A 72,089-nucleotide genomic window follows, 5' to 3' on the forward strand; every position below is an offset into this window, starting at 1 on the left:
TAGATCCGACTACAGTGTCGTGGATTGAGGAAGCTAATGAAAAGGTAAAATTGGTACGCCGGAGGATTCAAACCGCATAAATCCGTCAAAAGAGCTATGCAGATAATCGGAGGAAAGATTTGGAATTTGCGGTTGGAGATCTAGTGTTTCTTAAGATCACACCTTTGAGAGCAAGTTTGATGTCTGGAAAAGAAAAGAAACTACAACCAAGGTTTGTAGGGCCTTATAAGGTTATCCAGCGCGTGGGACAGGTAGCATACAAGTTAGAATTGCCACCAAGTCTATCTCGAATTCATAATGTGTTCCATGTGTCTATACTTAAGAAGTATCAACCAGACCCTTCACATGTCTTACAACCGAAAAGTATCGAGATTGATGAGACATTGACATATGAGGAGAAACCGATCAAGCTTCTGGATAGAAAGGTGAAAGAATTGGGAAATAAACAGATACCACTAGTAAAAGTTCTCTGGAAGAACCATGGGTTAGAGGAAGCGACTTGGGAGGTCGAAAAAGCAATTCAAGAAAAGTATCCAGACCTGTTCACCAATTAAGGTAAATTTCGAGGACGAAATTTTCTTAAGGGGGAGAGGATGTGAGGACTCACAAAAGTTTATTATTTTAAATTCCATTAAGAACTTATTTAAATAATTAATGGCCCGTTTGTCTCGAATATTATTTTCTAACCTCTTTAGACCTAATTACATGGGTCTATAGTTTCGTTATATTTTTAAACTGGCTTGTTTCAAAATTTTAATTTTGGAAGCTCGTTAAGTGAAAATAGTGAATGCATGATTGGAGTCAGTAATCGATTCGAGAATGCAATAAGTTTGGAAAATTAGAGATTTGCACAATGGTCTTAAAATGGATATTTTTATGTTTAAGTATTCAAGTGATAGTTATTAGTACCATCGTTATAAGAATTTCTTGGAAATTTCACTTTATCGCGCATAAATTGAAAATACACATTTTCACACGCGCGATTTAATTGAGGGACTTTAGACCCTTATTTTGGGACAATTAAGAGTGAATAATATTTATATGAATATAAGTGCATTAGAGGTTCGCACTAGTGAAATAAACTCGAGAGGAATTGAGCACAAAACGGGCGCGAAGGGGAGTTGGCTTTTGGGTAAACATGGGCCACACATTAAAGCTTCTCTTGGAAGCTTCATTTGATCAAACCACTTTCTCTCTCCTCACTAAAACAGCCGGCCATCAAGCTCAAAAAACAGCTCAAGATTTCTTCAAATTCCTTCATCAAATCTTCATCAAACTTCCTCCAATCCACTTCAAATTTCACCCACACTTAGTTTAACACTTGGAGATTGCATCTAGCTAAGAAAAGGAGCTGCAATCCACGGGTTTTCTTGAGCAAGGAGGACCGAAAATTTCTGTCTTGAACATCAAAGCAAGTAAGTCATAATCAAACATTGGAAACTTGATTTATGGAAGTAGTAGTGCGCATTTAAACTCATGCATGCATATGGGTAGCTTGGCTATGTTGAAAAATTGTTGTGTGGGCTCTATGAACTCCCACTTTGATTGGATGGACTGGTTTGGTGAATGATGATGAAATTAATGTTGGTTTAGTGCTTATATTAGTGGAATAATGTTGGGTTGTTGATAGAAACTCAAGGATGGTGCAATGAACAAAAGTGACCATTTTACCCCTGCCATGTTCGTGACCTTTGGTGTGAATTTTTGAGATTCTAATGTCTTGATTATAATGTATACATGTTATATGAATGGTGTAGAAAGTTTCATTGAAAAATAACATGATTTGGTTGGTCAAATGTGTTGATTTCCAAAGTTTGGTAGAATTGGAAAATTTTCTGGATTGCTCAGGCGGTCATCTTGTTTCGGTTATAACTTTTTACTTCGATATCGAAATCGAGTACCGTTTGTGGCACTGGAAACTAAACATTCCCAGATTTCTATTGGTATAAAATGCACGTCCTGGTTCTACTTGAATGAGCCAAACCATTCGTTTAAAAATTTCTGTCCTGTCTTGTTAGTTCCCTGGAAGGCAGAACATGAACTACAACTTGAGGCTCAAATGTGGACTAGTTGTGGACAGATTTTGAAAATGGTTTCTTCTGAAAAAGTGTAGCTTTGTGGATGTATTTTCCAACACCACTAACCATGCTCAATTCCTAGTTAAATTGAATGAATTGTGGCCAAAGCTTGAAACTGACTCAATGAGGAAATTCCTCATTTTGGGCTAAATCCTTAACTAATCTTGGTTTGGGACTTGTACTCGAAATTCTTGGTGTTAATCACCCATAAATTTTGTCTTGGATGCCTCTTAGACACTTTCTATACAAATGGACCGTGTTTGAGGTACTTTGTAAGCCAAACATTTTGAAAACGGAAAACGGAACTCACAAGGCAGATTTGCTTTGGAAATTTTGGAACTTTAGAGATTTGGTTAACCAACTTCCCATGCTTATTTATCTATGAAATTTGGCAGAGAATTAGTCCTTATATGGTAGTATTATACTGCTAATTTTGGTGTCATTCCGAGTCCATTTCACTACTCAACTAAACTTCCCAAATTCATGATTTGAGATTGGAAAACCCTTGTTTAACAAGGAAATGTTAGTAACTTTGAGCTACCATATCTTGGTGCTCAAAACTCCGAATCTTGATCCGCTTATTATGTCTTAAACCTAGCTTGCAACTCAAATTGAGTTACAAATTTTAGAGGCTGGTTTGTACTGTGTGAATTTTACCGAATTACTAAACTTTGCCGAAAACTAACCCCAAAACAGCAACTTTGAGCCAATTTTTGAATACATTCCATTTGGAATCATGGAAAATTGTCTTCTAAGAACTTTTAGTAATTTCTAAGATGTTTCCATCGGTATCAAGTTTTCCAATTTTGGACTTGTAAAGAGTGAGATACGATTTTTCAAAGATCTCATATCAAAACTGAAATTTTCGAATCTTAAGGAAATTGAGTTTTTTTCGAATTCTCCTTATTCCTTCGATATTACTTGAACGTTTTATACTTGATTTCAAAAATGAAAACTCGATTGCTCTAGTGTTTTAAAACCCCATCCTTGATCTCGATTTACGAATAATTGGGGTTAATTTTCATGAGATTTCCTTAGGTTGTACACTAGCGCAATCTTGTTCGATAATTGGGGTTTATGAGTGATGAATCATTATTAATTATTCAGGCTCGTGCGAGGACCTTCAAGAGATCTCACGGTGGACACTTGAACTTCAAATGACTTTTCTTCTTGTTTAATTGGTGAGTGTCAAGTGCATGTTTACTTGAACTCCTGTGAACTCGATACATATTTACTTGTTATTGATACTTGAGATTTTGAAATTTGAGACGAGAGTGTACTTTATCGCACTCGTTCTCGCTTGAAATAAATAACTCGTACTTGAAATGCTTGAATATCTCAATTGCTTGAATATGTCAATGCTTGTATGACTTGACATAGTATGCTATGGCTGCATACGTCGTTGGAGTGAATCTCCTCGACACCCGAACATGCTTGGGGGACACCCAAATCTCATTGGCCACTCTTGGACTCGAGCCGGCATGGGTTTGGTTCGGCTCCTTGGTAAACCATGGGAAAAATAAAAGCTTGATCTGATGAGAGATCTCGCTTGGCATACTCGAGTAGTATCGCCTTAAACAAATGACAGGCGAGTCCGACACAGGGGTATGTAAGAAACGGGACAGCTTAAGTGGAGTTCTACGGACTAAACCTACCCGATTGACGGAGTGTCAATTTGTAGAGGTTCTTGATCGTGCCAGATGGATATAGCTACTGAGAGCTCCAGTATCCTTGAATTGTTTCTGTTTACTTTTCAGTGAATCGTTAATTATTGACATATTATTGCTAGAGTTGTAAATTTTGGATTGTTACTTGAACAATGTGCTTGCATGTATGTTCTTGGTCTCATGAGCATTTTGCTCACCCTGTAGATTTGTTTTTCTTAACAGGATTTGGACTTGGAATAAGATTCGGAGGAAATTTCCTTTTGTGTACTCTTGTAATAGGGTTCCAATTTTTTTAACTAGACATTTGGCCATTGTATAGTTTGGGTTGTATTATATAAACCCGATGTAAGGATTGGGTAATTGTTAAATATTGTTAAGTTTGAATGCTTCCGCACTAATTGTAGTTATATTATCTGGTTGTTGACATCTAGCAGCGCTATAAGATTGAATAGAAATTACTTGAGTCTTGGCGAGAGTTGGGCAGACGTTCCGAGGATACCCTTTGGTTCGCCTTAGGGAGAAGTGGGGGCATCACACATTCACCATGCGAAAATGTATAAGTTCAAATGAAATTTAGCTCATCTAACACCACTAGAGTGGACCTAAGTATGTCCAAGCAAAGTAAGTCCAACGCATTACAAAATCACATTACAAAATCACATTTCAAATCTCATTTTCACTCACTCAAACTTCAAGAAAATAAACAGACAGCATTTCTCTTGAATTCCTTTACTTTTCCATATTACATCCAACCACCAAATCTCATAACCATCAACCAAAATTTCACCTATACATCATAGACTATTAAACCCCTTAAAATACAACCAATTGGTAGCTTCACAACCAATCACAATAAAGCCTAATTAGAAACCCTAATCATGCTCAAATTAGGAACCCTAAAACTGAAATTGATGCACCCCAAGCTGGAACTTCTTTTAGGCAAATTAAACTAACACCAAAACACTAGATATTTCACATATCAAAACTAGTAAATCATGGCCAACCATTAGTCATCACATGAGGGCAGAAATTTATTATAAAAACTGAAAATTTCTCAATCATTACTTCAAATCACAATATTTCTCATAAAACTACGTCTTTAACATCTCTAAACTACTAATCTACACATACATGATGGAAAAGAAAGTTTCTAGACAAGGTCACTTTATACCCTCAAGAAAGATGGTAGTTTAGTCTTTCCTCATCCAAAATAACTCCACCAAAGCCTTTAAACTTTCTTAGTGAGTACTTGTATGGAGTAGTTTCCAATTTGGTTGGCTAAAACTCAAAATTCAAATAAGTATGGAAGCTAGAACATGAAGAACTCTCCTTATTTTTCTCCTCAAGAGGGCTGCCCAAGAAGGTTGCCCAAGAAGGTGAGAAAATGAGGAAATTTGGGCCAAAATCTGATTTTTAGGAAAGTTAAATCCTTGGTCAAAAGTCCAACTTCCAATGAAGACATGACACTTGGCTCCTTGAATGTTTAAGCTTATCTTCTTTCTCCCAATGATTCATCTATCTAACTAACGTCTAATCATCTCCTAGCACCTTATAAAATAATATCCCTTTACACAAAAATCACTTAGTCACCAAAATTTTATCGCACTTACCGCACTAGCGGGTCCCACGTCTATAATGCACTTCAAATTTAACGTACCCTAACTTATACCAGGAAAATGATTGACAACTGTACTTACTTATAAAAATGCATAGAAAATTTAATATTTTAAAGGTCAGTATAAAAATGTAGGCAAAGAAATAAAATAATACTTAGAAAATGTGAAAATTTTTCGAGTTCTCACAGGAGGTCTTCGATGCTTCGGCCCTTTTTATAGTCACGAAAGTGATTTTTCGATCAAAATGAACGGCTAGAATCAAACTTTGTTTTTTTTAATATAAAAAACCCCTACTGTGCTTACTAAGCATGGCAGGGCACAGGTTTTTTTTTTTTTTTTTTTTTGAAAAAAATGGTGAAAGGCTATCACAATGTGATAGACTTTGCCAGATAGAATCTTCATGTGAACCACTTTTTTTTTTACTTGATCAGATGACTACCATGCACAGTTAGCACGGTAGCATCAGTTTTTTTTTTTTAAACTAAACTGCCGTGGCACGTTAGCACGCTAGGTATAGATTAGTACATGCCCTCTGTTAGAGCTGCATTTGGCTGATTTTTTTTTTACCTATAATCTGAGCAATTAGCTAGAAGATACAAGGTTGAATGTCTTTTTTCTTGTTTGTTTCTCTGAGTTTTTTTTCACCTTGCATGAGCCTTTTTTTTTCTAATTACATTGTATTAATAAATATGGTGTAATAAAAAAAGTTCAGGATAAATTTTGCTCCAAATTTCTCTATATTACTGAAAAATTATTAAAAGATTCCTTGACTTGACACTCATTTAATGCTCTTTGGATGCATTCACTTCTACTATTTTTATGCATTATTTATTTATTTCTTGATTGCAGAAAAATAATAATGGTAATATCTTTTCTATTGAGTGTAATGAGCTCCAATTAATTTAATGACTTTTAAATAATAAATGAATAATATAATAGTCCAAAATGTCTAGACAAAGAAGATACAAGGCAGAATTTACTATTTTCTTCTTGCTTCCTTGAGGGCTTTTTTTGCATAAAATTTTATCCTAATACTTTGTATTAATATTAATAGATATGGTGCAATAAAAAGTTTCATGATTGAATACTTATTTAATGCTCTTTCTAGTACTCACTCTTACTATTTTTATCCACCACTTATGTATTTCTCGCTTTCAATGTCATAACAATGATAATGTACTTTTTTTTTGGATATATTGAACTCCAATTTCCAAGATGAGTTTTCGTGCCAAGATGAGTTTTCGTGCCCTTAATTAGTGCCCCACTGTTAATGCGCCCTGTGACGACCCCACTTCTCCCAAGGGCGAACCCAAGGGTATCGGTGGGCCGTCTGCCTAACTCACGCCAGGACTCAAAACTTAAAGTAATAAAACTAGATAAATCGAAAGAGCACTATATACAATATATACAATCCCAAAAGTTATATTTACATCTTCAAAAGTCTCGAGTCAAACCACTCTAATACACTATAACCACAACCAGCAGAAGATAGACCCTAAGGAGGGTCCTTATACAAACCACCAAAACAAAAACAAAAATACTAACTGTCCGACTATTACAATCAAACCTAACTATACTAGTGTGTGTGCCAAAAGTTCCCCGCGTCGGTCCCTGCTAAGGAAAACAAAAGGAAAAGAGTAAGCTATATGCTTAGTAAGTAAATAGGGGCGAAAGCGTAAATTTCACGTAACAACAGTTACACAGTAGGAGTAAAGCAAAAGCAGAAAAGTAACATCACATAATAAGGATACAGGTGGCTCCAAAGCCAATTCATGTGCCATGTATGATCTCCTGCCGACACTCCGTCGACCACAATTAATGATCCGTAGAACTTCACTTATACTTCCACCGTACACCTTATCACCCTCTCTGGCCAGGCACCTCACAAACTTGCTCGAGCGAACGAAATTGAGCTTGGTTCACAAGCTCGGGTCACAAACTTGGTCCACATAATCGGTGAACCGGATTCACAAACTTGGTGACCTCAAACCAGGTTGGACTGACTTCGACCAATCCCTAAACGGCTCGAATAGTCCATCTAGGTCATGAGATCGGGCCCCAAACTCACAAATTTCATAAAATTTATTCAAAAGTCACCCCGAGCCACAAGCTCAAGGGGTTTAGTTCCAAAATGATTCATATACATATGTCATGTACAAATATGTGCGCAAACTAGGGTTTAGGTCGAGCGCGATAAAGTACACCCTCGCCTAGGTACCCTTTTCATACATATCGAAACACATAAGCAACTAACACGTAAGAGCGGCCAGAATACTTACTCAACGAACAAAAGAGTAAAAGTTTAAAATTTGTGCCGCGAGAAGTAGCTAGTAGGCCCCACCGGCTCCACCTATCTCACCACCGTCTGAAATAGAAGATTGCGTCACATAATATCATAAACGGCTACTAATATGCCTAAAACAAGCAAAACGGCAAAATCGGCACATACGAGTGCGGAAACAGCACACGGAAACGGGAATGGCAGCCTAGCCATTTTGCCGTCGAAACTGTTTTGAGCCTAATGGAAGCTATGAGTGTCGGATCAAGGTACATGAGGTACCGTTACGAAGCTAAGAGAAAAGTCTATAACTTTCATAAAGACCTCTAACTCCGGATGTGACGACCCCACTTCTCCCAAGGGCGAACCCAAGGGTATCGGCGGGCCGCCTGCCTAGCTCGCGCCAGGACTCAAAACTTAAAACAATCAAAGCCAGAAAATCCAAAAGAGTACTATATACAATCCCAAAAGAGTTATAATTACATTCTCCAAAAGTACCTGCTTACCCTATTACATCTTTATAACTACCATCAAAACCACAATGTAGACCCTAAGGAGGGTCCTTATACAAACCACCAAAACTAAAACAAAAACAAACATACTAAATGTCTAACTATTACAAGCAACCTAACTATACTAGTGCACGTGCCAAAAGTCCCCGCGTCGGCCCCTGCTAAGGAAAATAAAAGGAAAGGGGTAAGCTATATGCTTAGTAAGTAAACAGGGGCGAAAGCGTAAATGTCACATAACAATAGTTACACAGTAAGAGTAACGCAACACAGAAAGATAACATCACATAATAAGGATACGGGTGGCTCCAAAGCCAATTCCTGTGCCATGCGTGAACTCCTGCCGACACTCCGTCGACCGCAATTAATGGTCCGTAGAACTTCACTTATACACCGACCGACACCTTATCACCCTCACTGGCCAGTCACCTCACAAACTTGCCCAGGCGAACGGAATCACAAACTTGAGCTTGAGTCACAAGCTCGGGTCACAAAATTGGTCCACATACTCGGTGAACCGGGTTCACAAACTTGGTGACCTCAAACCAGGTTGGACTTACTTCGACCAAACCCTAACCGGCTCGAATAGTCCATCTAGGTATTAAGATCGCCCCACAACCATACAAACTTCACAAAATTATTCAAAAGTCACCCCGAGCCACAAGCTCAAGGGTTTTAGTTTCAAAATGATTCGTGTACATATGTCATGTACAAATATGTGCACAAATTTCGGGTTTAGGTCGAGTGCGATAAAGTACACCCTCGCCTAGATACCCTTTTTATGTATATCAAAACACATAAACAAATAACACACAAGAGCGGTTTGAATACTTACACAAAGTACAAAAGTAGTACAAAAGTGAAAATCACTTCGTGCGTGTTCGCTAGTAGGGCCCACCAGCTCCGCCTAGCTCACCACGATCTGAAATAGAAGACTGCATCACATGATGTCATAAACAGCCACTAACATGCCCAAAACAAATAAAACAGCAACATAGTAAGTCCCAAATACAACCAAGAGGGGGGGTGAATTGGGTTGATTAAAATCCTAACCAAATTTATGCACTTTTCCTTTAATTGAAATTTACCTTCTTTTCTAGTAATGATTTGCCAAGTAGATTAGAAGACAGGAGCAATATTGATCAGAAAAACAAGTATAGAAAAGCAATGAGAATTTTATTAAACAGAAAAGTAAAATAGGGAATCAAACCAGGTGTCTACCAAGCTATCCTCAAACTTGAAGACCAAACACTAGGAAGAGCAACTTCTCTTTGATGAAAGAAGATCGACTAGATGTACAATGGAGGGAGCACTTCCTCCTTGCCCTAAGCCTTGCTTAGTCAAGCTAAGAAGTTTTACAATCACTCAGAAAACCCTCAACAAAGCTACACTAAGGATCCTTTCAACCACAAAAAAAATGCTCAACAGAAATTCATACCACTTTAATACAAATCTGCTTTGGAGACTATTTTCTAGCTAAAATATCTCTTGAGAACTTGTAAACAAAGTGAGCAAAAGTCACTCCTTGGTTCTAACCAGTTTTGTTTTAAAGGGAACCAGAAATGGGCTTCATCAATGCTTCCAACGGATAGAAGGCAGCTGAAGAGTCAACTAGCCGTTGGAGCTGTCGGACGTCCGACGAACAAATCATCGTCCGAACCAATCGTCCGAAAACAGCAAGTTTGACGTTCGGACGTCCGATGAGTGTTTATCGTCCGACAGTACAGCGTCCGAGCTTAGGCCGAGAGTTGGCAAGTTAATTTGGAATTTTTTGGACGTCCGATGCGGTTGATGTTCGTCCGAGGTGTGCGTCCGAACCTTCCGGACGTCCGATGGCTCTTTATGAGCGTCCGACATAGCTTCCTTTTTGATGTTCTTACTTCTTTCGGATGTCCGACAGTTTCCTTTCGGCCGTCCGACCTGTTTGTCCTGTTTTTGCTTCTCCTTTTGATTGTTTTGCATTTCATGACACATTCGAACCTGATTCTAAACACAAACACTCATATTTGAAGAAAGTTAGATAAACATTTCAAAGTACCAAGAATAACACACTTGACGTACTAACAAGACAGTATCTTTTATTGGAACAAAACACTGACTAAATTCATTCATATTATTTCAATCTTGTTTGCCACATCCAAAGTATCGTAGACTGAAGTCAATTAAACATATGCTTTCTTTGTTTCATCAGGCCTGATCAAAGTGTTCACTTTCTTGGTCTGTATAAACAAACTTTTGTGATCATCAAAACCAAGAATAACATTCTCCCCCTTTTTGATGATGACAAAACAAAAGTTTGAAATGAAATTGATGATTGTAATGAAAACTCCCCCTGTCTTAGTGAATCCTAAACTTTAAAAATTTTGAAAAACTCCCCCTCACTTGGCTGCCCATCCGAGTTAAACAATTAAGCATATCAGCCAATCCAAATTTAAACAATCAATCCAACATATCCTAACATCACTAATCATCAATCACCAATCATCACTCAATCCAATCATTATACCATTATCATTATACCATCTCCCCCTTTTTGTCATCACAAAAGGGCAACCAATCACATCAACATCAACATCCCTTTTTGTCATCCACACAGTCACAAATTTACACAAGTTCACAAATCAACATCCTGGTGACACCATCCAATACATCCATCAAAACAGTACTTAAAATAGACAATCATATTCAATAGACAATCATACAATCCACAAATTCATTACATTCACACAAGCAGAATCAAAATATTTAGACATCCATCAAAACAGTACTTAAAATATCCACCAGATCATACCAAAAGAAACTTAAAATATCCATTACAATACATATTCATTGTTGAATACCACAAACACATAAAAGAGACAAACAGAATGCAAATGTCCTAAATGATGAACTAAGTGGATCCAGAAGTCCTCCGAGAGAGCTGATATTGAGAGAGGTCTTCCTCATCAGTTTCTTCATCATCTTCAGCAGATTCTTCAATTGGTGCCTTGCCTTTGTCTGATGTGGAAGGGCCATGAGGAGTCACAGGAGTTGATGGATTCGGATCTGGAACTGATGAACCTGGATCAGTGGTTCGAGGTTCTTTGTCATGTGAGACTTCCTCAACCACATGTGAAGAAAAAAGAAGGTTCTTTTTATCAAGAAAGGCAGCTTGTTGCTCAGAAGACATGGTGAGCATTAGGCCATGTTCTAGAAGAAGAACATGCTGTTTGAGTTCATGAAGAAGCTCAATTACCTCATTACTGGAAGAGGAAGATGCTTTAGTGGTAGACTTCCTAGGATGAATGGGAGTGAGTGAAATGGGTGAAAAATCATGTACAGTCTTAGATCTTTGTTCACTAGATGATGCCCCCTTATATGCCCACAGATTATCTTTAAAAATAAGATTTTTCCTTTCAAAATATGCTCTGGTAAAAGCATAAGAAGATGCTTCTTTGGGACAAACACCTAGAATTGGAACTTTGTAAAATTCAAAAATCTTTTGAAGAAACTTCCCATAGGATAGTTTTCTTCGAGAGTCAGTAGCATAGCGAAGTAAAAACTTGCACATGACAAAGCCAAAATCAATCCGAATTTTTTCTCGAAAACAATAAAAAAATACAGCTCCATTTTGTTTGCATCAGTTCTATGGCCATCAGTGGGCACAAGCAAGTTTGAAATGATAGAAAAGGCAATCAAATTCACAGGAGCCAGATCATTCAACTTAGCATCAGCAGGTGAAGAAAAACTTCTTTTGAAATAAATTAACATTTTTGTCCCATCAAAATGATTTGCAGCAGTAGGAAGCTCTTCATAAGAAAAGAAATTAGCAACCTTATCTTTGCACAAACGTTCAATGGTAGTCTTTAAAATGGAATTCACAGTATCAGAATCAAAGATTAGGTCTACCCCATTTACCCTAGACATGATCTCAGTTTGGTCAGTTCCTTTCCTAAGGTTAGCAAAAAATTGATGCAGCATATCAGGATAGTAGACATTGGGCATGGAAATGAGATGCGACCATTTCTGGAAATCAAATAGACTTAGAATGGATTCTAAACCTATGGAACGAAATTCAGAGGGGTTTACGGTTCTTTGAGGGATGACACCCTTCTGTGATATCCAGGCGTATTTGTCTTTTGCAGCATCATCAAAGAATGGAGGGAGAGGGACTGATTTTGGAGGCGGTTGAGAGGAGGTCCCCTGTCCAGATTCAGGCTGAGATGTGGGTTGTGGAGTAGGCCGTGACATTTGACCCTTGATAGCTCCCCTTTTGAAGCGTTTGGATGTCCGTTTGACAGTAGGAAGATCCTCATCCACATCCCTGAGTGGATGCTTGCGTCCGGCAGTAACTTTTCCTCCCCTTAGATTCACCATTGTTCTAAATGTGTGGAATGGAGGATGCAAATGATGCACACAGCAGTAGGGAAGTGAATCGCACAGAAATTTTGGGACAAAAACACCTTGAACGAGATTTGACAGAGCGGTTATGCAAGAGTAGGGTTGTGAGGAAAATTTGGGGATTTGCGAAATGTTACTCAGTTTGGTGAAATGATCAGGAGAAATAAAACGCAAACGATGGGGAAATGTTTTGGTTGAGTCAATTTGGGAATGGTAGCTACAGAATGGTACGAATTTGAGAGTGAGGGAAGAGAGAGTTTTCGTCCGAGAGGAAATAGGATATGAAGAGATTGAAGCAAATAAGGAAGAAAGTTGATTTAAAAAATGAGCCGTTGCACTGTCGGACGGCCGACCGAAGTTGTGCGTCCGACAGCTGCGTCCGAACAGGCGCAATCTGGAAAATGACTGAAGAACATCATCGGACGTCCGTTCATCTTCTTTCGGACGTCCGAAGACCCAAAGAAAATTAAGATGATTTTTCGATTATTCCTAATTTTGATCTTAGATGAATGAACTGTTCTAATGGCAAAGCTTTCGTAAAAATATCAGCAAATTGATCTTTAGAACAAACATAATTTACACAAATTTCACCTTTTTGAACAAGATCACGAATAAAGTGATGCTTTATATCTATGTGTTTTGTCCTAGAATGATGAATAGGATTTTTGGTCAAATTGATAGCACTAGTATTATCACAGAATACAGGCATGCAGTCATACAACAATCCAAAATCATTCAAAGTGTGCTTCATCCATAGAAGTTGAGCACAACATGCACTAGCGGCAATATATTCCGCCTCGGTGGTAGACAAAGAGATTGCACATTGTTTCTTGCTAAACCAAGAGACTAAACAATTTCCAAGAAAATGACAAGTTCCACTCGTACTCTTTCTATCCACATGACAACCTCCAAAATCAGCATCCGAATAACCATATAGAGCAAACTCATTAGATCTAGCATACCAAAGACCATAGTCTAATGTACCTTTCAAATACCTAAAAATTCTTTTTACAGCATTCAAATGTGATTCTTTTGGACAAGATTGAAATCTAGCACACAAGCAAACAGCAAACATAATATCAGGTCTACTTGCGGTTAAATAAAGTAGACTTCCGATCATACCTCTATAATGCTTTTCATCCACATGATTACCTTCTTCATCTTTGTCAAGCTTTGTAGAAGTGCGCATTGGAGTTCCAACTTGTTTTGAGTCCTCCATGCCAAACATTTTCAGCAATTCCTTGGTATATTTTGCTTGATTTATAAAAATTCCCTCAAGAGTTTGATGTATTTGAAGTCCAAGGAAGAAATTTAATTCTCCCATCATACTCATTTCAAATTCATTTTGCATAGTGGTGGAAAACTCCTTACATAGATACTCATTAGTAGCACCAAAGATAATATCATCAACATATATTTGCACAATGAGAAGGTCATTCAACACATGCTTAGTAAAAAGTGTGGTGTCCACAATACCTCTTTTGAAATCTTTTTCAATCAAGAACCCACTTAATCTTTCATACCAAGCTCTTGGAGCCTGTTTTAAACCATATAAAGCTTTAGAAAGTTTAAACACATGACTTGGAAATTTTGTATTTTCAAAACCAGGGGGTTGATCCACATACACTTCTTGATCAATAAAACCATTTAAAAAGGCACTTTTAACATCCATTTGAAACAATTTGAAACCTTTGAAGCAAGCAAAAGCAAGAAGCATTCTAATAGATTCTAATCTTGCTACGGGAGCAAATGTTTCATCAAAATCAATTCCTTCTTCTTGTGCATATCCTTTAGCAACTAATCTGGCTTTATTTCTTACAACAACACCTTTATCATCCAACTTATTTCTAAAAATCCACTTTGTGCCAATGATAGGCTGATTTTGAGGTCTATCAACAAGTGTCCAAACTTCATTTCTCTCAAATTGATTAAGTTCCTCTTGCATAGCCAAAATCCAGTTTTCATCCTTTAAAGCATCATTGATATTTTTAGGTTCAAAAAGAGAAACTAAAGCAAAATTATCAATCAATTTTCTAGATGAGGAACGAGTGTTTACCTTCTCGGATGGATCACCAATTATAAGTTCTTTTGGATGATTTTGGCTGAATTTCCAAGCCTTGGGAAGATCTTTGAGTGGATCATCATTTTTGTTTTCATCTTCCACTTCTTGATCATTATGAACTTTATTTTCCATTTCAGTTGCTGCTGGTTTAGAACTTCCTTCATTTCCAATTGATAGCTTTTCCATTCCTTCTCGAACACCTACATCATCATCCTCACACAAACTTTTGGAATTATCATCATTGGCTTCATCAAATGTTATATGTATAGCTTCTTCAATCACAAGTGTCCTTCTATTAAAAACTCTATATCCTCTTTTATTCTCACAATACCCCAAAAATATTCTTTCATCAGATTTTTTGTCAAACTTACCAAGATGTTCCTTTAGATTCAAAATAAAACATTTACAACCAAATACTTTGAAATAACCAACCGTAGGTTTCTTATCAAAAATCAACTCATACGGAGTTTTCTTTAAAATAGGTCTCAAGAGTATTCTATTCATCACATAACATGCAGTGTTTACCGCTTCAGCCCAAAGATATTTAGGCAACCTACATTCATTCAACATAGTTCTAGCAGCCTCTTGGAGAGTCCTGTTTTTCCTTTCTACAACACCATTTTGCTGTGGAGTCCTTGCAATAGAAAACTCATGTGTTATACCATTATGATCACAAAATTCTGGAAAACCACAATACTTGAATTCCGTCCCATTATCACTTCTAATCCTAACAATTTTTAACCCAAGCAGATTTTGCACTTTAGCAAACATTGAAGTAAAATTCTTGAAGGCATCATCTTTATGAGCAAGAAATATCACCCAAGTGTATCTAGAATAATCATCAACAATTACAAAATAATATTTTTTACCTCCAAAGCTAGTGATTTGAGTAGGACCAAATAAGTCCAGATGCAAGAGTTCTAAAGGTTTGGAAGTAGATACACACTTCTTTGGTTTAAAAGAAACTTTTGTTTGCTTTCCAAATTGACATGCATCACAAATTTTATCCTTTTCAAAACTGATTTTTGGCAAGCCTCTAACAAGCTCCTTTTTCGAAATTTCCTTTAGTAAATCCATGTTAAAATGACAAAGTCTCCTATGCCACAACCAAGGATCTTCATTTGAAGCTTTAAGACATTTTAAGTTAGAAGAATCAACTTTATCAAGAATCACAATATATATGTCGTTAAACCTCTTCCCTTTGAACACAATATTATATTTGGAATCAAGTACAATGCATTCATGCTTTTTAAACAACACATACAAGTGTTTATCACACAATTGACTAACACTAAGCAAATTATATCCTAAGTTATCAACTAAGAGCACATTATGAACAAAGGTTTCACCATCCTTACCAACATCACCTATTCCAATTGTCTTAGCTTTCACAACATCACCAAATGTCACCTTTCCACTTGATTTTGATTTCAGCTTTATAAACAAAGAAGGATCACCGGTCATATGCCTTGAGCAGCCGCTATCAATGAACCATTTGGACTTGTTTGATCCTTTTTCCTGAAAAGATAAAGTGTTTGGTACCCTTTTTAATTTTTGGGTCCATAAGAGTTAGCATTGTATCTAACTAACCACATGCATCTCATCCCTTTGTTCAAATTCCTTTTCACATAGCAATCTCTACTCAAATGCCCTTTTTGACAACAAAAACTACACATAATGGAAGAGTTTTTAACATGTACTGGTTTAATATATCTTAATCCACCTCTTCTATATGTTGTGAAGCCATGTGCAACTTTGTTGTGTGGAAATGTTTTTTGACAAGCAGTAAGATGAGTAGATGACATGTTCTTTTTGAAGAAATCCTGCTTTCTTGCATTCAAGGTTTCATCCAATTTATCCATTCTTTTCTTCAAATTACCATGTCTTTCCTTCAGCATTTCACAAATATTTGTCTTTCTATCAAGCTCATTTTGAACATTGCATCCGGCTCTTACAAGACTTTCATTATCAGTCTTTAGTTGTTTATTTTGTTGAAAAAGATTTGTATTTTCTTGAATGAGAAAAGCCATTTTCTGTTTTAACTGCTTGTTTTTATCATACGATTCCTTCAAGGCATCATGCAGTTTCTCAACAAAGGATTCAAGATCATCATCTTCATCATCATCACTTTCAGATAGAGAGTGTGTGGAAGTTACCTCATTATTTCCAATAGCCATGAAGGCCATTTGAGCTGATTCTTCTTCTTCTTCAACTTCCCCTTCAGAGTTGCATTCATTCCAAGTAATCTGAAAGTTGTTGAATCTTGGCTTCCTATCAGTTTTTCCATCTTTCATCTTCTTCATGGGGCATTCGTTTGCATAGTGTCCAGGTTGTCCACATTCGAAGCATTTGTCCAACTGTTTCTTGTTGAAATCTTGTTTTCCTTTGTACTTTGCAATAGAAGGCTGATTCTGGAATTGATTGCTAGGACCTCCCCTTCTAAACTTTCTTTTATTCAAAATTCTCTTGAAGCCTCTGGTTATGAGAGCAAGATCATTATCATCACCCTCTGAGTCTTCATCATCTAAGTGAGCTGTATCATCTTCACCTTGAGTAGTCTTTAGAGCAATGTTTCTCTTTGCTCTAGCATCCTCTGATACCAAATGTTATTCTTGGTTTTGATGATCACAAAAGTTTGTTTATACAGACCAAGAAAGTGAACACTTTGATCAGACCTGATGAAACAAAGAAAGCATATGTTTAATTGACTTCAGTCTACGATGCTTTGGATGTGGCAAACAAGATTGAAATAATATGAATGAATTTAGTCAGTGTTTTGTTCCAATAAAAGATACTGTCTTGTTAGTACGTCAAGTGTGTTATTCTTGGTACTTTGAAATGTTTATCTAACTTTCTTCAAATATGAGTGTTTGTGTTTAGAATCAGGTTCGAATGTGTCATGAAATGCAAAACAATCAAAAGGAGAAGCAAAAACAGGACAAACAGGTCGGACGGCCGAAAGGAAACTGTCGGACGTCCGAAAGAAGTAAGAACATCAAAAAGGAAGCTATGTCGGACGCTCATAAAGAGCCATCGGACGTCCGGAAGGTTCGGACGCACACCTCGGACGAACATCAACCGCATCGGACGTCCGAGAAATTCCAAATTAACTTGCCAACTCTCGGCCTAAACTCGGACGCTGTACTGTCGGACGATAAACACTCATCGGACGTCCGAACGTCAAACTTGCTGTTTTCGGACGATTGGTTCGGACGATGATTTGTTCGTCGGACGTCCGACAGCTCCAACGGCTAGTTGACTCTTCAGCTGCCTTCTATCCGTTGGAAGCATTGATGAAGCCCATTTCTGGTTCCCTTTAAAACAAAACTGGTTAGAACCAAGGAGTGACTTTTGCTCACTTTGTTTACAAGTTCTCAAGAGATATTTTAGCTAGAAAATAGTCTCCAAAGCAGATTTGTATTAAAGTGGTGTGAATTTCTGTTGAGCATTTTTTTTGTGGTTGAAAGGATCCTTAGTGTAGCTTTGTTGAGGGTTTTCTGAGTGATTGTAAAACTTCTTAGCTTGACTAAGCAAGGCTTAGGGCAAGGAGGAAGTGCTCCCTCCATTGTACATCTAGTCGATCTTCTTTCATCAAAGAGAAGTTGCTCTTCCTAGTGTTTGGTCTTCAAGTTTGAGGATAGCTTGGTAGACACCTGGTTTGATTCCCTATTTTACTTTTCTGTTTAATAAAATTCTCATTACTTTTCTATACTTGTTTTTCTGATCAATATTGCTCCTGTCTTCTAATCTACTTGGCAAATCATTACTAGAAAAGAAGGTAAATTTCAATTAAAGGAAAAGTGCATAAATTTGGTTAGGATTTTAATCAACCCAATTCACCCCCCTATTGGTTGTATTTGGGACTTACAATTGGTATCAGAGCTTGGTCTCTTTTGATCAAGCTTAACCGCTTAGAGTAAAGATCATGGCAACCATAAAAGTTTCTTTTTTAGAAGGGCAATCTATTGATAGACCACCTATGTTTAATGGTTCTCATTTTAGCATGTGGAAACAAAGAATGATGATTTTCTTACAATCCGTTTATATTGAATTATGGTATGTGGTAGAAGATGGTCCTTATGAAGTTAGAATAGTTGACTCCACCACCAATTTGAGTAGATTAAAGACTAGACAAGAATTGAATGAAAAAGACAAGAGATACCTTTCTTTGAATGCCAAGGCCATGTGTATATTGTACAATGCATTAGATGTAAATGAATCTAACAGGATTAAAGGTTGTAAATCAGCTAAAGATATTTGGGATAAATTGTGTGTATTTCATGAAGGTAACCAAGATATTAAAGAACAAAAGAAATCTTTGCTTGTTTCTCAATATGAATTTTTCAAAATGCATCCTCTTGAAAATGTTGATAAGATGTGTAGTAGATTTTGTGACATTATTCAAGATTTTAAATTGCTTGGAAAAGAATATTCTTTGGGTGAGAAAAATAGAAAGATTTTGAATGCCTTGCCAAAAGATTGGGAAAACAAAATAAATGCTATAGAAGAGGCAAAGGATTTAAATTCTATGTCCATTGAATCTCTTGTGGATACCCTAACCTCTTATGAATTAAAGCTGAAATTCAAAGTGCAAGAGGAAGAAAATGCAAGAATGTATAAGAGAGGCATAGCTTTTAAAGCATCTCAAGTGGGGGATAACCCATCCTTCATGGGTAATGAAATCATGGAAGTGGACAATGATACAACTCCTCACATCAAAAGTTCCAAGAAGACTTTCAACAAGAGATGTTCAAGAGGAGATTGCAAAATTACATGGGATGAATGCAATTCAAAAAGAGAAAAAAAAGAGTTGGCCCAAATGGCACTAATGGCCGTTGGAGAAGATGAGGTAAGTTCTTATCACTCTTCTTGTGATGAAGATAATGAAGATGATGATGTGAAAATTCTTATGATTAAAATGCATAAAAGTTTGAGAAAATCCAATGCTAAAAATAAAGTTTTGAAAACAAAAATAAATGATTTGTTGGAAGAAAACTCCAAACTTTTTCAAGAAAACAAATGTTTGAAAATGAAAAATGATGATTTAAAAAATCAAAAAGGTGTTTTTGATTGCAAAAATAATTTGAAAAGGAAGTTGGAAGAGAAAACAAAGTTTTATGAAAAAATGTTTGAGGAACAAAATTTGTTAAAGAAAAGAATTAATGACTTGAACGAGTTTCTCCAAAATGAAAAACAAAAGTTTTCTCAAACAAAAGAAAGTAAATCTTTTCAAGACACAAATAAGTTTGCTATGATAAGAAGTAAGAAAATTAGTTGCATTAAATCCACCTATGTGCAAAATACTTCTATCATGTGTCACTTTTGTTGCAAATTTGGACATATGCAAAATGATTGCTATGTAAAGAAAAATATGAGAAAAGACATGAAATCCATGTGGATTGCTAGATCATGTCGTATTAACTCTCAAGAACCCTATAAAGAAAGGGTACCAAATGAAATTTATCATATTTAGGCACATCATGATGATTTGATCCAAGAAGTGCTATATGGTTGTAAGTACAATTGAAAATTTTGATATTCAATATGGTCTTGATTTGAAAAATAAAGGGGGAGTTTATTTTTGATTGATGCCAAAAGGGGGAGTAGGATTTATTGAAATTTCTTTGTATGTTGGCACTTTCTAAGGGGGAGCTTTATTTGAACTTATTTGATAAAAGAAATCTTCATTTTGTTTGTCATCATCAAAAAGGGGGAGATTGTTGACCTTGGTCGATCAATCCTTGGTTTTGATGATTAACAAACCAAAATGTAGATTTGGGCTAATATTTTTATGTGAGTAATTTGTTAGAACAGATTCTTGTGGCATAAAAGAAGAAGCAAAAACAGGGCACTCATGTCGGACGCTATCGGACGTCCGAAAGGATGAAGAACATCAAGAAGGAAACTCTGTCGGACGCTCGTGAGGAAGCATCGGACGTCCGGAAAGATCGAACGCACGCCTCGGACGCACATCGATCGCATCGGACGTCCGAGAAATTTCGCAAAGATTTGATGACTCTCTGTCTACGTTCGGACGCAGGATTCGGACGTCCGACAGGTGGTTTGGACGTAGGGTTCGGACGTCCGACAGGAGGTCTCGGACGTCCGACAGGCCAACGGCTAGTTTTGACAGCATTTAATATTTGACCGTTGGAGAGCCTTTTGAAGCCATTTCTCACCTTCTATAAACACCCCAAAGCACAAGAAGACAAGTGACTTTTGCCAATACAAAATACAAGCTTACAAGTGAGATTTTTGAGTAGAAAGATTCTTTGTTGGTTGTACAAGGGGTTGGGAAAGTTGGGTTGTGAGGTTGCTGAAGTGAAAACCTTGGTGAAGGTGAACCTATCACTTGGAGTGGTAAAACCTTGGTGAAAGTTGCCTCATTTGTATAAAATAGTTCTTAATTGGGTGAGTGATCTTTCAAGTGTAGGTTGTTGAGAGTTAACTAGAATTGTTGTAAAACTCCTTGGCTCAACCAAAGAGTGTTTGGGGTGAGGAAGGAGTGAACCTTCACTTGTACATCTTGGTTAGCATCGCCATCAATTGAAGAGGCTATTGGATTGATATTTGGTTTGCATTTCTTATCTTTTCTCTTTAATTATGTTTTCTTTATTGTGCTTAAATTTGATATATTTTTGTGCATTATTGTGAAATTGTTTGTACTCATTGGGTTGCACCGGGAACTTACAAACATCGGCACACGCAAGTACGGAAACGGCGGAAAGGGCACACGCACGCGTGCGGAAACGGCAAACGGGACGGCCAAATCTGCCATCTCAAACTGTTTTGGTCAAAAATTAGGCTAGGAGTGTCGGATCAAGGTGGATGAGACACCGTTTCGTAGCTAAGAGGAAGAGCTACAACTTTCATTTAAACATCTCAACCCAGATCTCAATAGGTATAGGTCAAATATGCACGAAATAGTGCCAGCTGTTTCATTGCGGGTTACCAAACAGGCCCTGTTTGCAAGGCTGTAACTCACGGCTCAGAAATCGAAATCAAGACATTCCAGAGGCGTTAGAAAGCTGAGACATAAGGCTAAAACTTTGATGTTTTGGCCAAGACCTGAATCCACTCAGAACAGAACGAAATTCGAGTGTCAAAGTACCCGTCAGAACTGTCCAGATACAAGGCAGTTCTGACGATCGATATTGTTTTGGTCCTAACGGGAGCTACGGAACTCGGATTTTGACGAACTCTATACCGTTTCGAAGCTGAGACCACGATCTAAATTTCTTATGAAGGGATCAGCACCCAATTCGCAAGGTATCAAAACAGAAAAACCCACGGTCAGAAGCTGAAATTCCAAATGTACACCAAGTAATGTCTAAAACAGGCCTAAGGTTTTTGTCCATAACTCAGAGTACACTAATCCATTTGACCTGAGATTTTACAGGTATATTCAGGACTCAAGGGGCTACAATGTTGAAAAAAACCACTCAATCTAGTTTCGAGTATAACTCGGTCAAAATGCAGTACAATATCCCAGAACCGCAAAACAGGTTCACAAAATGCAGTCTAGCGTAAACATCATAACTTAGCCTACACAAGTCTAAATTCAGAAATTCCAAAGCCATATGAAAGCTTAGAAATAGGGCTACATTTCATCAGAAGACCACAACAATCAATTCGGAAGCATTCCTAGCCAAAACAACCAATTACAATCACAGTTTTCCAATTCTGGGTAAACCAGAACAGCAATAGTAATTTCGACTTATCTCACTCTACACTACTCCGATTGATCTGAAATTTTGCAGGCACCTCTAAAACATCATTACCTACAACTTTCATGTTTTAAGCCAAGGTCAATTCGGCCTCTAACCATGAGATACAAAACCGGACAGAATTGGGGATATAAAACCCTAACTTTCTCAAATTCCTTCCAAACCAGAAATTGGGTGCAATTAATCACTTGTTCCACCTCCTAGAGTTATTATATACCATTTCCCATTATCATAGATAGCCATACCATCATGCTTATATTAAAATAGAAAAATTCCCAAAAATAATAAAACTTCATCACTATAACCACAAATCAAGAAATAAACCATAACTTTGCATCTTATGCTACCACTAAGTATGATTTAAGCATCAATTAAAGGAGGAGGGTGGTTCTTCACAACTTACCTTAAGAACAAGAGAGAGAGAGCTATTGACCACCTTAACTTTCCAAACAAATCCACAAAACAACTCACAACCACCACTTGAAGGTGTTTTATGGAGCAAAATCAAGGTTGGATGGTTGGTTTTGATGATTTGGAACAAGATTGAAGTGTTTCTTCCTTATGCTTGGAGTAAGAGAGAGAGAAAGAGAAGAAGAGAGGGCCGGCTCTTATGGAGGAATTTTTGATAATTTTTGGGTCAAATTTTGAGATATTTAAGCAAAATGGTAAAAGTATGAATAGTAAGTCAAATTGTAAGAGTTAATCTTATGGTGACACTTGTCACCTTATTTAATGCATCTCTATCACTTTGTCTCTCTCCACTCTCATCCATATAACAACCTTCAATTATCTCATAACACCCGGTAAATGAAATCCAGTATCCAAAACTTAACTTAGCTGGCCGAATTTTTTCGAACTTTTCGCACTAGTGGGTCCCACATCTGATATACGTTCTTAATTTCGCAAAAACTAACCGATACTAGAAAAATCATCTAAAATCTATATTTACTCATAAAAATTATCTGGGGAATTTTTCTAATAAAGAAAATGTGGAAAAAGACGGGCGATAAATAAAATTCTACTTAAACTTTCTAATATTGTAACACTAGAGGTTTACTAATCCAGAGTTTACTAACCATTTTCAAACTTGTTAAACCTCTGTAAACTATAACGAATCCTATTTTTTTATACTTGCCGAAACACACACTAGAATACCACATAGAAACTATAGCTCGAGCTTACAAATAATACATAAACTTGGGTTTCCTTCTTACCCTAAAACCCCAATTAGCCGCACAAAATAATGGAAAACCCTAATATCAACTTACGAACGGACTGGGGCCTCACAATCTCCCCCGCTTAGGACAATTTCGTCCTCGAAATTACTTCTCTGATCAAAGCGTACCTTCGAAATCCGCCGAAGGGTCAGTTATTTCGTATTGACCCATTGCATACACTCTTGCTGGCCCTTTGGGTCGATTTTCCCCTGCGTTTGATGGCTTCATTGTGGTCTCTTCTGTTGGTGGTTTGGGTCCTTCCTTCTGCATCTTAGGGCATCGGGCAATCAAATGTTCAGTGCTGCCACATTTGAAGCATTTTCGTACCGAACTATTTTTCCAGCAATTTTCATCGGTGTGATTGCCCCCACAGAAACCACAGGTTGGCTTAGCGGCCGTACTTGACCCTCCACGCTGAGCACTCTTCTGAGGCTCTTGCACTATTTGACCTCGCCCAAAGCTATTCAGGGTTCTTGTAGGTCGTGGACCATCTGTGCCTTTACTCATCTTAGCAGGTGGCTCGTTTCGCGAACTTTGTCCAACCGTGGAGTCATTCGAGCTGGGTTGCCTCCTTTTCCGGTCATGGAAAGCTTTCACTTGTCCCCTGGCAGTCTCAATCCGCTGTGCTTTTTCTAGCGCCTGGCTAAAGGTGTCCAGCTGTGCAGACGCTAGTGCTTCTTGGATCTCTACGTTTAAGCCTTGAGTAAAGCGGCGAATTCGCTTGCGCTCTGTTAGTACCAGCTCCGGGGCGAAGCGAGAGAGTTTGGTAAATTGTGTCTCATACTCCGCCAAACTAGACGCCCCTTGACGCAGGCGGATAAAATCATCTTCCCGTTTTTCTTGCACAATGGGTGGTAAATATTTTTCATTAAACTCCCGTGTGAAGTTGGTCCAGGTCCAAGGGGTTTGTTCGCGCTCCCACTTGGTTTTCACCACGTTCCACCAGGCTCGAGCGGCCCCTTCAAATTGAAAAACAGCAAAGGATATCTGCCGTTCCTCTGAGTACCTAAGCGCGGCAAAAATATCTAGCATATGGTCCATCCAACCCTCCGCTAAGTCAGGATCGGGTCCACCTACAAACTTAGGAGGCGCAAATTTCTGGAACCGTTCCAAAGCACGGTCCTCTCCCTCTTGATTACCCGGATTATGTCCCGGATTATGTCCAGGATTCCCAATACTGCTCCCCTGGCCTTGTTGATTTGACATTAGCTCTAATAGATCGGCCATCCGCTGAATGGCTGTAGCGACTTGATCTGGTTCATGTCCTTGTCCCCTTTCAGGGTTTCGTGCTCGCCCTCTACCTCCACCTCGAGTACCGGAGGCCATTTAAGTGCAAAAGTCTATAGATCGGAACATTACGTATACTTATTATCCACACTATGAGCAAAAGTACGGACGTAAAGCATATACACAGAAGACACACAAAAGATACGTTCAAAAGGCTTTTCAAATATATACATATATTTACAAAGTCACACCAAAAGATTTACAGATTACCGACCTCCAGTCGGTCCAAAAGCCAATGTACACATGAGCATCGGCTCCAAAAATCTAATCAGTCAACCAGATAACAAAAGAAGGTAGTCATGCTCGTTCTAACAATAGTCATACACTAGCGAAACAAAAGTACAAAAGCGACCCTAATCGCCTCCCCTAGAGCCCAGGTTCCCAACGGAGTATAAAGTGTAAGGCTCTCCAAGTCTCTGCCGATAGCGGATCACCCGCTTACGCAGCACTCGATCCTCTACGCCTCTCATACTTGGAAATCTCGGTCCCACACCACTCGAACTACCCGGATACATACTTACGCAACATTAAGTCGTCAGTCAACCGGCATTTCAACTTAAAATATATCATTCAACTTAAAAGGGTCACATATGCCTAGTGCGTACTGCGTATGTCCTACTTGCCCAAGTCCTCTAACCTAGGCACTCTGATACCAACTGTGACGGCCCCACCTCCCCCTAAGGCGAACCAGAGGGTTCGGCGGGTCGTCTGCCCAGCTCTCGCCGGGACTCAGTCGTTCACTACATTCCTCAAATAAATTACAATATAAATCTCAAATATATATCCAAGTCTCCAATAATTAAATTGTTTCCGCTTCGCTTATGACATGTAATTATTGGAAACTTGGATATATATTTGAGATTTATATTGTAATTTATTTGAGGAATGTAGTGAACGACTGAGTCCTGGCGAGAGTTGGGCAGGCGACCCGCCGAACCCTCTGGTTCGCCTTAGGGGGAGGTGGGGCCGTCACACCGGATCTGAACAGAGATGGGTCGAAAGTGCAGAAAACCGTTCCAGGAATTCGCACTCCAAAGTAACGGACAGGGTATGTTTGCTGGACTATAACTCCCAGCTCACAAATCCAAATCAGGAAATTCTAAAGGCATTAGAAAGCTGAGACATAAGACTAAAACTTCGATGTTTTGGCCAAGACCTGAATCCACTCAGAACAGAACGAAATTTGAGTGTCAAAGTACCCATCAGAACTGTCCAGATTCAAAGGCAGTTCTGACGATCGATCTTGTTTTGGTCATAACGGGAGTTACGGAACTCAGATTTCGACGCACTTTATACCGTTTCGAAGCTAAAACCAAGATCTACATTTCTTATGAAGGAGTCAATACCCAGATCATACGGTATCAAAACCGAAAAAGTCACGGGCAGAAGCTAAACTAAAAACGCACAGAATCTGATGTTCAAAACAGGCTTGAGTACTTCATCTATAACTCAGGATACGCTAATCCGTTTAACCTGAAAATTTACAGGCATATTCAAGACTTAAGAGGCTACAATGTTGAAGAAGGCCACTCAATCCAATTTCGAGTGTAACTACGTCAAAAATGTAATATACTACACCAGAATCGCAAAACAGGTTCACAAACCGTATTCTAGTACAAACATCATAAAACAGCCTACACAAGTCCAAATCCAGAAATTCCAAAGCCATACGAAAGCTTAGAAATAGGGCTAAATTTCATTAGAAGACCATAACAACCAATTCCGAAGCAATTCCAGCCAAAATAACCAATTACAGGCACAATTCTTACATTCGGGTAAAACTAGGACAGCATGGGTAATTTCGACTTTTCTCATTCTACTCTACTCCGATTGACCAGAATTTTTGTAGGCACCTCTAAAATGTCATTCCCTACAACTTTCATGTTTTAAGCCAATGCCAATTCAGCCTCTAACTAGGAGCTATAAAACCGGGCAGAATGTTCTTCACAAAACCCTAATTTTCTAAAATTTCTTCCAAACCAGAAATTGGTTGCAATTAATCACTTTTTCCACCTCCTAGAGTCATTAAACATCATTTCCAATCATCATAGATAGCCACACAATCATATTCATATTAAAACAGAAAAATCCTCAAAAATTATAAAAGTTCATCAATTCAACCACAAATCAAAATATAATCCATCAAATGGCATCTCATACTACCACTAAGCATGATTTAAGCATCAATAAAGGGAGGAGAGTAGTTCTTCACAACTCACCTTAGAAACAAGAGAGAGAGAGCAATAAGTCCTCTTATCTTTCCAAATAACACCACACAACACTTCACTATCACTCCTTTAAGTGATTTTATGGAGTAAAATCAAGGTTGGATAGTTGAGTAAATTGATTGAAGCAAGATTGAACCCAAAATCTTGAAGAGTTTTCTTCCTTTTGTTGCTCAAGAAATTCGGCCAAGATGAAGAGAAAATGGTGAAGTTTTGGTTATTTTTGTGATTTATTTGATCAATGGTAAGACAGGGAATAGTAGTCTTACTTAAGGACTAATCCAAGGGTGACACTTGTCACCTCCATTAATGCAAGTCTATCACTTTGTTCCCTCTCACTCTACTTCATAAAATATCCTCTAATTATCTCTTAGCACCCGATAAATTAAGCTCAGTATCCGAAACTTAATCTAATCGACCGAATTTTTCCGAACTTACCACACTAGTGGGTCCCACGTCCGATATACATTCTTAATTTCTCAAAAACTAACTGATACTAGAAAAAGCATCTAAAATCTATATTTACTCATAAAAATTATCTGGGAAATTTTTCTAATAAAGAAAATGTGGAAAAAGGCGGGCAATAAATAAAACTCCACTTAAGCTTTCTAATATTGTAACACTAGAGGTTTGCTAATCCAGAGTTTGCCAACCATTTTCAAACTTGTTAAACCTCTGCAAACTATAACGAATTCTATTTTTACTTGTGCCAAAACACACACTAGAATACCGCATATAAACTATAGCTCGAGCTTACGAATAATACATAAACTAGGGTTTTATCATAAGCAAGTTAGGGTTTTCAATCTTAGCCGAGATCAGGGTTTCTCCTTAGCCCTAAAACCTTAATTTAACCGTACAAAATAATGAATAACCTAATATCAACTTATGAACGGATTGGGGCCTCACAATCTCCCTTACTTAGGACAATTTCGTCATCGAAATTACTTCTTTGGTTAAAGCGTACCTTCGAAACCCGCCGAAGGGTCAGTCACCTCTTGTTGACCCATTGCATACACTCTTGCTGGCCCTTTGGATCGATTTTCCCTTGTATTTGACGGCTTCGTTGTAGTCCCTTCAGTCGGTGGCTTGAGTCCTTCCTTCTGCATCTTGGGGCACCGGGCAATTAGATGTTCAGTGCTACCACATTTGAAGCATTTCTGTACCGAACTATTTTTCCAACAATTTTCATCGGTGTGATTGCCCCCACAAAAACCACAAGTTGGCTTAGTGGCCGTACTTGACCCTCCATGCTGGGCACTCCTCGGGGACTCTTGCATTATCTAATCTCGCCCAAAGCTATTTAGGGTTCTTGTAGGTCATGGACCATCTGTGCTTTTGCTTGTCTTAGTAGGTGGCTCGTTTCGCGAACTCTGTCCAACCGTGGAGTCATTCGAGCTGGGTTGCCTCCTTTTCCGGTCATGGAAGGCTTTAACCTGTCCCCTCGCAGTCTCAATCCGCTGTGCTTTTTCTAGTGTCTGGCTAAACGTGTCCAACTGTGCAGCTGCTAATGCCTCCTGGATCTCCACATTTAAGCCTTGGGTAAAACGGCGAATTCGCTTTTGCTCCGTCAGCACCAGCTCTGGGGCAAAACGGAAAAGTTTCGTAAACTGAGTTTCGTATTCCGCCACACTCGATGCCCCTTGACGTAGGCGGATGAAATCATCTTCCCATTTTTCTTGCACAATGGGTGGTAAATATTTTTCATTAAATTCCTGTGTAAAGTTGATCCAGATCCAGGGGGTTTGTTCGCGCTCCCACTTGGTTGTAATCACGTTCCACCAGGCTCGGGCGGCCCCTTCAAATTGAAAAGCAGCAAAGGATATCTGCCGTTCCTCCGAGTACCTAAGCGCGGCAAAAATATCTAGCATACGGTCCATCCAACCCTCCGCTAGGTCAGGGTCGGGTCCACCTACAAACTTAGGGGGCGCAAATTTTTGGAACCGTTCTAAAGCACGGTCCTCTCCTTCGTAATTACCCGGATTATTTCTAGGGTTTCCAGCTGCATTCCCATGGCCCTGACCTTGATGGTCGACCATACGTTCTAGCAAGTCAGCCATCGTCGTCCACAGTCAGGACGACCTCGTCAGGATAACAGTATGTGTACCAACATCCACAAGGTCGGTGCACCACCTGACCAAAAGGGGAGTATAAAGTGTAAGGCTCTCCAGGTCTCTGCCGATAGCGGATCGCCCGCTTACGCAGCACTCGATCCTCTACGCCTCTCGTACTCGGAAATCTCGGTCCCACGCCACTGGGTCCCGCACCACTCGAACCGCCCGGATACATACCTACAAAACATTAAGTCGTCAGTCAACCGGCATTTCAGCTTAAAAGATATCATTCAACTTAAAATGGTCAAATATGCCAAGTGTCTATCGCGTATGTCCCACTTGCCCAAGTCCTCTAACCTAGGCGCTCTGATACCACCTGTGACGACCCCACTTCTCCCAAGGGCGAACCCAAGGGTATCGGCGGGCCACCTGCCTAACTCGAGCCAGGACTCAAAATTTAAAGCAATAAAACTAGATAAATCGAAGAGCACTATATACAATATATACAATCCCAAAAGTTATATTTACATCTTCAAAAGTCTCGAGTCAAACCACTCTAATACACTATAACCACAACCAGCAGAAGATAGACCCTAAGGAGAGTCCTTATACAAACCACCAAAACAAAAACAAACATACTAACTGTCCAACTATTACAATCAAACCTAACTATACTAGTGTGTGTGCCAAAAGTTCCCCGCGTCGGTCCCTGCTAAGGAAAACAAAAGGAAAGGGGTAAGCTATATGCTTAGTAAGTAAACAGGGGCGAAAGTGTAAATTTCACGTAACAACAGTTACACAATAGGAGTAAAGCAAAAGCAGAAAAGTAACATCACATAATAAGGATACAGGTGGCTCCAAAGCCAATTCATGTGCCATGTATGATCTCCTGCCGACACTCCGTCGACCACAATTAATGATCCGTAGAACTTCACTTATACTTCCACCGTACACCTTATCACCCTCTCTGGCCAGGCACCTCACAAACTTGCTCGAGCGAACGAAATTGAGCTTGGTTCACAAGCTCGGGTCACAAACTTGGTCCACATAATCGGTGAACCGGATTCACAAACTTGGTGACCTCAAACAAGGTTGGACTGACTTCGACCAATCCCTAACCGGCTCGAATAGTCCATCTAGGTCATGAGATCGGGCCCCAAACTCACAAACTTCATAAAATTTATTCAAAAGTCACCCCGAGCCACAAGCTCAAGGGGTTTAGTTCCAAAATGATTCATATACATATGTCATGTACAAATATGTGCGCAAACTAGGGTTTAGGTCGAGTGCGATAAAGTACACCCTCGCCTAGGTATCTTTTTCATACATATCGAAACACATAAGCAACTAACACGTAAGAACGGCCTGAATACTTACTCAACGAACAAAAGAGCAAAAGTTCGAAATTTGTGCCGCGAGGAGTAGCTAGTAGGCCCCACCGGCTCCACCTAACTCACCACCGTCTGAAATAGAAGATTGCGTCACATAATATCATAAACGGCTACTAATATGTCTAAAACAAGCAAAATGGCAAAATCGACACATACGAGTGCGGAAACGGCACACGGAAACGGGAATGGCGGCCTAGCCATTTTGCCGTCAAAACTGTTTTGAGCCTAATCGAAGCTATGAGTGTTGGATCAAGGTACATGAGGTACCATTGCGAAGCTAAGAGAAAAGTCTATAACTTTCATGAAGACCCCTAACTCCGGATCTGAACAGAGATGGGTCGAAGGTGCAGAAAACTGTTCCAGGAATTCGCACTCCAAAGTAACAGACAGGGTATGTTTGCTGGACTATAACTCCCAGCTCACAAATCCAAATTAGGAAATTCCAAAGGCATTAGAAATCTGAGACATAAGGCTAAAACTTTGATGTTTTGGCCAAGACCTGAATCCACTCAAAACAGAACGAAATTTGAGTGTCAAAGTACCCGTCAGAACTGTCCAGATTCAAAGGCAGTTCTGACGATAGATCTTGTTTTGGTCATAACGGGAGCTACGGAACTCAAATTTCGACGCACTTTATACCATTTCGAAACTAAAACCAAGATCTATATTTATTATTAAGGAGTCAACACCCAGATCGCACAGTATCAAAACCGAAAAAGTCACGGGCAGAAGCTAAACTAAAAACGTATAGAATCTGATGTTCAAAACAGGCTTGAGTATTTCATCTATAACTCAGGATACGCTAATCCGTTTGACCTGAAATTTTACAAGAATATTTAGGACTTAAGAGGCTATAATGTTGAAGAAGGGCACTCAGTCCAATTTCGAGTGTAACTACGTCAAAAATGCAATATACTACACCAGAATCGCAAAACAGGTTCACAAACCGTATTCTAGTACAAACATCATAAAACAGCCTACACAAGTCCAAATCCAGAAATTCCAAAGCCATACGAAAGCTTAGAAATAGGGCTAAATTTCATTAGAAGACCATAACAACCAATTCCGAAGCAATTCCAGCCAAAATAACCAATTACAGGCACAATTCTTACATTCGGGTAAAACTAGGACAGCATGGGTAATTTCGACTTTTCTCATTCTACTCTACTCCGATTGACCGGAATTTTTGTAGGCACCTCTAAAATGTCATTCCCTACAACTTTCATGTTTTAAGCCAAGGCCAATTCAGCCTCTAACTAGGAGCTATAAAACCGGGCAGAATGTTCTTCACAAAACCCTAATTTTCTAAAATTTCTTCCAAACCAGAAATTGGTTGCAATTAATCACTTTTTCCACCTCCTAGAGTCATTAAACATCATTTCCAATCATCATAGATAGCCACACAATCATGTTCATATTAAAACAGAAAAATCCCCAAAAATTATAAAAGTTCATCAATTCAACCACAAATCAAAATATAATCCATCAAATGGCATCTCATACTACCACTAAGCATGATTTAAGCATCAATAAAGGGAGGAGAGTAGTTCTTCACAACTCACTTTAGAAACAAGAGAGAGAGAGCAATAAGTCCTCTTATCTTTCCAAATAACACCACACAACACTTCACTATCACTCCTTTAAGTGGTTTTATGGAGCAAAATCAAGGTTGGATGGTTGAGTAAGTTGATTGAAGCAAGATTGAATCCAAAATCTTGAAGAGTTTTCTTCCTTTTGTTGCTCAAGAAATTCGGCCAAGATGAAGAAAAAATGGTGAAGTTTTGGTTATTTTTGTGATTTATTTGATCAATGGTAAGACAAGGAATAGTAGTCTTACTTAAGAACTAATCCAAGGGTGACACTTGTCACCTCCATTAATGCAAGTCTATCACTTTGTTCCCTCTCACTCTACTCCATAAAGTATCCTCTAATTATCTTTTAGCACCCGATAAATTAAGTCCAGTATCCGAAACTTAACCTAATTGGCCGAATTTTTCCGAACTTACCGCACTAGTGGGTCCCACGTCCGATATACGTTTTGGGTCCGTTTGGATTAGCTGTTTTTGGGGTTGTTTTTCAAAAACAATACTGTAGCATTTCGTTTTTGAAATACAAGTCCGTTTGGATTAGTTGTTTTTGAGGTTGTTTTTCAAAAACTATATGAAAAACTTTTACTGTGGATGTTTTTTAGATTATTTTTAGAGGTATTTTTAAAACATATTTTTGAGTATTTTTATAATTTATGATTTATATATTTATATACATTTATGCATTTATAATACATTTATAAATAAATATATTTATATATTTATATAAAAATATATCAATATATTATAAATGTATTATATTATACATAATACATAATATAAATATATTTATAAATGTATAAATGTATATTATTATAAATGTATAAATTATAAATGAATATTATATAAATGTAAAAATTATAAATTTTATATTTTATATTTTTATATAAATATATATTTATGCATTCATAATACATTTATAAATATTTATAAATAAATATATTTATATATTTATAAATAAATATATTTATATATTTATATAAAAATATATTTATATATTTATAAATAAATATATTTATATATTTATATAAAAATATATTTATATATTTATATAAAAATATATTTATATATTTATATAAAAATATATAAATGTATTATATTATATATAATACATAATATAAATTTATTAAGAAATGTATAAGTGTATATTATTATAAATATATAAATTATAAATGAATATTATATAAATGTAAAAATTAATATATTATAAATATATATTAATATTATGTATAAATGTGTTAATATAATTAATATAAATATATAAATGTATTAATATTATGTATAAATGTAAAATTAATATTATGTATATTAATATAAATGTATAAATGTATTATAAATGTCTAATATTATATATAATACATAATATAAATGTATATTATAAATATACATAAATATATATTATGTATAAATGTACATTTATATAAATGTATAATCTATATAATATAATATATATTATATTATAAATATTTTTATAATATATATTTTTTATATAAATATATAAAAATATATATTAAATAAATAAATTTTATATAATATGAATAAATAAATAAATAAATATATTATTTATAAATATTTAATATATATAATATTAATTATAAATATTTGAATATTAATAAATGTGGTGTTTATATAATATTTCAATTTGTAATATTTATTGTATATTTCATTATATAAATATTTATATAATATATAATATATAAACATATAATATAAAATTTTCAATTTGTATAATATACATAATATTGTATATATATAATATAATATACATAATATAATATATTATACATATACATTATTACATTATTACATATTATGTATATTATATATTATACATAACATTATTATACACAATAATGTACATAATAATGAAAGTACATTAATAATGTATATATTATAATATAATGTACATAATATATTATGTATAAATATGTATACATTTATGTATACAATATTACATATTATGTATAATATTAATGTATATAAATATTTATATAATATATAACATATATAACATATAAATATATAATTTTCAATTTGTATATTTCAATTTATATTAATATAAAATATATAATATAAATAATTGAAATATACAAATTGAAATATACATATTAAATTTGTATATTTGGAGTTGTTTTTGATATAATGTTTGGATATGGGTGTTTTTGAAATTGTTTTTGAAATACACATTTACTGTAGAATTTGAAATGTGAAAAACAGTTTTTCAAAAACAGGTGCAAAAACAAGGAATCCAAACGAACCCAAATTTCTCAAAAACTAACTGATACTAGAAAAATCATCTAAAATCTATATTTACTCATAAAAATTATCTGGGGAATTTTTCTAATAAAGAAAATGTGGAAAAAGGCGGGCGATAAATAAAACTCCACTTAAGCTTTCTAATATTGTAACACTAGAGGTTTGCTAATCCAGTGTTTGCCAACCATTTTCAAATTTGTTAAACCTCTGCAAACTATAACGAATCCTATTTTTACTTGTGCCAAAACACACACTAGAATACCGCATATAAACTATAGCTCGAGCTTACGAATAATACATAAACTAGGGTTTTATCATAAGCAAGTTAGGGTTTTCAATCTTAGCCGAGATCAAGGTTTCTCCTTTGCCCTAAAACCTTAATTTAACCGTACAAAATAATGAATAACCCTAATATCAACTTACGAACGGACTGGGACCTCACACGCCCCCCCCCCCCCAATCCTCCAGCTTTGGTTACCACGAACTTGGCCTTTTCTTTATTTTGTTCTTCTCCATGACAGCCATATTGTTATCTTTAATGCTCTCATTTGACCTTTTAAGTGCTGGCTCTTACCACCCCCCTCTCTCCCGGTGAGTTAATTTCCCTACATTCTTCATCAATTTTCGTTTGGCTCTTTTCACTTCAAGCAATAATAATGTCTTGATTTGGTTTAAGTGCACGCTGCTATATTTTAACGTTTTGAGTTATACAAAGCCGATTTTGCTGATTATAATTAAGTTTTCCTTGTTTAATTTTCTTCACTTTTTGCTGGTATCACACTTTGTGTGCTATCTTAAATTTACTCTCACGTATAATGAAATCAATAATGTGAATTATGAATAATGTTTAAGTTGTTGATTATTGCCATTATTTATCTTCCTCAGAAATTGCTTTTGTTTAATTTTCTTCACTTTTTGCTGGTATCACACTTTGTGTGCTATCTTAAATTTACTCTCACGCACAATGAAATCAATAATGTGAATTATGAATATTGTTTAAGTTGTTGATTATTGCCATTATTTATCTTCCTCAGAAATTGCTTTCCACCTATTTATCTCATACATAATTTTGGGTCCATGATATTCTAAGAATGCCATCTACAAATTTTCATTCAATACAATGTCTTTTTTTAATACTTAATGCTCCTTTTCATTTTTGTCCATTTTGTTTCTTATACAAATATTATTGATACTAATAAAGCAAATTAATTTCAATAGATGTCATCGTAGTTAGTAGCATTAATCATATAAGAGATATATTTTATTCAAACATATTCATTAATATACATACCCATCTATTACTACATAACCATAATTGATAAAAAAGCACTCAGTATTTTCATTTTTCATATTTTGTAGACGTACATTTATTCATAATGATAATATTTATGCTACTTAAACATAAAATTTCATTCCAACCCAAAATTTTCATACACGTATTCATTTTTTATACTATGCACTAATTTTATTAAACTTTATTATTTTCCAACTAACATCACCACTTTACACTCTTCCTATTACCATAAAAGACATACCAAAAAAGAAAAAAACTCATAGACAAATCATGGGTAGGGCAAGACCAACTAGTCTATATATCTATAATGTGTTATTATATATATACATACACATGCACTAATATATATAATAGGAGAGGTGACTTTGGGTATAAACAATTTATGTTATTTAATGTTATGTCAAAAATACCCTCTAAAGTTAGTTTTCAAACTGCTCAAGTTCCCTCATTTTTTTCTATCATGATTTTAAGTATAATTGACCACACTCCTTTTTTTTCTCTACCATAATTATATATATATAATATAAAAAAGAGTAGTTCTATAGATTTAGACTATATTGTATATAATGGGAGAGGCCGCTTTTAGTGTAAAGAATTTATATCATTTAATGTTATACCAAAAATACCCTTTAAAATTAGTTTTCAAACTACTCAAAGTTTCCTCATTTTTCTATTATGATTTAACTCTTAAGTACAACTATCCTCCATCCCCCTTTTTTCCCTACGATAGTTTTAAATATAATAGCTTCTTAAATAAAAAAAGAGTACTTTTTATAGATTTCTGAAAATAAAAAGAAAACATATATGACATAATTCTACATATAAGTTGAAATAATTAATATGCGCGTCAAATGCACTGGCATAGTGCAGGCCGCTACAAGCTTCACTACTTTTAGGTCGTCTGTCGTCTGCTGATGTGGCGCTAAGGGATTGGTTGACTTTGTTCGTCCTCAACCCTGTCACTTGAGCCCGTTTCTACTAGACATGACTTTCTTGTCCTCCAAACCCCAGAGGTCTGCCGTCCGTCTGCTCCTCTCGCCGTTTCCCCGCCTCCGCTCCACCGACAAAGACAGCGGAAAAGTTGAAAGATTTAAACGCAGAGGCAAGGAAATTCCAAGATTCTATCTCCAGAGTGTCAGGTTCTTTGTTGCCCATTACCTTTTGTTTCCTTTGAATATATGTTTCCGTGATTTTTTCCCAAAAATTTCTCCTGCTTAACATCTAAAATTTCATACTGATTTTTCCTCCTTGCTTTCTCTCGAGACAGAGGCAGCTAAGGGAAGATCATCACCAAGGAATATTGTATGCAATGTTTCCTCCTCAGGTTTCATGAATTTTTTTCTCAGGTTTATTACTGTCTGTGTTTTTTCTTTTTTACTCATTTTAAATGGTGCTTGTGTTGCTTTACACTGGGATTTATTCCTTTACTTAATTATCTATTTTTTCTGGTCTTCTGGAGCCCTTAAAATTTCTTGGTTAATTTTCTGGTTGTTTTGGATTCATGGGTTGTTAAAACCTTGTCACAATTTCATCCGCTAAAAATTTCTAGATTGCCCTGTCGGATTTCTCAATTTTCTTTTCATAGCTCATCGGTGCTTCAATCATCACAAATTCACAACCTTTTCTCTTTCATCATTATTTTCTGAAACCAAAATTTCTTTCTCCACCTCTCTTCTTCTCATTTTTTTCTTCTAGTTCATCTTTTAGTTGATGTTTAATAGTTTTACTAATCATTACTTCTGTTTCTCTTATGCTTTTGTTTTAGTTATCTGATTTTCCCTATTTGTTTGTCTCTGATTCTCTTATTTTCCCTTCCCTTTTTTGTTGATTGTGATTTCTTCGGGTAGTGACTCTTCTTTTCCAGTTTTTGCCTTTCCTATTATGTAGATTAAAAGATAGCGAATCATACAATTTTATCATTTATTATGCTTGCTGGAATGGAGAGCTATGAATTTGTTTTCTGATAATCATTTTAGCAGTTATGATTTTCTAGCTGTTGCAGTGCATGTTTTTTTTTTTTTTTTTTTTTTAAGTACTTTCTTTACTTTTTTCTTTTTGAATATCTTGCAAGATTTTCAGTTGTCACTGCTCATACTCGGTTTGATAAGGATCCTTTTTGCAATCTTCGTAGGAAGCATTTTGAATCCGTAAATCCTTAAAGTGCTTGTTACCATGTAAGTAAAGTTCAGATCTTTGTGGTATAATTTTAACTTTTTGGCAGTTGTCCTAACATCTTGGTAGATTGAGTTAAAAATCTATTCCTTAGTTTTGATTCTTTTTCACATGCTTCTAATTTTTGCTGTTTGGAGAAAATTTATTCTCTATGGCTGTTCAAACTTTTGCAACTCTGATTTATGGTTGTGATTTCTTGCTTAATAAAATGTCCTTGTGGCTTTGTCAAAGCTTGTGCTCCGATGAGTAGGTTTCTACTCTAAACATTTTATTTCTGATCTTGTATCTTAGAAGATTTTGATAATATTATGGTCTCCACATTTGTATTTCTGTTGTTTTGCCATTTTTCTTTGATTACTTTTCCCCCCAACTCAGATGGGGATAGCTGATGTCATAGTTGTTCTCATGAGAAATGGAACTACTTTGAGAGAAAAAAATTTAAATAAAAATCAATAGTGTGGTTATTTTGGAAAGTCAGGTGATCCCTAGATTGGAGGCAACTCGAGGGCTAATGGTTTTCTTAAGTTCATGATGCGATTTCTTGCGGTTGTTTCTATGTTCTCATATTGTTTAACAGACAGGAAATTGCTAATATAAGGAGAAGTAGTGCAGAGGAACTGACTGAGCGAGTATTAAGCCAACTATCATTACCTAGTGTGCAGGTAAAATAAATTGGTCCTACGTAAAGACACAGGAAAGACAATGAATGTACTAAACATTGTTTGAGAACTATGAAATCTGTTTTTGTTGTTTGCAAGTGGTTTGTTTAAAGCATGTGTATGTTTATCATGTAGGGATTCACTGTAATCCAGTTTTCAGCTAGGGTAGTACCTGATTATTAGGCCATAGTTATTTGTGTACCAAATAAGGCACTATACAAGTCTTTCAGCAACTGAGGGTGGTGACGTTAATAGACACTTCATAGCTTATACAATGGCAAGTTGAATGCCAATCTCTGCTATCTTTTCATCTTTCAGCGCCACTTTTGTACAGCTTTTATCATAACGTTGATTGCTTGTAACTTTATGCTTCTAATATCTTTCATTTAATTACTTTAGTTAAAATTTGTGTGTTGATATGCTGTGTAACTCTTGTACCATCCATCCCTTGTAGTCATTTTGATTTTTCTAATATTGGTTGGTGATGTTTACTTTATGTATGTCTTGATTTTTTTTATATTTGGTATCCTGTTCAGGCTATCGTCATTTTGTCGTACATACAAGTAGATATTTCCTCATTTGTGAATTGTTTTTCCTTTCATGGAGTGTTTGCTTTTATGCTTCAAGTTTCCATTATGTGTGGTGAAATTTTTTATTGTTAGTTGTCTTTTGCCAGCTTATTCAATTTCTTGATGTTTAACTAGTAGGATTACTTCCTTTCCATTTTCCAATTTCTTATGTCTGGATGAGGAAAAAATTTGGTTTACGGAAGAGCTCTTTTACTGCACTAAAGTGATATATTCTTTATTTGCTATGATCTCCAACCTTAGGTATCACCAAAACATAAGAAAGTTGACCAGGCTTTAGGTCAAGTATGGTAATAATGGCAGTAATGGCTTGTGAATTCTTGGATTTGATATTTTATCTTGGTTAAGATAAAGAAAAGGCAAAAACAGCAAACAGCTGTTGCTTGGGAGTTTGAAGAGATTGTAGAGTTAAACTTTTATTTGCCGGAAACAGCTTAAACAAAACATTCTTCTGAATGGTGGTGGTTTTGGGAAGAGGCTTCAAATTGTCATGTTCATTTATAGACAGGAATGATTTCATGAGCCCTGTAGCTCTCTCAATTTGTATTACATGAGAATGAAATTGTAATACTTGGCAGGAAAAATAACTGAAAAAACATACATTGTAAAAGAAGACCAAAAGGCTTATTAACAATCTTTTAAATCTAAGTTTTTCATTATTTTATTAAATAGCATTTAATTTCATACTAGAAATAATATTGTTACACGGGCACCTCATCCCCACGCCTTGTGTGGGACAGTGTCTTTCTTATAGACAAATATTTGTAGGAGCTTTCATGCGGAAAATAATTATACAGACTACATGTTTAATCTCATTGTTTCTTCTGTTTTCTCATTACCATCCCTCTGTTATTTTTTATCCAATTCAAAGTAAGTTTCAATTACACTTCTATGCTTCATTTTGTCATGAAAATCCCTTTTTTACTTCTCTTACTCAAAAGTACACTTGATCATATATCATCATAAAATCTTGTACCTATCCAAGAATTAAACTTGTTCCTTGTCATAATTATTTTGCGTGATGCTGGGAATTGCTGGTATAAAAGTTTAATAGTGTAAAAATGCTATTTTCTTCTTTTTCTTTACTCAGGGAATTCCTCCTGTCATATTTGCCTGTTTTACTGCTCTAATGGTTTCAATGCTTATTTGGTTTTGTCAATATTATTTTTTTGTTTAAATGATAAGAACTGATAATGACTGATTTTTCTCCTCTGATCCTATTAGTGTGCTGATAACAACTGATAAAGGAACTGCAGGGAGGCCTATGCAAGCAAAAGAGCTTAGGAAAAGAAAGATGTTATAAACTGTCAGACCCCGATTACCAAAGTAATGGAAACTTACAAAAGAAAACGTAGAAACTACCTTTTTAGTCAAAACAAGAGACAGTTAGAGACAAACTTTTGTCCTTGATCATGAAGTCATGCCTAATGTTTCTTCTATAGCTGTATAGTATTCTATAATTTCTTTTGCTAAAGTCATATTCTTAAATAACTTTTGCTAATAGAAGATTGCCATTGATTTTTGTTTTAATTTCTTTTTTTCTTAATTTGCATGTGCAAACTATTTTTGTATAGGCATTATATATCCTCAAAAACATTATCTGTTGTAATAAGTCACAAAAACTTCTCTAGCAACATTTTCAAGAAAATAAATATTTTTATCAGTTATCTAAATTGAGTCAATGTTATCATAATTTTGAGGCTAGCTTGTGATGAAATTATGAGGTGCATGGCCTGGTCAAATGTTTTGCTGTGTAGTGGGCTTATGCTTTGGACTAGCACTTCACATGGTTGGTGTAGGTTCAGCCTATAAAAGAAAGTGTCTTTTATGAATTTGACAGGAGGTTGGCTACAGGTAGTAAGAAACATGAGTTTGTTACTACTTAAAGAATCACCTGCTTATTTGGTGATCCAACAAATCGTAAATGATCTTAAAAGATGGAAAGTAAATTCTGCCTATAGTTAGAGATTTGGAGTTCTAAATACGAACCTTAAAGAGGTTGTAGTTACAAAAATATTTTTTCATGGCTTTGACAATTTTTTTATACTTCTTATATTGATTTATTGGTTCTTAGATTTTAACATTTCCAACCAGAGGCGTTGAAATATGCAAAACAATCATACTGTGAGATGTACTGTTTGAAACCTTTGTGGAGATAAAGCCAGTTTATGTTATCTTGTTCGCAATTCTTTTGTGTATTTTATACCTGTCTGGATGGAGTTTGTCTTTAGGATACAAAGGCAACCTATTCATGGAAAATTTTGTGAGATCCTGGCCTCATGGATTAATTGCCGTTTTCTTGTTTTCTCTCAGCTACCAATGCTATTTGAATGTGACCTATTGAATTTGTTACTATCTCTGTTAGATTTAGCACAGGTAATGCTCTGGTTAGGGGGGTTATGAGTTTCCAGACAATCTGTCCCAACTTACAAATGGCATCAAAATGTTATCATTAAATTGATGAAAATAAGTGTGTAGGATCATAATCTTCATCAAAATGTGAAACTGTATTGTAATTGTTATCTTTGATAGACATCTGTTTGGACAAAATGTGTCATTGATCCAAAATAAAAGAAAAATTGTATTTTCTTGGGCTCTCTAATTCTTTTCAGCTAACATGTGCATTCATACAATTCAATTGCTATGGCTTCAATTATTGAAGTATTAATGTACATAATTTGAATGATTTGGTTCTTGCAACTGCTAATTTGTTATATTACAAATGTACACACACTATTGAAACATAAAAAACTGATTATATACATTGGGCAGGGCATATCTAGATATTTCACCGTGGATTGCATGGTGTTCTTCTCCTAGTATTTTACAAAGTAGTAGCAGAAGAACTCTGAAGAAGCCCTAATCACTAGTAGTGGTAACTAATAAGGCAGGTAGCAGAAGAATTGCAAGAAAAAGCAAAATGCTTATGGATATTAATTATTATTGACATGGATCTGCGAGAGCAGTAGCTGCTGGACTTCTTTCCGTGGTGTGCTGCATCTTCTACATTAACATCAGGTGCACGATCCCTCTCTCTTTCTCTTTGTTTCACTTCTTGTTGTGCAAAAATATTAAAGCATCCGTTTATTTAATCAAATTTAATTGGAATTTGAAATGTGCTTTCTCCGTAGCCCTCCCTCTCATTCACCCCCCCAAAAGTTGCAATGCAATAACTCCCTTCCCTTTCAACTTAGCTGTTCAGTCTCTACTAGTAGTACATACAACAGCTTTGAGTGGCCACTACTACTTTTTCTTGCTTTCTCGCTCGCTAGTCGCTTCCCCATTTTCACTTCACCCTCTTTCTTTCTTTTCTTTGGATCCACATTCCCAGATGCTTCTGTCTTCTAGGCTCACTTAATTGAATTTTTTTATGCTTTGAACACCCCCCCCCAACAAAAACCTACTAGCCCCATGGCCTCCTCCACCAGCATAACACTTACTCGCCTGTCCTCACCTCTGCGATGATCTTCTCATTGCTTGAGGAAGCTTTCAGTTGCCCTTCACATTTGCGTTGTGAACTTTACTCGTCCTTGTTAATTAATTGTCAATAATTTTTGGATTTTCTTGGGGGATTATGATTGTCTTTGCGTTAAATCTTTAGTACAGCAGATGTATGGGTTTTTTGATTTTGTCCTGAGTTGAACAGGTTGACTCAGACGATTTTGCCGGACTTTTTACTGACCCGAGGCAACTTTGCCTAGCCAAGTTCCTGTGACCAGTCATTTGACTCGACTCCTACTCAGACGAGTCTTTGAACCATGTCATTTAGGAAGAGACCTCGTGATGGAGATGAGATGGATTGGTGCCACAAAGATCGGATGAGAAGGAGACAACAACACTATGGGAGCAGCCGGAAAGACACAGATTGGAGGGAAGCCAGGGGCTATTGGGAGAGAGATAAGGAAAGGAATGAGATGGTCTTCCACTTGGGTTCTTGGGAAGCTGATCAAAACAGAGCTGGCATGACAGCGCCACAGAGAAGTTGCAGTGGCAGCGAAGGGACAGAGAAGGAAGCTGAAGAGCCAAATGGAATTAACAAACTCCCTGAAGAGCAGGCGCGGCAATACCAATTGGATGTTCTTGAACAGGCAAAGACTAAGAACACAATTGCTTTCCTGGAAACTGGGGCAGGAAAAACACTCATTGCTGTCCTCCTTATTAGGAGTATTTCTAGTGACTTGCAGAGCAAGAACAAGAAAATGCTGGCTGTATTTCTAGTTCCTAAAGTTCCACTTGTTTATCAGGTAGTTTTCTTGGTAGAAAAATATTTACTGGCTTATTTGCCTTATATGTTCTTTCAATGATTTCTTTATTTTCATCCCCAATCCAGCAAGCAGAAGTAATTCGTGAGAGAACGGGTTATCAAGTTGGTCACTATTGTGGTGAAATGGGCCAAGACTTCTGGGATGCACGAAGGTGGCAGCGAGAGTTTGAAACCAAACAGGTGTTGGAATCGTTGCTTTGTGTATTATCTATTAATTGTGCACATCCTTATGATCTTTTATGGTTCCATCATGCAAACATGATGTTATAAGATTTTGCTGTCCTGTTCAGTTAAAGTCCACAGTATAGTCTGGTTGATTTTACAATACTTGCAAATATAGCATGTGATACATTGAGTTATAAATACATGTAATTTGTGTCTGCCTTATTTAAGGTTCACTCGGATGCATGAATTTATGTCTTGCAATCAAATATAGAGGATATTAGCCCCCTAAATAACCACCCTTCCCTCTGCCTCCCCAATTACCTTGCTTCTAATTGCATTTAGTCCAATTCAGATCAGTCTATTAAGCCTAGGTTGAGCCAAGAATATGTACACAGAATGGACCATATCTCTCCAAGTATAGTCCTGAGTGATGAGAAAAGGGAAAAATGATTATGTGAAGCTGCCATGTGGTGCAATGCATTTAAATCACCTACTCATGCAATTTATATCCTAAAGAGAGGATCTCCTAAAAGGATATAATTTGCAGTCCAAGGAAGGGTATCCTTGGATGCTGCATGAGTACTGTAGAAATGTTAACATCATGATTTGGTGCTTCAGATTGTTGTGTTCTTGGGGATTTCATTTAGCTCTCAATCCCTTACAGCTTGTTACTATATCAGATTGAAGTAGCGTGAGAAGACGCTGGTGTGCAAATTAAAACAGTCATAGTATTTTCCAGAACAAGGATGTAGTATTAAAACAGTCATAGTATTTTCCTTTTGGAATTTTAGATGGAAAGATTTCTCTACTAACGCAGCCAACTCCACTTGTTAGAACAGCTTCCGTTGAGTCTCTGCACCTATCCTTTTTGCTCATCTTGATGTCTCTTACATTATACACCTTCCATCCTGATTTGATTGACACTATGGGATAATGTGTTCCTTATGCACAGTAAAAATGATTGTCCAAGTTTTGTGTTAACCAAACAGTGTGAGCATGGTGGAATGACTTTGTGAGCATATATGCTTTTGTTTTGGCTACTCCATTCACCATGACAAGTCAAGAGCGTGTGTGCATGCAATCTTATCTGCCTAAGGTTGTGTGGTGCGCACTTCTAAAGTAAATTAATGCTACTTGGCACTGATAACTTCCGTGTCCCACATCTGATTGTGCATTCTTTTAGTCTTCATATAAGTCCCAAAAGTGCTTAGTTTGACTCATTTAAGTTAATAATTGACATTGCAGGTTTTAGTCATGACGGCTCAAATTCTCTTGAATATATTGAGACACAGCATAATAAAAATGGAAGCTATTGATCTACTTATTCTGGATGAATGTCATCATGCTGTCAAGAAACATCCATATTCTTTAGTGATGTCTGAGTTCTATCATACAACGTCAAAGGAGCAGAGGCCATCTGTTTTTGGAATGACAGCTTCTCCTGTTAACTTGAAGGGTAGGCATTGGTTTATCTATCTTAGCATTTCACTTCTGTTGCTTGCTTGCAGAGAAGCTACTTAATCCAAATTTTGTTTGCAGTGCAGTAATATCTTGTCATTTGTCTTTGTTCTTCCTCCCTATCTCTCTCTCTCTCTTTTTAATACTCTTGGCTGCACTGGGAGTTTTGCCACTACTATTATTCACGAAACTGTTGCCATTGTCATGCAGGTGTTTCAAGCCAAATAGACTGCGCAATTAAGATTCGTAATCTAGAATGTAAGTTAGATTCAGTAGTTTGTACAGTAAAGGATCGTAAAGAGCTCGAGAGACACGTGCCAATGCCCTCAGAAGTTGTAGTTGAATATGACAAAGCTACTAGTTTGTGGTCCCTCCATGAACAGATAAAGCAAATGGAAGTGGCAGTTGAAGAAGCTGCTCAATCAAGCTCTAGGAGGAGTAAATGGCAATTTATGGGAGCAAGAGATGCTGGTGCAAAGGAAGAGCTGCGCCAAGTATATGGTGTATCTGAAAGAACTGAAAGTGATGGAGCTGCTAACTTAATTCAAAAGCTGAGGGCCGTCAACTATGCACTTGGAGAACTAGGACAGTGGTGTGCTTATAAGGTGAAGTATCTTGTTGGGGATTAGTTTTCTATGCCAATTTTGTGTAACTACTTACAAGTTTCCTTTGCCCTATATTGTTGAAGGTTGCACAATCATTTTTAGCTGGTTTACAAAATGATGAAAGAGCAAATTACCAACTAGATGTCAAATTTCAAGAATCGTATCTAAGTAAAGTTGTTTCCCTCTTGCAATGCCAATTATCTGAGGGAGCTGTAAGTGAAAGTAACTCAAGAATTGGAGATTTGGTTGGTTTTGAAACTTCAGAGAGCAGTTTGTCTGAAGAGATAGAGGAGGGAGAACTTCCTGACAGTCACGGTGAGTGCTCACTAGTCTTGTTTGCTGGAGGGGTAATGCATTTTATTTGCTACTATATGTTAACTGGTTGATCTTGGCTTGTTGGAGTTCAACTTTTATTGTTATAAGCCCAACTACAGGAAGGGAATTGATCCATTAATTGTTACCTTTGTCCTTTCTCCAGTTATCATTCTAATAAAAGTTAGAAAGTGATTCATAATTCATATGCCAAAGATATGTCAGTTAAGAGATGTACATAACCTCTGATTTTAAGGGTATATGGAGGGCTTATCCAGCTGGTCCCTACCTGCTATATGCATGCAGGTGTCATATCAGTTGAAAATTATCTTAAATTATTCACACTCTAGACAGCGGCCAATTCTCTTTTGCTTTATGTACTCTCTTAGTTGTATGCTTCCTAATGATAGTTGTCAATGTTCATAACGTCTCTTAGTAATTATGTGCATAACCTCTCTTAGTTGTATCCTGTGATTTATGTACTCTCTTAGTTGTATACACTCTATACAGTTGCCATTAGAATTAGAAAGAGTGCTAATGATGCAGTTGCCTCAGTTGTATTTTAATTGTTTAATTCCTTTAAAAATTGTGTATGTGGGTTTTTGTCATAGTTGTCAATGTTCTTTTTTGCTTGTATGCTTGTCTGATTCAGTTGTCTCTGGCGGAGAACATGTTGATGTGATAATTGGAGCCGCTGTTGCTGATGGGAAAGTGACACCAAAAGTGCAGTCGTTGATTAAAATACTTCTGAAATATCAGCATACAGATGATTTTCGTGCAATCGTTTTTGTGGAACGTGTTGTGGCTGCCTTAGTTCTTCCAAAGGTCAACTAAACATAAGCTATACATATTCTCCATTTTGAATTTTAACTAGTTAATTATTTATTGTGACAACAATATTTGGTCAAGCATGCAGGTTTTTGCAGAGCTTCCTTCCCTGAGTTTTATCAAGTCAGCAAGTTTGATTGGGCATAACAATAGTCAAGAGATGCGGACAAGTCAATTGCAGGATGCAATAGCAAAATTCCGAGATGGCCGTGTATGCTAAATGCTTATACATGATTCATCTTAAATACCAGATTTGCTCTTATTCACTATCTTACGCTTGCACTGATCTGTAGGTTACCTTGTTAGTTGCCACTAGTGTTGCTGAGGAAGGACTTGATATTAGGCAGTGCAATGTTGTCATCCGCTTTGACCTGGCAAAAACTGTTCTAGCATACATTCAGTCCAGGGGCCGAGCTAGAAAGCCTGGATCAGATTACATTTTGATGGTTGAGAGGTAGTTATGCATCTTGTGGATTCTTATGATTCCTTTCCCATTATTTTCCATAATTGAGATGACAAATGAACTTAGATTTTAAAATTTATTATGTTTTATCCTTTGTTTAGAGGAAATTTATCACATGAAGCATTTCTAAGAAATGCTAGAAATAGTGAAGAAACCTTGCGAAAAGAAGCAATTGAGAGGACGGATATTAGTCATCTTAATGGTACATCTAAGCTGGGGGAGGTGACAGAAAATACAGTCTATCAAGTGGAGTCTACGGGTGCTGTGGTCAGTTTAAATTCTGCTGTTGGACTCATCCACTTTTACTGTTCGCAGCTGCCGAGTGACAGGTTCAGTTTCTTTTTCAATGTGATTATTGTCCTTATCATGCACTTATTCTCCACAGCAAGTAGGTTCTTAGCTTTTTGTTCCTTTTTCACTTTCTTTGTTTTAGGTACTCAATACTTCGCCCTGAGTTTATTATGCAGCGCCATGAGAAGCCAGGAGGACCTACTGGATATTCATGCAGGCTTCAGCTTCCCTGTAATGCACCATTTGAGGAACTTGAGGGTCCTGTCTGCGGCTCAATGCGTGTTGCACAACAGGCATGATATGCATGTATTAAATAATCAGATCCATGTTGCTACCCCTAACTTATTCAACTATATTTATTAAACAGAATCTGTAATCTTCAGGCTGTCTGTTTAGCTGCTTGCAAGAAGCTCCATGAGATGGGAGCATTTACTGACATGCTCTTGCCTGACAAGGGAAGTGGGGCAGATCTTGAGAAAGTTGAAAAAAATGATGAAGGGGATCCGCTTCCTGGAACTGCTAGGCATAGGGAGTTCTACCCTGAAGGCGTTGCTAAAGTTCTTCAGGTTAGTTTGTGAATGCAAACCTGGTTTAGCTTGCTCCAGTTTGTAATTGAAGATGATATAAACCAGTATAAGATATATGAATTTTAGGGTAAATTATGAAAATCCCATCTGCCGTTTAAGTGGGTTATCCTATATTTGTCATAGGTAACCCTGTATCTCTCATGGTTATAAGGCAGCCTTTTAGCTCTCTGTGTTTTAAACCAGAAGGTAAATTGATTGATAAAGTGTAAAAGTGACAATCTATATCATATTATGCTTTTCAAAAGAACTTTACCGGTTCCTTGGGGCAGCACTAGAGAAGTGAAGAAAATATATGTTAGTTTTTGCACTTAGCAATTATGGAAAATGCGTTGTATTAGAAGGTCACATCATACCTACCTATGATGTGACCTTCCGGTGATTTAATTTCTCTTAGGTCCTTTTTTTTCTCTCTAAATTTAATGAATCAGCTAATTATCATGTTTCAGCACAAATTTTGAAGTGATCAGTTAAACAAATCCATCTTGTTTTTTATGTTTTGAAGTGGCTGAATAAAGAGCTCAACTGTTCAATGGTACATGTTAGCTTTTAGGCTTGGCTTCGTGTAGAGCACATTTGATGTTATGTTTTTTCACGAAGCAGATCAATTGTCTTTTGCCTCCACAGTAAAAGTAGAAACCTTTAAGAGCAGATTTTTGTCCGCATGGAGTTGTTTGCAGTAAGCTTATCATGTCTTCTGGTGGCCAAAGAAAATTGTTTTAATGAGTTTCTGACCAGTCATTGATCAAGTCAGAGACAAAATGCAAGAAATAATGCTGGTCATTTTTGTACCACAATCCTACTGCTTTGTCTTCTGTATACTTAAAATGTGGTCTCACACACTTTCGTTTTGGCTTTTAGGAGATTTTACTGTTCCTTTTTCAATTTACATATATTTTTTTAATACTTGTGAGGATTTACTACATTTGATGTTGTAAAGCCCGTGTAATTGGATTGTCTTGACTACATTTTGGTACATGTTTTGCAGATCAACAGCACTATTACTGAATTTATATGTTGTTAGATATTGTTTTCCACTTTCCATTGGTTTTAGTTTCTATGCAAGGAGTGTCCTAGTGTTGCTGAGATGTAAAATTCTCTTATTTTAAACTTCTGTTGTTCCTGTAGGGAGATTGGATCTTAACTGGAAGAGATAATTGTGACTACTCCAAATTCTATCACCTGTATATGTATGAGGTCAAATGCGTTAATTTTGGTTCCTCAAAGGATCCATTCTTAACTCAAGTCTCAGAGTTTGCGGTGTTGTTTGGCAATGAGCTGGATGCAGAGGTATGTTTTTCATTATTGCGTTAAATGTAAAAGTTCAATGTTTTTTGTTGCTAAGTATCTCTTATTATCAGGTGTTATCGATGTCAATGGATTTATTTATTGCTCGAACTGTAATCACAAAAGCTTCACTTATCTATCGAGGCCCACTAGAAATTACTGAAATTCAGGTTGATCATGTATTACTTTTTCATTGATACGAAGATATAGCACTCTGCATCTTGCTTATCCGCTTGAACAGTAATCTGGTGTCTGTTTGTACAGTTAGCTTTGCTCAAGAGCTTCCATGTAAGACTAATGAGCATAGTACTGGATGTGGATGTTGAACCATCCACTACTCCATGGGATCCTGCGAAGGCTTATTTATTTGTTCCAACGACCTGCAACAAAACTACTGATCCGATAAAAGATATTGACTGGGATCTGATTGAGAGAATAACAAACACAGATGCATGGCGCAATCCCATCCAGAGAGCTCGACCAGATGTTTGTCTTGGCACAAACGAGCGAGCACTAGGTGGAGACCGTAGAGAATACGGATTTGGGAAATTGCGGCATGGAATTACCTATGGCCTTAAATCCCATCCTACTTATGGTATCCGGGGAGCTATTGCACAGTTTGATGTTGTGGAAGCTTCTGGTTTGCTTCCTAATCGAAATACCCTTGAAGTTTCTGTTCAAGGGGTTTTAAACAAGGACAAATTGATGATGGCTGATTCTTGTGTTAGTGCGGAAGATTTAGTTGGGAAGATTATTACTGCAGCTCATTCAGGAAAGAGGTTTTTTGTTGATTCTGTGCGCTATGACATGACTGCAGAAAACCCGTTTCCGAGGAAAGAAGGCTACCTTGGTCCTTTGGAGTACAGCTCTTATGCTGATTACTACAAGCAAAAGTATGCATCTAAAATCAACTTAAAATTGCTTGGCATACCATTTTTTCTGCTTATGAAATGCTTATGATAATTGTTATGGATCCTCATAAACTAAAATTTGTTCTCTAGTTGACTTTTAAAGCAATTTTTGGACAATAGGTTGCAACATTGTTTTCAAAGAGTTGTTTTTAGCAGGACACGACTCCAATGCGTCTAAACCTTCCTGATCACTGAATAGGAAGTTTCATGGATTGGGTTGTCACTGTTATTTATATGAATATTTTCAGAGTATAACTGCTTAAAATTTTGTCATCCATCTAATTATGCCCAATGGAAGCTAAAAGGATGGTTGATGGAGCATTCTTGTCTTTGCTTGAGGCTTTAAGAATGGGATAACAAGTATGGGAAAGGTTAATTATCTAACTAATGCACTTCTTTTTCAGTTTGGCCTTCTAAGAAAAGATAATAAATCAGGAGTAAGGTAGTTATTTCAGTATAGTTGTGTGGATGACTTGAAGGGTGAGATCTCTTCTCGAAAAGAATCAATGAGGAAATCACTGTCTTTAAAATTCTTTGGTGTATCTGCTAAGTATTTCTTAATGCAAGGACTGGATGGTTTTAATGCACCATTATTGTACGTGAAAAAGACAAAGCTTATTGCGGTCGGAAAGGAAGCATAAACTATTTTCAAGTGTGAAACACTCTGGTTCTTCTGGGCCATCAACCATAGTTTCGATGTTTTGCACTCTTGAACTAGTTTGAGACCTAGACTGGGAAAGCTTTTAATTCTTCACCTACAATATGGTGCATTTGGCTGTTCGGTCCATAATTACCTGCAGGTATGGAGTTCATTTGATCTTCAAACAACAACCTCTAATAAGAGGCCGTGGTGTTTCATATTGCAAGAATCTTCTCTCCCCTCGGTTTGAACATGCAGAAGGTGTTCACTTATCATTTTCACTGTGTCATGTTGACGTGTTATTTTCTCATCATTACTCTGAACAACTAATTGTGAAATTTTGCCTGTTATAGCTCATGACAATGAATCTGATGAGAACCTGGATAAGACATACTATGTTTTTCTCCCTCCTGAGCTGTGTTTTGTGCATCCTCTTCCTGGATCGCTAGTACGGGGTGCTCAAAGATTGCCATCAATTATGAGAAGGGTTGAAAGTATGCTGCTTGCAGTGCAGCTTAAGCATATAATTGGTCATCCAGTCCCTGCTTCAAAGGTGTGATGACACCCTACTAGATACTTATTAACAGTTACACTAAGTTAGATGACATATGAACCTTTATATGTGCAGATACTGGAAGCTTTGACTGCTGCTTCTTGCCAGGAGACTTTCTGCTATGAACGAGCAGAACTATTGGGTGATGCTTATTTGAAATGGGTTGTTAGTCGATTTCTTTTTCTCCAGTATCCCCAGAAACATGAAGGCCAACTCACTCGAATGAGGCAGCAAATGGTCAGCAACATGGTGCTGTATCAGTATGCATTAAATAAGGGGCTTCAATCATACATTCAAGCAGATCGGTTTGCTCCATCTAGATGGGCTGCTCCAGGGGTGCTGCCTGTCTTTGATGAAGAAATGAAGGAAACAGAAGCATCACTTTTTGATCCACAAGTTTTACATGATGACATGAGGGCAGGGCACGATCTGGATGATGGTTTATATGAAGATGATGAACTTGAAGACGGTGAGCTGGAAAGCGATTCAAGTTCATATCGCGTCCTCTCTAGCAAAACACTGGCTGATGTTGTTGAGGCACTAATTGGTGTGTATTATGTTGAAGGTGGGAAAATTGCAGCAAACCACGTGATGAAATGGATTGGCATAGAGGTAGATTTTGATTTAAAGGAGAGTGATTATCTTATTAGGCCCAATAGTGTTCCAGAGAATGTTTTGAGGAGCATTGACTTTGATGTGTTGGAAACTACTTTGAACATCAAATTCGTTGATAGGAGCTTATTGGTAGAGGCTATTACTCATGCTTCACGCCCTTCCTCTGGGGTGTCTTGTTACCAACGACTGGAGTTTGTAGGTGATGCTGTGTTGGATCATCTCATTACAAGACACTTATTCTTTACATATACAGATCTGCCTCCAGGACGCTTAACTGATTTGCGAGCCGCTGCTGTGAACAATGAAAATTTTGCACGTGTTGCTGTTAAACATAATCTTCATACACACCTTCGACATGGATCGAGTGCCCTTGAAAAACAGGTTTCTACTGCTCTACTTTTAACCGCTTGTAATCGACCATTTATATGCATGGTGTTGTGCATCAAATGTGACTTATCCCAAGTAATGAAGCTTTTTACCAATGTTCATTCATGTTTAGATACGAGATTTTGTGAAAGAGGTCCAGAATGAGTTGTCGAAACCAGGGTTTAACTCCTTTGGTTTAGGAGACTGCAAAGCTCCAAAAGTATTGGGCGATATTGTTGAATCAATTGCTGGTGCTGTCTTCCTTGACAGTGGGCGTGATACTGCAGCTGTATGGAGGGTTAGTCGAACTCAAGAATCTGAGAAAAGTTCCTATTTGTGTCTATATTGCTGAATTTTATTCTCTTGCTTATTGTTTGTCATTAATCACATATTTTGGTATGAGATCTCGATTTATAATGAAACTCGTATCATCAGGTATTCCAACCTCTACTGGAACCAATGGTCACTCCCGAAACCCTTCCAATGCATCCGGTAAGAGAACTGCAAGAAAGATGCCAGCAACAGGCTGAGGGCCTCGAATATAAAGCAACTAGGAGTGGCAATTTGGCAACAGTAGAAGTCTATGTTGATGGTGTTCAGGTTGGATTAGCTCAAAATCCACAAAAGAAAATGGCACAAAAATTGGCTGCTCGAAATGCCCTTGTTGCACTGAAGGAAAAGGAGAAAGCTGAAGCTAAGGAGAATGATACTGATGACGGCAAAAAAAGGAGGAATGGGAGCCAAACGTTCACAAGGCAGACACTAAACGATATCTGTTTGCGGAGAAATTGGCCAATGCCATCATATCGGTAAGAAATTAACTTGTGAACCCAGCTTCTTTGTAATATGCAATTCTTGTATTCAGTATATTCTATTCCTAGCAAACTGGTATAGAATTTTGCTGATTTTATCATGTTAACCATATAATTTGGCATTTTAGGCGCGTCCATGAAGGTGGCCCTGCACATGCAAAAAGGTTCACGTATGCAGTTTGTGTTAAAACTTCTGATAGGGGATGGACGGATGAATGTATTGGAGATCCCATGCCAAGTGTCAAAAAAGCGAAGGATTCTGCTGCAGTTCTTCTCTTAGAATTGCTTAACAAGTGGTATGCGTGAAAGCTCCTGAGGGCTAATGTTTAAGCCACGGGAAAAGGATTTGCTAGAGTTGACTCTGAAAATCTGAGATGCACCACACCCCTTGGTAGCAATAGTGGGAAATCAAATCCTTCTGCACTTTGATGTTCTTAAAAACAGAAGCTTAAATGTAGTGTTAAATATGTGAGATCCCGAATATTATTTTCATCTTTTATTTTAATTGCCTTGTCTTAAATTCTTGGTTGATTTAATGGTTGATTCATGATTTTTATTTCTATTGCTTCATTCAATTTATTGCACGTTGAGTTTCATAGTGCGTTATGTAAGTGTGACCAACTAGTGAGTTGTGTGTAATAAATTTAGTGGAATAGAGGAAGTTTTATGCTAAAGGAATTATGTATCAAGAGGTGATAAGAAATAATTGGAGGAGAACTAGATAATTTGGTAAATTAGAGACAATTAGATAGGTATTACTTCTCGTTTTGCCACTTGTCAATCATCTATCCAACTTTGACCAAGACAAAAGCTCTCCCAAATGGCATGACACTTATTTAATATGGCATAGCAAATTTGACCAAGATAAAAGTTTTTAAATTAATACTTTCTTGCCTTGATCATTTACATTGGTGAGAGAGAATATTTGAAAGAATCAACTTCATTTCTTCTCCTCTTAAATAGCTGAGACAAAGAGAGCTTGGGAGTCTTCTTCCTCCTTTTCATTGTTTCAGTCAAGAGAGAAAGGAGTTGAGAGACCTTTCTTCTTCATTTTTTCAACCAAGAGAATATAGAGATTTGAGAGAAATAAGAGTGTCTTGTCTTAATTTCCAGTCAAGAGGAAGCTGTCCATCCAGCTTGCTTGAACCATGAAGAAATGAGGAAGGTGAGCCAACTTTCAGCTTGATTTGGAGCAGAAAAATAAGATAATATGGTTGAGAAACTTCAATCTTTCCTTACACTTTAGAGAGATGTGGATACATGTTTGATTTGAAGTATCCTATTTGTAACCTATTTGTAGCTGGAAAGTTTCCAGTTTGAACCAAAGCAGTGAAGGCTGTCATTTCTTTTAGCTTTTAGTTTATTTTGTTGCAAGTTTGCTAGAGAATCAGTTATTTCTTTGATAGATGAATCTTGGTAGAAAAATGGCATGTATGTGAGGTTTTTGGCTGCTGAAATTTCTAGGAGGAAGCCGACAGGGTTGAGCTGTGACTTTTCAGCTCTTATTTGCAGTTTTGTTGAGTTGTGCTAGGAAATACTTGATTAATTCCTTAGCTTATGTTATAAACATGTTATTGTGTGATTTATGGTTGAAAGTAAGTAAGAGAGGTGCTATTTTGGTGAGAAAAATTGAAGAGAGCTTGCTGGACATTTTCAGTCTGAATCGTAGGATGTGAGTTGTGTTTTTTAGCTTGTGGGTTCCATTTTTGTTGAGATTTTTCTACGAGATTCATGCTTTATAGATACTTAATGATATACTACACGATTTATGCATAAATCAAGAAGGAAAGTTGCAATTTAACCATGATTCAGGGCAACAACACGTATGTAACCTATTATGGAAATATACAAACAAGAGAAAAAAACGAATTATAGAAATATCTTTTGACTGTTGGAAGGTTTCTCTTGTATGTGTTGTCCGGAAAGAGGAGGCCCTTGCCTCTTCTTCTTGGCATGCTTTCTTGCTTTCAAGAGTTTCATTGGGTGGCCTTTTCGCTCCTTAAGAACTCAAGAACTTTGGAGCTAACTTGATTAAGACATTAGGTCGATGGTTCTCTTCTTCCTTCACTGGTTCGGTTCAAACTGGAAACTTTCCAGCTACAAACAGGTTACTTCCATCAGTTTCTACCTCTATTTAACTTCAAATCAAACATATATCCACATCTCTTTAAAGTGTAAGGAAAGATTGAAGTTTCTCAGCCATATTACCTTATTTTTCTGCTCCAAATCAAGCTGGAAGTTGGCTCACCTTCCTGATTTCTCCTTGGTTCAAGCAAGTTGGATGGACAGCTTCCTCTTGACTAGAAATGGAGACAAGACACTCTAATTTCTCTCAAAACTCTATATTCTCTTGGTTGGAAAAATAAAGAACAAAGGTTTCTCAACTCTCCTCTCTCTCTCGGCTGAAACAATGAAATGGAGGAGGAAGACTCAAGCACTTTTTCTCTCGGCTGTTTAAAAGGAAAAGAAATAAAGTTGGTTCTCTCTCTCTCTCTCTCTCACGAATGTAAATGGTCAAGGCAAGAAAGTGTTGGTTTGAAAACTTTTGTCTTGGTCAAATTTGTCATGCCACATTGGATAAGTGTCATGCCATTTAGGAAAACTTTTGTCTTGGTCAAGGTTGGATAGATGATTGACAAGTGGCAAAACAAGAAGTAATACCTATCTAATTGTCTCTAATTTATCAAAATATCTAGTTCTCCTCCAATTATCTCTTAACACCTCTTGATACATAATCCCTGTAGACACCAAAATTTAAGCTTTTCATTTATTATTATTATTATTTTTTATTTTTATTTTAGTGATTTTTGTTTATTTTGTTATTGTTATTTTTTGTTTGTTTCATCTTATTTTCATTTTTGTTAAGAAAATTGCTTTATTATTATTTAATTCATTGGAAAAATCAAAGGGACAAAACACAAGACACGTAAGCCTATTTTGGGGTTTGAAATCTGGCCCTTTCATCTTAGGTTTAGTTTTGGGGGTGTTTTAAAGAGGCATGAAACAGCCGCAGCCAAAAAATTGGGAGAGCACGTAAGGATTTGGGCGGCGAGAGAGAATAGAAAACAGAAAGGGTGATGGCTGGAAGAGGGGTTTTTGACGGCTGAACGGAGAGAGAACTAGAGAGGAGCCAAGGGTTTAGAGGCTGAGAGGTTTTAGGCGGCTGGGGTTTTGGGCATGAAAGTTTGGAGAAAGAAAGAGAGCCGAGAGAGGGAGCTAGAGGAAGAAGCTTGGAGGGCTTCGTGAGGAAAAAATAGAGAGAAGAAAGGGGCGGCGAACGAGGGAGCCAAAAGAAAAAGAAACCGAAAGAGTTGAGAGAAAAGGGGGGGAATCTGGAAATTGGGAGAGGACGGAAAGGAGAAAACAAAGAGCTTCGGTCAGGAGAAAAAAAAAAGGAGAAACAGAGGGGCGGCAGAGTGAGGAAAGCTACGGGGAAAAAAGAAGAAACAGATCAAGAGTAAAAGAGGGGACGGAGAGCTGGGAGAAAAGAAGGAGGTTTTCGGCTAAAAAGAAAAGGAAAGAGCGAAAAAGGCAAGAAAGAGAAACGGGGAAGGGCAACGGTGGACAGAAAACAAAAGGGGGGGAGAAATAGGAAAAGAGCTACGGGAATTAAAAGGGAGGAAAGGGAGGAGGAGCAGGCCATTCAGAAGAGCTTCGGGCCAGAAGCAAGAAGGGAAAGGCCGCAACCGGAGCCGCCATTGCCACCACCGGAACCCACCATCATCGCCCATGGATCTTCATCGTCAGAGCACTATAAGTTTTTTCTCTAAAAATTTTAGTTTTTTTTGTCCAGTGTTTGAAAATGAGTTTTCTGTGATTTTCGTTATTTCCATTTTCATGTTGATCGTTCATGGATTTTAGAATATGTGTGCCTTACGTGCTAAATTGGACTGAAATCTTGATTTTCTGCGCAATTTCTGGGCTGATTATAACTTCAATGGAGCAAAAATTTGGTGAAATTTTTTAATGTCTGTTTGTTGCTCGATGAAATGCCCAACCGAGGCTTCAGTTTCAAGGATGAATCGATTTCTGTTTTTGCATAACATTCAGCCAGTTCAATGCTTGTTAAAACATGATAGTTGATGGTTAGGGCAAAATGGCCGAATCAGAGGTTGCAGAAGCTTTCCTTCAGTCACGTTGAAGAAGAAAGATTCAGCGAACCATTTGTTTGCAAAAATCTGGAAATTTGCAAATTGATCCCTGCGCTTTGGTGAAATCACATTTAAGCCTGTATAACTTCCAGACTTCATTCAATTAAGTCATGATTTGAAACATAAATTGACCCCTGGACTTTACTTTCTTTAATTTTGACCCCAAAACTTTCATGATTCCTCCAATTAGGTCCCTACTTTTGTTGTGTTTGAACCTCTCACACTTTCCTTATTCTGATATGGCCCCCAAATGAGAAAGTTGAGCTAATTTGTTGTGTTTGAACCATATTGTTAAGTAGTCTTTTGGGTGGATTAATTCTTGATTTTAGGCCATAATTATGATTTAATAATTTTAGTTGATTTTATCATGTTGGGTTTAGTGAAACAAGTGATTTGGATTAAGAGGTTGTTTTGTTTGGGCTTAAGGAAGTGGATTTAGATTATTTTGTTGGGTTTCTGATTTGGGTTTAGGAAGATGGAGCCCAACACTTTTGGTTGGTTTTTAGGATTGAGTTTGTGATTAAGTTAATTGGGTTCAATTGGTAAGAACAATTAGGCTAACCCATCTATTTTGTTTGGGTTTCGATTAGCCTGGGGAAGGTTTGGGCCCAAACAAATAAATAAAATGGTCCAATGGCCTGTTTTCTAAGAAACTGGTAACTGGATTTGCAAATCAGTCCCTGAATTTCTCCTTAACTATACTGTGGCCCTGGACATTTTCAACTTCTTTAAATTGGATCCCTAATTTAATTGCAAATAGGTCCCTAAATTTTATTTTTCTTTAATTTTTTACCTCAAAATTTTATTAATTTTTGCAATCAAGTCCTTTCTTCTTTTGACTTTTTAAATGTGGGTTGTTTATATGATTTAATTGATTCAATTTCACAATTTATTTTTATATTTTATGATTATTTGTTAATTAAAGTGATGCCTTGACCTTTTCTTTGTATTTTGAAGGGTAAATAAGTGACTTCACTTCATTAGAGCCCCAATTCAAGGGAGGTACACCTTATCCCTTATTTTGACTTATTTGATCCTATGTGCACTTATGTGAAATTATGTGTGAAATTGCATGCTTCTTTTTCTTTTTGAATATTCTAATTATATTTGTTCATTTAGTTACTTTATTTGTTTTAATTTTGTATATTTAATTTAATTTAATTTGTAATTACTTGAGAGGGCAATTAAATGCCACAATTGTAATAGTTAGGTTATTATATCATTTTATTCCTTCCCACCTTTTAGATTGTAGTAGGGTTCCCCGAATGTAATAGTTAGAGCTTTATTTGCTTTATTTGCCTTGTGTGTTTTTGCATGCCTATGTGTTATGTGTTACTCGCTTTCCTAGGGTCTTGCATCTAGACATCATGCCTATGTGTTATGTGCTATATATGATTTATGTGTTTATTTGCTTTATTATGCTTTATCTGATTTCTTAGACTGTAATAAATGCATGTTATCACACTAGTCCAATGCTAGCTGTGGTTCCTTTCCCGTCACCACACTAGTCCAACGCTAGTTGCGGCTCTTTGTTCCGATTTCTCACTAGTCCAATGCTAGTGAGAATCCATACACATGAGCTAGTCCAATGCTACACCCTTAGGGATCTCCCTCGCTAAATCATGTTTGTATGATTACATTACACTTCATGCATATTTTTCCATTTTTTAGGATCTTTATCATTTTCATATAATATTTCCCCTAATAAAATATCCCTTACCCCTATGTATATATAACATTTAGATTTACATCTCATTTAGGAAATTAGGGAGTAGATTAGTGCATTTTGCCTGATTAGACTAGAGATAACCCCTTAAATATGGGATATGGACGAGTTTGGCTTTCTAAGCTTTAGCACGCTCGTATTCCCTCTATTAAAGGGAACATTGAAAGTCACGAGTATAAGTCCCCCGCACCCATTATGATGCATTTCTTTAGGCCACATATATTTGCATAATTACTCTTATTTTCCTTTTCTTTTTCTTTCTTTCGAGTCTCATGACTTGCATATTCGTGACCTCTCTAAAAAGTCCGCATTGGGCATCACAATTAATGTGATTGGTACTAATTAAGCTTTGAAGAGATATTTCGATCCCCGATACCCTCTTAGGTCTAGAGTTTGCATTCATATAGTATATCCAAATGTGATAAATCTTAAGGTTAAAATAAGAAAGTTTTTTACTAAATCGCGCAACTAGCCTTGGTTAGGTTGAAAGGGTGCTTTGGATTCTTATCCTTGCCTTTCCTTTCTTCAAATGTGACTCCTGAATCTTTTTCTCTGATTTTCGTAGATTTGGAGTCGTTTAAAAAGGGTTTTCTACTTTTTTCTTTAAAATTCATTTTTTGGTGACTTGGTACACCTCAACTCAATACCAAGTGGCAACTCCATTCAAAAAATCCTTTTTAAACTATATTTTGGGTCAAATCGTTGCATTTTCAAGTCCCATTTAGACCCATGTTTTTTCATTTTTTTTAAATAAAAAATTCATTTTCCAATCAAAAGTTGAATCAAAAGCCATTTTTCTAAACTCGTCTTTTATTTTTCTTATAAAAAAATGGGGCGCGACAGTTGGTGACTCTACTGGGGAACTTAGAGGGTCCAAGCATTCGATTTAGTCCACCATTTCTTCTTTTAACCTTCTCATATATCATATTTGGAGTAGTAGGTTGTATTCTTCTTTTCCTTTTTCCTTTTTTCTCTTTATTAGGGTTTTTGCATCTATCACGCGTGTAATCACTCCTCGCGCACTATGTATGTAATGAATGGATGGTTTATTTGTATCGCGCTTGCATTGTTGGGTGGGGGGTAGTCACCCTAGAACCGTCGACCGCATTTTGATGGTATTATAATCCCTCCCCTCAAAAGGAAAATCATTTCATACGTGTATGCATAATTTTTACCCTACCCACATCTCCCTGTAGGATTAGGATCGATTGCCTTAGGTATGCGGATGGTGTGCACTGCACCCATAGCGATGCCTAAGGGATCACTCGAGCCACCGACCGAAGGCCCTGAGATTGATGACCCTTCGCCTTTAGGTCTAAAGGCTTGGGAGCCTAAAGCCTGATCGAGTCTAGATGCATTAGTAAGACCCAACCTTATGCATCCATGTTAGAAGTGCCTAGGATAAAGTCAACCTACCTGACTAGGAACACTAGGCATGAGGGGAGGGATCCCACCCCTCTTTCCTTATTTATCTTTTTGCTTTTAATCGCCCAAAGTGTTATGTGATTATGTGTTGAACTAACGTTTCTTTGTTTTCTTGTCTTTTGCATTCACAAACGTAGGAATAAGAGATCTGGCATGATCTTCTTTATAGAACCCACCTTCTTAGATAGGCTATTGCACATTTAAAGATTCTGATATATTGCATTTGTAGGATGATAATGTCATATCATTTTAGGCCTACCCTGGCGTATAAAGGGTTCCTTAGGTCATATTTCATTTCAAATTGCATGTTTTATCGATTTATTACACTGGCATCATGCATCCACCTTAGAAGGAAATGCCATTTAAGGAATCCCGTTATAGGAATAAACCGCCCCGTGTCTCGGATATATAATCCAATGAGACTTGCACATTTATATTTTTGTACTGTCCGAAGGGGTAGTGCATGAGGTAAGGTAGGATCCGATCTTTTCGAAGACGGCAAAGCAATTTTTGCACATTAGAATATGAGCATCTAACAATCATTTTTTGGCCATTTTTAACATAGCTGGTAAAAATCCCTTGCTTAAAGGACATTGATTTGAAGAAATTCACAAACGATTCCTCATTGTTGAGACGATAAATATAGAGGCCAAATCTTGATTTTAGGAGGCTCATAGACTAATGCATTGCAATGATTTTTTGAAACTACCAATGGGTAGATAGTTCAATCAATTTTTTTGAATAAACCATCAATATCATCCAATCCATTTTGTCAATTCATTCAATTTTCGGACAATCTAATCATTTTTTAATAAATCATTAACTCCATTTCATTCATTTGGCCAATTTACCCATTTTTGGGGCAATCGGGTCGATTTTGAAGACATCATCAATTTCATTCAATTCAGTTGACCAATCTACCTATTTTTAGTGCAATTCGATCGGCTTTGAATAAATCATCAATTTTACCCTATCCATTTGACCTGTTTTTTTTCCTTTAGGATTTAAGTCTAAGGTTCACTGAATAAATTAATCAAGACATTGCAATCTCTTTTATACATCATTTTTATGTGTTGATCAAAGCAGGCAATCCATTTGGACTTCATCCTCATTTGTTAGGACAAATGACTCTTCTCACTCCAATTGGCCAGATTTTTTCAAATCATTTTTCACTCAATCAGTTGATCGGATTCATCAGGTATTGTATGGTGCCTACCCTAGAGGATTGCATTTTCATGCTAGGCCAACCCTTGGTATAAAAGGGCTCCCCTGTAGGACATGCATGCCGATTTTACAATTTTACTTACTAACTCTGGATTTTTTTTCTTTTATTTTTTCCCCTCCCCCTGCATTCATAAAAGTGTTTCAATAAGATGAAAATATTTTTCTATATCTGATAACAATTTTGATCCAATAAGGTTTGAAAATTACAAGAATTACTTGATTCTTGGGCGGACCTTGCAATGAAAATATGAAGGATTTATTTGGAAGCGCTAGGCTAAAGCCTCTGAGAGACTTTATAATTGTTTTTCAAAGAAAAATTCTGTTTATTTGATTTGTTAATGCATTTTTTCTTCCAAAGAGAAGGAGACGAAAAGTGTGTATATACGGAGCTCTTTAAGAGTTTTTCTCTTCTCATTTGTATTATAATTGAACGAGAAATTTTGTTTTAAACTTTTTCAGCAATAAGGTTTTTAGACAATTATTGTTTTGTATATATTCATGTACATTTCATTCTTTTGCTCATTAGAGATTTCATGATAAATTTTAAGAAATAAAACTAAATTAAGATTTCCTCAACCTCCAGCCTGAAAATTTATAAGTGTATGCCTTCTAAAATCCTTACGTACATTCGATTGGTGATCCGAGTTATACAATAAGAGTGCTCAGAGTAAAAAAAAAAGGTGAACAGTCACTCAAAAGGCCCAATGAGATACCTTTTCTCCTTCGCTGTACAATCCATATTTTCCCCGCTTCTATTAGCCAAAAAAATCATCAAAAAATCAGTCACATTGATTGATAAATTGCAAATTGGGGCAATCTTTGCTTGAAAAATGTCCACTGTATCTAATTATATTCAATTCACATCTAAGTGAAAGCAAAAATGTGCATTATTCTTGTTTGTTTTGAAAATTTGGAATGATACTTCGAGCATTCGTTTCTCTACTCATACAGATTTTATCATTTACTCTCCTATTTGAGCCTTTGAAAGAATAATTTCGTTTCAAATAAGAGCCTTAATGATCACCACCCTACATTGGAAAATTTTCAAATATCAAAAAGGGAATGGATTCTCAATGAGCATTTCGTTACTTTGGTTGTCATGAAGCTTAAGAATGATGGTTTGTCCATCATTTCTACAACCTAAACACTATTTATCCCTTGCATCCTTATTTGAGCTAAAATGGGTGGTTCTTTTCAAAAGCACTTATGATCGCACCCCACATTGGGGAAGGAGATTGGAGAATTTTTCAAAAGCAAGAGAAAAAGCAAAATTACTAAAATTAAAAGAAAAGAGAGAATTGCAAATTGGGGAAATTTGATTATATTTGAGCTTCAATTTTGAAAAAGAAGAAGGAAAAAAGAAAAGGAAGGGTTTTTTCCAGCGGATCACCTATGTTTCACAGATATGAATGAACAAGGGTCTTCCTCAGTTAGTTAATTTAGATACATGCAAGAAATTTCGCATTAACGGAAGTTTCCTTTCAGAGTTATTGTAAGGAACGGAATAAAAAGTCAGGCCTTTTTCTTTTCCAATCAAACATTCTATCCCTAGTTATCCTTTTTGAGCCTTCAGAATAAAATACTTCATTTGACAACTCCTGAGAATCGCAAACCCCACACTGGGGCAAGTTTGAGTTGAAAAGAAAAGAAAAGTCTCAAGAGGTGAAAAATGATAAAGCAACAAAAGCAAGAAAATAGAGAAGGAAAGAGAACCTCGGTTGAGTATAAACTGGGACAAATTTTGAAAAGATCAAAGGAATGGCCCAAGGCCAAAAGAAAGGAAATGAAAGAAAAGAGAACCTCGGTTAAGCATAAATTGGGGCAATTTTTGGAAAAGTTTAAAAGAATGACATAAGGCCGAAAAAAGAGAACAAAATGAAAGAAAAAAAACCTCAATTGAGAATAAATTGGGGCAAGTTCTGATTTAACCCTAAAATAGGGTTGGCGCAATAATGCGATCTCAGGTCATTCAACCCGCTTTTGAATTCCGCTTTCAAGCCTTAACCTTTCTAAGCACCCCACCTAACCCCATTACAAAAGCCGAAAGTCCTGACTTCTGTTCTTTGCAATATATCTGTCAAGAAAATTTCTAATTAATTGGCACATGATGCTCATATACTGATGCCAAGGAATTTTTAAATGTATCTGAATTGATTAAATGTGAAGTTGACACCGCTCTTCATGTGAAAAACCCGCGAGAGCACCTTTGAAAAGAAGAGGAAAAAAGGGGGAAAAGGAAAAACAAGCAAAATAAAGGCAAAAAGATTCGATGCTGAAAGTCCCTGTGAGTAATGATAAAAATCAAGCAAAGTTCAAGACCTTTGACTCCAAAATTGGGGCAATTTTTTGGGAGGAAATGCGATCTTCAGTGCAATGTCCTTAAAAATCTTATTTATTTTAACTATCTTCTTCAAGCCGCATTACAAGCTCATAAAGTCTATCGTTGACCTATCCTTCATGACAACCCAAAGTGAGGATTATGCTCATAAGAAATCCATCAATTATTTGTGATCATAAGGGTATAACCAGTTTTCACATGTTTAGCTATCGTTTCTACCCATATGTTGCAAGCCTATAAAGCTTATATGTTGACTAAGTTTTCTTAAGAAATAACAGTGACAAACTCTTTGCTTTCACTAAGATGCGATATTGAATGGATTGCATACAATTTGGGTACGAGAATAAGACCGATCCTAACCTCTCATTTTTCCTTAGCCATATCAAAAGCAGAAATAACACCCACTTGATTGGTCCTGAAAGATGAGTTAAAAAGGAATGGTGACCCATTACCCTAAGCATTGATGCTAAAGTGGGGAAGAAATCTTTTGTAATTTGGTATTATTTTGAGAAATTCATCATGAAATTTGCTATATGAGTTTAGGCAAGACTTTTTATTTTTTCACATTATAGGTGTGTATGTGATTACTTCCTAAGATTCTAGGAAACACAGTTTCTTACTTTGATAAATAGAGAGTCATCCAAACAAAATTCTTCAATCAAATGGGCCCACACTGGGGCAAATTCTTTTATTTATGAGATTTCGCAAAATAAGCCCATATTGGGGCAAATTTTTTGTAATACATTTGAGGATGTCAAACCATTATTATTTAATTCATTGAAAAAATCAAAGGGACAAAAACAAGACACGTAAGCCTATTTTGAGGTTTGAAATCTGAGCCTTTCATCTTAGGTTTAGTTTTGAGGGTGTTTTAACGAGGCATGAAATAGCCGCAGTCAAAAAATTGGGAGAGCACGTAAGGATCCGGGCGGCGAGAGAGAATAGAAAACAGAAAGGGTGACGGCTGGAAGAGGGGTTTTTGACAGCTGAACGGAGAGAGAACTAGAGAGGAGCCAAGGGTTTAGAGGCTGAGAGGTTTTAGGCGGCTGGGGTTTTGGGCATGAAAGTTTGGAGAAAGAAAGAGAGCCGAGAGAGGGAGCTAGAGGAAGAAGCCTGAAGGGCTTCGTGAGGAAAAAACAGAGAGAAGAAAGGGGCGGCGGACGGGGGAGCCAAAAGAAAAAGAGACCGAAAGAGTTGAGAGAAAAGGGGGAAAAATCTGGAAATTGGGAGAGGACGGAAAGGAGGAAACAGAGAGCTTCGGTCAGGAGAAAAAAAAAAAAAGAGAAACAGAGGGGCGGCGGAGTGAGGAAAGCTACGGGGAAAAAAGAAGAAACAGAGCAAGAATAAAAGAGGGAACGGAGAGCTGGGAGAAAAGAAGGAGGTTTTCGGCTAAAAAGAAAAGGAAAGAGCGAAAAAGGCAAGAAAGAGAAACGGGGATGGGCAATGGCAGACAGAAAACAAAAGGGGGGAGAAATCGAAAAAGAGCTACGGGAATTAAAAGGGAGGAAAGGGAGGAGGAGCAGGTCATTCAGAAGAGCTTCAGGCTAGAAGCAACAAGGGAAAGGCCGCGACCGGAGCCGCCATTGCCACCACCGGAACCCACCATCATCGCCCGTGGATCTTCATCGTTAGAGCACTGTAAGTTTTTTCTCTAAAAATTTTAGTTTTTTTTGTCCAGTGTTTGAAAATGAGTTTTCTGTGATTTTCGTTATTTCCATTTTCATGTTGATCGTTCATGGATTTTAGAATATGTGTGCCTTACGTGCTAAATTGGACTGAAATCTTGATGTTCTGCGCAATTTCTGGGCTGATTATAACTTCAATGGAGTAAAAATTTGGTGAAATTTTTTAATGTCTGTTTGTTGCTCGATGAAATGCCCAACCGAGGCTTCAGTTTCAAGGATGAATCGATTTCTGTTTTTGCATAACATTCAGCCAGTTCAATGCTTGTTAAAACATGATAGTTGATGGTTAGGGTAAAATGGCCGAATCAGAGGTTGCAGAAGCTTTCCTTCAATCACATTGAAGAAGAAAGATTCAGCGAACCATTTGTTTTCAAAAATCTGGAAATTTGCAAATTGATCCCTGCGCTTTGGTGAAATCACATTTAAGCCTGTATAACTTCCAGACTTCATTCAATTAAGTCATGATTTGAAACATAAATTGACCCCTGGACTTTACTTTCTTTAATTTCGACCCCAAAACTTTCATGATTCCTCCAATTGGGTCCCTACTTTTGTTGTGTTTGAACCTCTCACATTTTCCCTTATTCTGATATGGCCCCCAAATGAGAAAGTTGAGCTAATTTGTTGTGTTTGAACCATATTGTTAAGTAGTCTTTTGGGTGGATTAATTCTTGATTTTAGGCCATAATTATGATTTAATAATTTTAGTTGATTTTATCATGTTGGGTTTAGTGAAACAAGTGATTTGGATTTAGAGGTTGTTTTGTTTGGGCTTAAGGAAGTGGATTTAGATTATTTTGTTGGGTTTCTGATTTGGGTTTAGGAAGATGGAGCCCAACACTTTTGGTTGGTTTTTAGGATTGGGTTTGTGATTAAGTTAATTGGGTTCAATTGGTAAGAACAATTAGACTAACCCATCTATTTTGTTTGGGTTTCGATTAGCCTGGGGAAGGTTTGGGCCCAAACAAATAAATAAAATGGTCCAATGGCCTGTTTTCTAAGAAACTGGTAACTGGATTTGCAAATCAGTCCCTGGATTTCTCCTTAACTATACTGTGGCCCTGGACATTTTCAACTTCTTTAAATTGGATCCCTAATTTAATTGCAAATAGGTCCCTAAATTTTATTTTTCTTTAATTTTTTACCTCAAAATTTTATTAATTTTTGCAATCAAGTCCTTTCTTCTTTTGACTTTTTAAATGTGGGTTGTTTATATGATTTAATTGATTCAATTTCACAATTTATTTTTATATTTTATGATTATTTGTTAATTAAAGTGATGCCTTGACCTTTTCTTTGTATTTTGAAGGGTAAATAAGTGACTTCACTTCATTAGAGCCCCAACTCAAGGGAGGTACACCTTATCCCTTATTTTGACTTATTTGATCCTATGTGCACTTATGTGAAATTATGTGTGAAATTGCATGCTTCTTTTTCTTTTTGAATATTCTAATTATATTTGTTCATTTAGTTACTTTATTTGTTTTAATTTTGTATATTTAATTTAATTTAATTTGTAATTACTTGAGAGGGCAATTAAATGCCACAATTGTAATAGTTAGGTTATTATATCATTTTATTCCTTCCCCCCATTTAGATTGTAGTAGGGTTCCCCGAATGTAATAGTTAGGGCTTTATTTGCTTTATTTGCCTTGTGTGTTTTTGCATGCTTATGTGTTATGTGTTACTCGCTTTCCTAGGGTCTTGCATCTAGACATCATGCCTATGTGTTATGTGCTATATATGATTTATGTGTTTATTTGCTTTATTATGCTTTATCTGATTTCTTAGACTGTAATAAATGCATGTTATCACACTAGTCCAATGCTAGCTGTGGTTCCTTTCCCGTCACCACACTAGTCCAACGCTAGTTGTGACTCTTTGTTCCGATTTCTCACTAGTCCAATGCTAGTGAGAATCCATAGACATGGGCTAGTCCAATGCTACACCCTTAGGGACCTCCCTCGCTAAATCATGTTTGTATGATTACATTACACTTCATCCATATTTTTCCATTTTTTAGGATCTTTATCATTTTCATATAATATTTCCCCTAATAAAATATCCCTTACCCCTATGTATATATAACATTTAGATTTACATCTCATTTAGGAAATTAGGGAGTAGATTAGTGCATTTTGCCTGATTAGACTAGAGATAACCCCTTAAATATGGGATATGGACGAGTTTGGCTTTCTAAACTTTAGCACGCTCGTATTCCCTCTATTAAAGGGAACATTGAAAGTCACGAGTATAAGTCCCCCGCACCCATTATGATGCATTTCTTTAGGCCACATATATTTGCATAATTACTCTTATTTTCCTTTTCTTTTTCTTTCTTTCGAGTCTCATGACTTGCATATTCGTGACCTCTCCAAAAAGTCCGCATTGGGCATCACAATTAATGTGAATGGTACTAATTAAGCTTTGAAGAGATATTTCGATCCCCGATACCCTTTTAGGTCTAGAGTTTGCATTCATATAGTATATCCAAATGTGATAAATCTTAAGGTTAAAATAAGAAAGTCTTTGACTAAATCGCGCAACTAGCCTTGGCTAGGTTGAAAGGGTGCGTTGGATTATTATCCTTGCCTTTCCTTTCTTGAAATGCGACTCCCGAATCTCTTTCTCCGATTTTCGTAGACTTGGTGTCGTTGAAAAAGGGTTTTCTACTTTTTTCTTTAAAATTCATTTTTAGGTGACTTGGTACACCTCAACTCAATACCAAGTGGCGACTCCATTCAAAAAACCCTTTTTAAACTATATTTTGGGTCAAATCGTCGCATTTTCAAGTCTCATTTAGACCCATGTTTTTTCATTTTCTTTTTAAATTAAAAATTCATTTTCCAATCAAAAGTTGAATCAAAAGCCATTTTTCTAAACTCATCTTTTATTTTTCTTATAAAATAATTGGGCGCGACATTCCACTAAATTTATTGCACACAACTCACTAGTTGGTCACACTTGCATAGCGCACTATGAAACTCAACATCCAATAAATTGAATGAAGCAATAGAAATAAAAATGATGACTCAACCATTAAATTAATCAAGAGTTTAAGGCAAGGTAATTAAAATAAAAGATATGAAAATAATTTTCGGAACCTCACACTCTCTCCCTCTTAAAAGAATTTCGTCCTCGAAATTTTCACCTTTTATTAGCAAAAGTTTGGGATGTTACTTCAGACTGATCATAACCTATTTCATACTAAATATCAGGTACAAATATTCCATTTCAACGTCAATAATGTATTATCAATTCCCGAAATAGTCAAAGTAACAATCTCTTCAAATGCATTTACAAGTTAGATTACCTTACCATTAAAACTAATCAAAGATTCTTTAGTAAATTGTATATCTTCTATGTCCGATACCAAATCAAATAGTATGATTATTACTTAAACACATCAATGGCTCTTAAGTTTTCTAAATGAACTCAAACATTTCAAACATTGGGTTTTCTAGTAACTCGACAACTCTTATTGGACATTAGCCCAAATAACCCTCCAATTCCCAAAAATCACTTTTTGCTATTCAAGGCGAGGATTCCCCTCACAAACCATCTCTAACATTTTCCACTCCTCGTCATGAATCCCGCTACTTGAACCTTTCGACTTAAAGCATCCGCCACTATATTGGCCTTTCTAGGATGGTAATTAATAGTGCACTCATAGTCCTCCAAAAACTCCATTCATCGACTTTGCTTCAAATTCAATTCCTGCTGGAAGAATAGATACTTAAGACTCTTATGATAAGTGTATACATTGAAAATCACCCCATATAAATAATGTCTCTATTTCCTCAAAACAAAAGAATAGTAGCTAGTTCTATGTCATAGATCGGATAATTCTGCTTATGAAGTTTTAACTTTCGAGAGGCATATGTAATTGTTTTTTCCTTTTGCATTAACACACATCTTAGTCCTTCCTTCGAGGCATCAGTATACACAATGAACCTATCCTTTCCATCCAAAAATGCTAAAACAGGCGCTATAGTTAACCATTTCTTAAGCTCTGGAAAACTGTTCTCACGCCTAGGTTCCCAAATAAATTGTCCATGCTTCTTAGTCAGATCGGTTAGAAGCCCTACAATTTTAGAGAAATCTTTTATAAACAGACGATAATATCCCACTAAGCCCAAGAAACTACACATCTTAGTAAGATTCTCTGACTGTTTTTACTTGGCAATGGCTTCTATTTTTTAGGTTTAATCATAATTTCTAATCACATTGATGTGACATGTTAAATCCTTCCCAATTCATGGGTATTCCATTAGAAGAAGTATTTAGTACCCAAGTACAATAATCTGAAACTAGGAGAATTCACAACTCAGGCCGGCCGCTCCCAACTGCAATTCAACCAAGTTTGAGATTCTTACTTGACATACATATCTATTTTTCCCAGCAATAGTAAGTAGTTTCACACTTAACAGGCCATTCTCCACAGTTCGAGAACCCTCTCCCGGCTTGAGCTCATTAAGAACTCTGATACCACCTGTGACAATCTCACTTCTTCCTAGGACGTACCCTAAGGTTTAGCAGACTGTCTACCTGACTCTCGCCAGGACTCACTGCAAACCCCAATCAATAACACTAAAGTCCTTCAATGTAACATTTACATGCTTCAAATCATTCAAATATTCAAACCAAAAGAAAAAAAAAACTTAAACGACTAGTACCATAATACAATGTTGATCAAATACAAGTTCAAGATGTTCTAGTACAAACTATTACTATTCTTGTCTCTCTCATCCCTGCACCCTATTAAGGAAAACAAATAATGGGATGAGCTAAAAGTCCACTGAGATTCCAAGAAAACAATAAGCAATCTATCAGGCTTTATAAAATTCACATCATGGCATGATCACATATTTCATGAAGTAAACAATATCCAGATAAATCATTTAATAATGTACAGTTAATAACATATTTATGTAAAAGGATACAGTCTGCTCTTGCGAACTAGTTCAGTAGAAACAATATGATCTTGCAAGCTGGTTCAGTAGAAACAGTATGTTCTTGCAAGCCAATTCAGTAGAAATAGTATGCTCTTGTGAGTCAATTTAGTGGCAATTTGTCTAGAATCCGTTGACACTCCGTCAACCTTAGAAATATAGTAACATGTCCAGTAGAGCACTACTTATATCCAATCTCCGTCCACCATTTAACCTCCTACCGGGTTCGAACGCCAAAGATAATAGTGGAGGTAATACTCGAATATACCAAATCTAGTGGATCCAATTCAGTGGAATAACAGTAAACAATACCCACAGTTCATCAATCTCCTCAATCAAGCCCTTGCTGGCTCGATTCGACTAACAAGCTAGTGGGGTTTGGGATCCTAGGCAATTACTTTCAAGTCATGCACATGCATATCAATTTACTTGTAAATAGAATAACAAGTGCTTAGTCAAGTTAGGTTGAGTACGATAAAGTACATACTCGCCTTTTGTCGCGCCCCACTTTTTGATGGTGTGAAAGTAGTGTGTATGTGAACGTGTGTGAAAGTGAAAATAAAAGGCCGTGGGATTGTGAAATGCGACGGTTTGGCCAAACAAAGTTTAAAAAGGGTTTTAGATAAAAAAGGAGTCGCCACTTGGTATAGAGTTAGGGTGTACCAAGTCACCCAAAAAGTGATTTTTGGAAAGAAAAGTAAACAAACCCTTTTTAAAGAACTTTTAGGTCTACGTAACCAAAGAAAGGGATCGGGGGTCACATTTGATAAGAGAGAAGGCAAAGGCAAAGCATAAGGCACTCCCTTACTCTAGCCAAAGCTAGTTGCGTGACTTAGCCCAACTTTTCCTAATTCTTTTACCCAAAATATGCGTTGCACGTTGGATTGTGACTAATGGATAAAAAAGAAAAGAAAAAAAAATGCAATCCTAAATCTAAAAATGTTTCTTATGAGGCTTTTTGGTCCCAATCACATTAATTGTGATGGCCAATAAGGAAAGCCCTCATAGAAGTCATGAATAATGCAAATGAAGACTCAACTATGAGTGTAAGTGTTCAAATGTAAGAAAAGTGCAAGTAAAATAAAAACAAATGTAAGTGCAAGTGTGCAAATGTAAGAAAAGTGCATGTGTGCAAGTGCAAGGAAAGTGCATGTGTGCCAATAGAGAAAATAAAGGTGTTTGTGTGCAAGTGGATGAAAATAAGGTATAATGGTAGTAAGTTCATATAAATGCAATTTGGGTGCAATTTGTGAGGTAGAAAATAAATAAAAGAAAAAGAATGTGCAAACATGGCATGTGGATTGAGAAAAATATAAGTAGTGAGAAAATGTGGATAAAAAAAGTGAGGAGGTGATATGATAAAAATGAAAGTGTATGAACCTAGAGGAA

General features: G+C 36.6%; 1 protein-coding gene and 1 long non-coding RNA gene across 7 annotated transcripts; one reads left to right on the forward strand and one right to left on the reverse strand.

Moving 5' to 3' along the window:
• Positions 1-36,497: 36,497 nt before the first annotated feature.
• Positions 36,498-53,759, forward strand: LOC113693952 (endoribonuclease Dicer homolog 1). 6 transcript variants are annotated; one of them, XM_027212748.2, is made up of 25 exons: positions 36,498-36,766; positions 36,895-36,973; positions 37,759-37,801; positions 40,270-40,371; positions 41,818-42,063; positions 42,692-43,289; positions 43,376-43,489; positions 44,720-44,930; positions 45,143-45,537; positions 45,621-45,852; positions 46,502-46,674; positions 46,766-46,888; positions 46,971-47,131; positions 47,242-47,469; positions 47,574-47,724; positions 47,815-47,997; positions 49,144-49,305; positions 49,377-49,472; positions 49,567-50,195; positions 51,014-51,114; positions 51,207-51,406; positions 51,482-52,402; positions 52,521-52,685; positions 52,823-53,196; positions 53,328-53,759. In XM_027212748.2, the coding sequence occupies exons 6-25, from the start codon at positions 42,804-42,806 to the stop codon at positions 53,503-53,505; spliced, it is 5,283 nt and encodes a 1,760-aa protein (XP_027068549.1). In that variant the 5' UTR covers positions 36,498-36,766; positions 36,895-36,973; positions 37,759-37,801; positions 40,270-40,371; positions 41,818-42,063; positions 42,692-42,803; the 3' UTR covers positions 53,506-53,759. The 6 variants fall into 6 exon arrangements, with proteins under 6 accessions (XP_027068549.1, XP_027068552.1, XP_071909915.1 ...); XM_027212751.2 differs by lacking the exon at positions 40,270-40,371; XM_072053814.1 differs by lacking the exon at positions 37,759-37,801.
• A 1,205-nt stretch (positions 53,760-54,964) lies between these two features.
• Positions 54,965-55,608, reverse strand: LOC140008903 (uncharacterized). The gene is made up of 2 exons (XR_011816157.1): positions 55,408-55,608; positions 54,965-55,296 (listed from the first exon to the last, which is right to left on the reverse strand). It is a non-coding gene; the product is annotated as an uncharacterized lncRNA (long non-coding RNA).
• Between the last annotated feature and the right edge of the window lie 16,481 nt (positions 55,609-72,089).

The sequence above is a fragment of the Coffea arabica genome, chromosome 6c, assembly GCF_036785885.1.
Source record: "Coffea arabica cultivar ET-39 chromosome 6c, Coffea Arabica ET-39 HiFi, whole genome shotgun sequence".
Taxonomy (NCBI): Eukaryota; Viridiplantae; Streptophyta; class Magnoliopsida; order Gentianales; family Rubiaceae; genus Coffea; species Coffea arabica.

Coding starts and splice junctions, on each gene's coding strand:
- LOC113693952 (XM_027212748.2), top strand. CDS start 42,804: ATGTCATTTAGGAAGAGACCTCGTGATGGAGATGAGATGGATTGGTGC. Junction 45,853..46,501: donor AGAACTTCCTGACAGTCACG/GTGAGTGCTCAC, acceptor TGTCTGATTCAG/TTGTCTCTGGCGGAGAACAT. Junction 49,473..49,566: donor TAGAAATTACTGAAATTCAG/GTTGATCATGTA, acceptor CTGTTTGTACAG/TTAGCTTTGCTCAAGAGCTT.